The 66,123-nt window shown below is 38.4% G+C and overlaps 4 protein-coding genes across 5 annotated transcripts in view; 1 reads left to right on the forward strand and 3 right to left on the reverse strand.

The window, feature by feature from the left end:
• Window positions 1-18,327: 18,327 nt before the first annotated feature.
• Window positions 18,328-47,193, reverse strand: LOC129954153 (uncharacterized). Its single transcript, XM_056067871.1, has 10 exons — window positions 46,647-47,193; window positions 46,286-46,582; window positions 35,881-38,044; window positions 34,669-35,824; window positions 22,604-22,744; window positions 20,360-22,531; window positions 20,061-20,292; window positions 19,792-19,994; window positions 19,482-19,686; window positions 18,328-19,424 (listed from the first exon to the last, which is right to left on the reverse strand). Exons 1-10 carry the CDS (start codon window positions 46,813-46,815, stop codon window positions 19,237-19,239), a joined length of 6,927 nt encoding a protein of 2,308 aa, XP_055923846.1. The 5' UTR covers window positions 46,816-47,193; the 3' UTR covers window positions 18,328-19,236.
• Window positions 47,194-50,057: 2,864 nt separating this feature from the next.
• LOC129940745 (dynein light chain Tctex-type protein 2B-like) lies at window positions 50,058-50,745 on the forward strand. Its single transcript, XM_056049190.1, has 2 exons — window positions 50,058-50,359; window positions 50,425-50,745. The coding sequence occupies exons 1-2, from the start codon at window positions 50,155-50,157 to the stop codon at window positions 50,679-50,681; spliced, it is 462 nt and encodes a 153-aa protein (XP_055905165.1). The 5' UTR covers window positions 50,058-50,154; the 3' UTR covers window positions 50,682-50,745.
• A 34-nt stretch (window positions 50,746-50,779) lies between these two features.
• Window positions 50,780-52,886, reverse strand: LOC129940744 (kelch-like protein 5). 2 transcript variants are annotated; one of them, XM_056049188.1, is made up of 2 exons: window positions 52,719-52,886; window positions 50,780-52,570 (listed from the first exon to the last, which is right to left on the reverse strand). In XM_056049188.1, the coding sequence occupies exon 2, from the start codon at window positions 52,553-52,555 to the stop codon at window positions 50,855-50,857; it is 1,701 nt and encodes a 566-aa protein (XP_055905163.1). In that variant the 5' UTR covers window positions 52,556-52,570; window positions 52,719-52,886; the 3' UTR covers window positions 50,780-50,854. The 2 variants fall into 2 exon arrangements, with proteins under 2 accessions (XP_055905163.1, XP_055905164.1); XM_056049189.1 differs by having other exon boundaries at window positions 52,639-52,886.
• Window positions 52,887-64,838: 11,952 nt separating this feature from the next.
• Window positions 64,839-66,123, reverse strand: part of LOC129939185 (uncharacterized) — an 11,017-nt gene continuing 9,732 nt past the window's right edge. The window contains exon 2 of the mRNA XM_056047101.1: window positions 64,839-66,123. This exon is cut by the window's right edge and continues 857 nt beyond it. The gene's annotated coding sequence lies outside the window, so the exon portion shown is untranslated.

Genomic DNA, 66,123 nt, shown 5'->3' on the forward strand with positions numbered 1-66,123 from the left:
TATTTCCTCAACCAAGCCTCCAAACATGATGCGGTTTTCACTAAAATACAGAGCATCGACCCCCCTTTCAATTGATGCATAAATCTCAAAGATGATTTTTTTTCAGTTTTTCGAGATAATCGCGGGCTAACCCCTTGCCGAAAAAAGTAGTATTTTCAAAACTATTTCCCACCCAATCAAAGTACACATCAAAAGAAAGGTATTTAAATGCTCTACCCACAACTGCAAACCAAAATGTTCTACGATCTCTCGTTTCCGAAAAATTCGTCAAAAAGTAAAATTACAGAATTTCGACCCAGCTCATCACAAATTATCTTTCGATTGCTTTAACCAAGCCTCCAAACACGATGCGGTTTTCACTAAAATGAAGAGCATCGACCCCCCTTTTAATTGATGCATAAATCTCAAAAATGATTTTTTTTCCAGTTTTTCGATAAAATCGTGGGCTAACCCCTTGCCGAAAAACAGTAGTATTTTCAAAACTATTTCCCACCCAATCAAAATACACATCAAAAGAAAGGTATTTAAATGCTCTACCCACAACTGCAAACCAAAATGTTCTACGATCTCTCGTTTCCGAAAAATTCGTAAAAAGTTAAATTACAGAATTTCGACCCAGCTCATCACAAATTATCTTTCGATTGTTCTATTTCCTCAACAAAGCCTCCAAACACGATTCGGTTTTCACTAAAATACAGAGCATCGACCCCCCTTTCAATTGATGCATAAATCTCAAAGATGATTTTTTTTCAGTTTTTCGAGATAATCGCGGGCTAACCCCTTGCCGAAAAAAGTAGTATTTTCAAAACTATTTCCCACCCAATCAAAGTACACATCAAAAGAAAGGTATTTAAATGCTCTACCCACAACTGCAAACCAAAATGTTCTACGATCTCTCGTTTCCGAAAAATTCGTCAAAAAGTAAAATTACAGAATTTCGACCCAGCTCATCACAAATTATCTTTCGATCGCTCTATTTCCTCAACCAAGCCTCCAAACACGATGCGGTTTTCACTAAAACACAGAGCATCGACCCACCTTTCAATTGATGCATAGATCTCAAAAATGATTTTTCAGTTTTTCGAGAAAATCGTGGGCTAACCCCTTGCCCAAAAAAAGTAGTATTTTCAAAACTATTTCCCACCCAATCAAAATACACATCAAAAGAATGGTATTTAAATGCTCTACCCACAACTGCAAACCAAAATGTTCTACGATCTCTCGTTTCCGAAAAATTCGTCAAAAAGTAAAATTACAGAATTTCGACCCAGCTCATCACAAATTATCTTTCGATTGCTCTATTTCCTTAACCAAGGCTCTAAACATGATGCGGTTTTTCGAGAAAATCGTGGGCTAACCCCTTGCCGAAAAAAGGAGTGTTTTCAAAACTATTTCCCACCCAATCAAAATACACATCAAAAGAAAGGTATTTAAATGCTCTACCCACAACTGCAAACCAAAATGTTCTCCGAACTCTCGTTTCCGAAAAATTCGTCAAAAAGTAAAATTACAGAATTTCGACCCAGCTCATCACAAACTATCTTTCGATTACTCTATTTCCTCAACCAAGCCTCCAAACATGATGCGGTTTTCACTAAAATACAGAGCATCGACCCCCCTTTCAATTGATGCATAAATCTCAAAAATGATTTTTTTTTCAGTTTTTCGAGAAAATCGTGGGCTAACCCCTTGCCGAAAAAAAGTAGTATTTTCAAAACTATTTCCCACCCAATCAAAATACACATCAAAGAAAGGTATTTAAATGCTCTACCCACAACTGCAAACCAAAATGTTCCAGAACTCTCTTTTCCGAAAAATTCGTCAAAAAGTAAAATTACAGAATTTCGACCCAGCTCATCACAAATTATCTTTCGATTGCTCTATTTCCTCAACCAAGCCTCCAGACATGATGCGGTTTTTACTAAAATACAGAGCATCGATCCCCCTTTCAATTGATGCATAAATCTCAAAAATGATTTTTTTTCAGTTTTTCCTCCTGCCGAAAAAAAGTAGTATTTTCAAAACTATTTCCCACCCAATCAAAATACACATCAAAAGAAAGGTATTTAAATGCTCTACCCACAACTGCAAATCAAAATGTTCTACGATCTCTCGTTTCCGAAAAATTCGTCAAAAAGTAAAATTACAGAATTTCGACCCAGCTCATCACAAATTATCTTTCGATTGCTCTATTGCCTCAACCAAGCCTAAAAACACGATGCGGTTTTCACTAAAATACAGAGCATCGACCCACCTTTCAATTGGTGCATAAATCTCAAAAATGATTTTTTTCCAGTTTTTCGAGAAAGTTGTGGGCTAACCCCTTGCCGAAAAAAAGTAGTATTTTCAAAACTATTTCCCACCCAATCAAAATACACATCAAAAGAAAGGTATTTAAATGCTCTACCCACAACTGCAAACCAAAATGTTCTACGATCTCTCGTTTCCGAAAAATTCGTCAAAAAGTAAAATTACAGAATTTCGACCCTTTCCCAGCTCATCACAAATTATCCTTCGATTGCTCTATTTCCTCAACCAAGCCTCCAAACATGATGCGGTATTGCGGTTTTCACTAGAATACAGAGCATCGACCCACCTTTCAATTGATGTATAAATCTCAAAAACGATTTTTTTTCAGTTTTTCGAGAAAATCGTGGGCTAACCCCTTGCCGAAAAAAAGTAGTATTTTCAAAACTATTTCCCAACCAATCAAAATACACATCAAAAGAAAGGTATTTAAATGCTCTACCCACAACTGCAAACCAAAATGTTCTACGATCTCTCGTTTCCGAAAAATTCGTCAAAAAGTAAAATTACAGAATTTCGACCCTTTCCCAGCTCATCACAAATTATCCTTCGATTGCTCTATTTCCTCAACCAAGCCTCCAAACATGATGCGGTATTGCGGTTTTCACTAGAATACAGAGCATCGACCCACCTTTCAATTGATGCATAGATGTCAAAAATTATTTTTTTCAGTTTTTCGAGAAAATCGTGGGCTAACCCCTTGCCGAAAAAAAGTAGTATTTTCAAAACTATTTCCCACCCAATCAAAATGCACATCAAAAGAAAGGAATTTAAATGCTCTACCCACAACTCCAAACCAAAATTACAGAATTTCGACCCTTTCCCAGCTCATCACAAATTATCCTTCGATTGCTCTATTTCCTCAACCAAGCCTCCAAACATGATGCGGTTTTCACTAAAATACAGAGCATATACCCACCTATCAATTGATGCATAAATCTCAAAAATGTTTTTTTTTCAGTTTTTCGAGAAAATCGTGGGCTAACCCCTTGCCGAAAAAAAATAGTATTTCAAAACTATTTCCCACCCAATCAAAATACACATCAAAAAAAAGGTATTTAAATGCTCTACCCACAACTGCAAACCAAAATGTTCTACGATCTCTCGTTTCCGAAAGATTCGTCAAAAAGTAAAATTACAGAATTTCGACCCTTTCCCAACTCATCACAAATTATCTTTCGATTGCTTTAACTCCTCAACCAAGCCTCCAAACATGATGCGGTTTTCACTAAAATACAGAGCATCGACCCCCCTTTCAATTGATGCATAAATCTCAAAAATGACTTTTTTTCAGTTTTTCGAGAAAATCGTGGGCCCCCCTCGCCGAAAAAAAGTAGTATTTTCAAAACAATTTCCCACCCAATCAAAATACACATCAAAAGAAAGGTATGTAAATGCTCTACCCACAACTGCAAACCAAAATGTTCTAGGATCTCTCGTTTCCGAAAAATTCGTCAAAAAGTAAAATTACAGAATTTCGACCCAGCTCATCACAAATTATCTTTCGATTGCTCTATTTCCTCAACCAAGCCTCCAAACATGATGCGGTTTTCACTAAAATACAGAGCATCGACCCCCCTTTCAATTGATGCATAAATCTCAAAAATGACTTTTTTTCAGTTTTTCGAGAAAATCGTGGACTAACCCCTTGCCGAAAAAAAGTAGTATTTTCAAAACTATTTCCCACCCAATCAAAATACACATCAAAAGAAAGGTATTTAACTGCTCTACCCACAACTGCAAACCAAAATGTTCTAGGATCTCTCCTTTCCGAAAAATTCGTCAAAAAGTAAAATTACAGAATTTCGACCCTTTCCCAGCTCATCACAAATTATCTTTCGATTGCTCTATTTCCTCAACCAAGCCTCCAAACATGATGCGGTTTTCACTAAAATAAAGAGCATCGACCCACCTTTTAATTGATAAAAAATTTTTTTTTCAGTTTTTCGAGAAAATCGTGGGCTAACCCCTTGCCGAAAAAAAGTAGTATTTTCAAAACTATTTCCCACCCAATCAAAATACACATCAAAAGAAAGGTATTTAAATGCTCTACCCACAACTGCAAACCAAAATGTTCTACGATCTCTCGTTTCCGAAAAATTCTTCAAAAAGTAAAATTACAGAATTTCGACCCAGCTCATCACAAATTATCTTTCGATTGCTGTATTTCCTCAACCAAGCCTCCAAACATGATGCGGTTTTCACTAAAATACAGAGCATCGACCCACCTTTCAATTGATTCATAAATCTGAAATATGAATTTTTTTCAGTTTTTCGAGAAAATCGTGGGCTAACCCCTTGCCGAAAAAAAGTAGTATTTTCAAAACTATTTCCCACCCAATCAAAATACACATCAAAAGAAAGGTATTTAAATGCTCTACCCACAACTGCAAACCAAAATGTCCTACGATCTCTTGTTTCCGAAAATTTCGTCAAAAAGTAAAATAACAGAATTTCGACCCAGCTCATCACAAATTATCTTTCGATTGCTCTATTTCCTCAACCAAGCCTCCAAACATGATGCGGTTTTCACTAAAATACAGAGCATCGACCCCCCTTTCAATTGATGCATAAATCTCAAAAATGACTTTTTTTCAGTTTTTCGAGAAAATCGTGGGCTAACCCCTTGCCGAAAAAAAGTAGTATTTTCAAAACTATTTCCCACCCAATCAAAATACACATCAAAAGAAAGGTATTTAAATGCTCTACCCACAACTGCAAACCAAAATGTTCTAGGATCTCTCGTTTCCGAAAAATTCGTCAAAAAGTAAAATTACAGAATTTCGACCCAGCTCATCACAAATTATCTTTCGATTGCTCTATTTCCTCAACCAAGTCTCCAAACATGATGCGGTTTTCACTAAGGTACAGAGCATCGACCCACCTTTCAATTGATGCATAAATCTCAAAAATGTTTTTTTCTCAGTTTTTCGAGAAAATCGTGGGCCTTGCCGAAAAAAAGTAGTATTTTCAAAACTATTTCCCACCCAATCAAAATACACATCAAAAGAAAGGTATTTAACTGCTCTACCCACAACTGCAAACCAAAATGTTCTACGATCTCTCGTTTACGAAAAATTCGTCAAAAAGTAAAATAACAGAATTTCGACCCAGCTCATCACAAATTATCTTTCGATTGCTCTATTTCCTCAACCAAGCCTCCAAACACGATGCGGTTTTCACTAAAATACAGAACATCGACCTCCTTTCAATGGGTGCATAAATCTGAAAAATGTTTTTTTTTCAGTTTTTCGAGATAATCGTGGGCTAACCCCTTGCCGAAAAAAAGTAGTATTTTCAAAACTATTTCCCACCCAATCAAAATACACATCAAAAGAAAGGTATTTAAATGCTCTACCCACAACTTCAAACCAAAATGTTCTACGATCTCTCGTTTCCGAAAAATTCGTCAAAAAGTAAAATTACAGAATTTCGACCCAGCTCATCACAAATTATCTTTCGATTGCTCTATTTCCTCAACCAAGCCTCCAAACATGATGCGGTTTTCACTAAAATGCAGAGCATCGACACATCTTTCAATTGATGCATAAATCTCAAAAATGATTTTTTTCCAGTTTTTCGAGAAAATCGTGGGCTAACCCCTTGCCGAAAAAAAGTATCAAAACTATTTCCCACCCAATCAAAATATACATCAAAAGAAAGGTATTTAAATGCTCTACCCACAACTGTAAACCAAAATGTTTTACGATCTCTCGTTTCCGAAAAATTCGTCAAAAAGTAAAATTACAGATATCCAACCCAGCTCATCACAAATTATCTTTCGATTGCTCTATTTCCTCAACCAAGCCTCCAAACATGATGCGGTTTTACGTTTTTTACAAATGACCAGACATTTTTACTTCCCTTGGGACATTGTAGTATTTTCTGCCTTAATTTCTGGTCATGCAAAAATTTGGTTCGTCGAATGTGGCCGTTGCAAGTTTTTCTAGCTTGATTGAACTTATTCCGGTTTTCCTCAGTGGGGTTGGCTTTATAAATCCGGAAACTAACATTTCTGATCCGCTGGAATCGTCACTATCGAGAAAGCATAGTTACCAGTTAAAGTTCCTGAAGAATTCATTGAGACCGTTCCAGTTGGCTTTCTCATATTGCCAAACGGTTCTCATAGGAGTTTTTTCTTTAACTGGGTTTTTTCGACATGAGAATTTTGCAGATATGATACAATGGTCTGATGTGCCTTGAGGCGGTAATACACTAATTGTGTATTTATTAGGGTCAGAGGTAAGAAACAAGTCTAGGGTGTTGGCGGATTGACCTGCAACGTCAGGGATTCGAGTTGGCTCATCGACAAGCTGGGTTAATTGATTTAACTCAGCAAAGATCTCAACATACCTTCCTTCCGGTGTTGACTGACCAGAATAACGAAGCCAAGAAGAATTGTGTACATTGAAATCGCCCGCAATGACAATTTCAGTGTGACGATAATGGGCAACAATTCTTTGAATGGAGTCGGACAGAGCATCAAATTCGTTAAAAGTTGAATTTCTGTCCAGATTTGGTCTTCGATATAAAAAACATGCGTGGATGATGTGCTTATGAACCGTAAATTTTAACTACATGAAGTTGAAGTTTGTGTTAGAGCACGAACCATATTGTGGTTGAAGTCGGCATGCAACATCATTTCTTATATATACGGCTAATCCTTGGTGGAAAAAGAATAATGGCACTAAGCTATAGCCATTTAGATTAAATTCCAAATGATCGGAATTTTCACCTATCTGAGTTTCACTTAATGCCAAAACAACTGGCCTGTTTGTTGCAGTGTGAACATATGCGGCACAGAAATTCTTTCTAAGCCCACGAATGTTGCTAAAATCAACTCTGAATTCATCCAGCATTATAATATTCAAAGACTAATAAAAACACAATTCGGACAATTAACTATGATAAATAATCTGACAAGTACCTTTGGGTACCTTTGCATACATATGTGAGTTTAAAATATTATTCTTGACAAATAAGGTTGTTTCACACATATTTTACTTACCTTCGCCTATATAAAAAAATAAATACTTAGTACAAGTTAAAGAAACGGGTCAGAAAGAGTAAATGTATTTTCTATTAGAACCACATTTTCAAGGTATGTATACACATTATATCTGTATAGGTGTTACGTAAAACCTCTACAACTACAGCTTACGTGTCACTTCATAACTAAAATCCAAAACGCACAAGAGCCTGACTGTAAACAGCACAGCACATTAATAGCAATTTCTTGTACTTGTCCGTATGCTAGCTTCTTTTAAATTTTAACGAAAAAAAATAAACTGAACATAATAACTCCATGTTTGCGCTGAAAACTTGTAGGAAAGAAGGAATGTGATTGGATTGTAGTAAGTACCTTCTACCTTCTAATAACATTCCTTCATTATTACCATAAACAGTATCCAAAGAACACTCGTTCTCTGATCATAGATATATACAGTTCAATATAAATGTGGATGATAACCATTGCCTTTTCGAAACTATCGGAAAACTGACTGGGCTTCATACAGGAACTCATTACAGAGTTTACTAGAACCTGGACTATTTAGTCCTTCCTCTAACGCTAACAAACTTGACAACAAAGTCAATGACCTTACCTCAGCTATGAACAGATCGCTAGAAATTGCTTGTCCACTTATACACATAAGAGGAAAGAGGAAACCACAATGGTGGGCCTCAGAGCTTGACTCGCTCAGGAAACTTTCCAACCGGGCCAAAGCTGCAAGACTAGCCTCTCACTGGTACTCTAACAAAGAATCCCTAAGAATCTACAAGAAGGCACTAAGGAAATCCAAGCGATCTTCTTGGCGATCCTTCTGTGGCATGATAGAAGAAACTTCTGAAGCCTCTAGGTTACGGAAAATTCTTTCAACTAATCCAGCTATGCCAAGCTGCTTGAAAAATGCAGACGGCTCCTGGACTAATTCAAGTAATGAATCACTGAACCTACTATTGGACACTCACTTTCCTGGTAGTTCTCTTACCGAAACTTGCAACAGCTTTGCACGTTCAAGTTCAAATACAACATATCCACAAGGTCTGATCACAAAGGATAAGCTACAATAGGCTCTCAACAGCTTCAAACCATTTAAAGCTGCAGGGCCAGATGGTATAATACCAGCCGAATTACAAAAGACTTCTGATATAATTGCACCAATCCTGGAGGCAGTTTTTACTAGCTGTCTTTACCTGGCCCATGTTCCTCGGCATGGAGAGAAGTTAAAGTTGTTTTTATACCTAAAGCAGGTAAATGCTCCCAAGTCAATCCTAAAGATCTACGACCTATAAGTCTATCATCATTCCTTCTTAAGACCCTGGAAAGATTGATTGTTATCCGTTTAAGGGCACGTATCGATACAAAACTTCCGTCTTCGTCTCAATATGCCTACTGTGAAGGTAAATCGGTGGAAACAGCGTTACACACTGTAGTACGCACCGTCGAATATTCTCTCATAAAGAGTTCACTATGGTGCCTTTAACCACGTGTACACATCCCCAATCACATCTGTACTGACATCTCTTAATGTAGGCAGTTCGCTTCAGGAGTTTATTCATTTAATGCTTACTAGCAGAATAATTAACTCAAAACTGGCAACTCTTCTAGTAGACGATTCGTTAGTAGAGGGACACCGCAAGTTGGTGTTCTATCCCCTTTCCTCTGGAACCTAGTGTTGAATGAAATCATAACTAGTCTGGATGCGGAGGGTTTCAGAGTGATAGCCTATGCGGACGACGTTGCTATAGCAGTTTCAGGAAAGCATCTTAATATCCTAAAAGTACTCTTACAATATGCCTTGGACAGACTAATACTTTGGGCTGATCGGTGTGGACTGGGTGTTAACCCACACAAAACCGATCTGGTCTTATTTTCGGGGAGATACAAAATTCCATTTGTCAACCCTCCTTACATTAAAGGAATCCAATTAAAATTCTCAGACGAGGCTAAATACCTGCGACTTGTCTTAGACAAAAAACTAAATTGGAAACGCAACGTACAGGAAAGAGTCAAAAAAGCTACTGTAGCTCTCTTTTCTTGCAAAAAAGCTATTGGTAATAAATGGGGTTTACAACCCAGAATCACGCATTGGCTATACATATCGGTAATCAGACCGATTTTAACGTACGGTGTGGCAGCATGGTGGACTGCTTTTGGAAAAGGTATAAACAGGAATAAGTTAAATAAAGCCCAATGTTCAGCCTGCCTATGTATAAGCGGATCGCTTCGCACGACCTCGTCTGCAGCACTGGACACCTTTCTCTACCTTACACCTCTTGACATATTTAGCAAACAAATAGCTGCAAGCTCTGCTATTCGCCTCAATGCTTCGTCGCAGTGGACTAACAACAACATTGGCCACTCCGTAATTCTAAGGTACTTAGAATCAATTCCAAAGCACACAGACTACACCATCCCCCAACTACAATTCGACAGGAATTTCCAGATTTCTATACCTACCAGATCTTTTTGGGAGGATAGGACATTCTTGGAGGATGAGTCAATCCACTTTTACACAGATGGCTCAAAAAACCAAAGAAGGGGTTGGTGGTGGTGTGTACTCTGAACGACTGAAATTAAGTCTCTCATTCCGCCTTCCCAATCATTGTAGCGTGTTCCAGGCGGAACTTTTGGCGATTAAGGAAGTCTTGTCTTGGCTCAAAGAAAACGTGATATCAACATCTGATATCCGTATTTTCTCCGACAGCCAGGCCGCTATCAAATCTCTGGACTCAGTATCTATAAACTCTATAACAGTCCATAACTGTCGATCATCTCTAATGGAGATGGCGCAACAGTTTAATATTCACCTTTGCTGGGTGCCGGGCCATAGAGACATTCCAGGTAACTGTAAGGCAGATGAACTCGCCAGGAACGGTACAGTACAGCCCATCCTACCACGTTTGGCAAGTACTGGCATACCAATCGCTACTTTTAAAATGTTGCTAATGCAAGACGCTGCGAGGAGGGCAGGCACCACGTGAAACAACATCTCCACGTGTCAAGCCACAAAAAACATCTGGCCAACACTGGATATAAAACGTTCAAGGTGCTTGCTCTCTCCAAGCAGATCGCATATAAGCTCGATAATAGGTGTCATTGCCGGACACTGTCTAATAGGAAAGCACGCCACGAGACTAGGCGTATTCTCAAATGACTTTTGCAGAAGCTGTATGGACGAGGAAGAGGAAGAAACGGTTCTTCATCTTCTCTGCACATGCCCTGCTCTAGCTCGAAAACGCAAGAATTACCTAGGAGAATTCTTCTTTAACGATCTAAATCATATCGGTATAATCAGCCCCTCACGTTTCGTAAGGGACTCAAGCTGGTTCCATTGAGCTTAGGAGGAAGCCTCAAGATTCATGTGGTATCACAATGGGCCATTAAACTGGCCTAAGTGTGTCCGTTTCCATCTTGGACAGCCACTATAACCTAACCTAACCTAACCTACCATAAACATGGCTGAGCACACCAATGAACTATTCTTTATTCGTTTTAGACACCTGCCTAACTACACAACCAATAGGCGATCGTTTTACAATTTAAACTCGCATGTTTGCCTTCCAATTAAGGCAACTTCATTGACCTCTTACTGAAAAGTTAGTCAATTTGCTTGCAGCACAGTTAGCTGTTAATGCGACGCTACCGGAGAGTGTCATGAGTCCTCCTGTTCTTGAGAGCGTAAATGATTCTATGGAACGAATCTTCTTTCGCACTCGCGCAGTTGCAAGAGTACTGAGAGGCCTTGACATACACAAATCCGCTGGCCCGGATAGTTTTCCCCCTATCGTTCGGAAGAGGTGTTCTTCAACGCTGGCAAAACCACTGCGTAAGCTTTTCCATCTGTCCTATTCTACAGGTCTCTTATAGAGTGGATGGAAAACTGCATTTGTCCTCCCCCTCACGTCCCTTCTTTCCAAGGTCATGGAAACGCTGATGATGAATGACCGACAATACGGCTTTCGTATCAATAGGTCCACTGGTGATCTCATGGTTTATCTCACCGAACAGTGGAACAAATCCTTACATCGTTTTGGAGAAAGTAAGATTATTGCACTTGATATTTCAAAAGCATTTGATAAAGTTTGGCACCAAGCTCTCTTATCGAAAATGAGTGCTTTTGGTATAGAAGAATCCCTCCTTCGTTGGGTTAGAAATTATCTTTCGGACCATTCAATTCAAGTAGTGTTGGACGGGTTCAAATCTGATATTCACAAAATAAACGCTGGTGTGCCCCAGGGCTCGGTTCTGTCTCCGACGCTCTTCCTTATTTTTATAAATGATCTTTTGTCTGAAACTTCTAACCCACTAAATTGTTTCGCTGATGACAGTACCCTCAGCTTGTCATATTCGTTTTTTAGATTCTCATCCTTGTCCTTTGGATGTGGAACTTCAACGGCAGCGTATGATAAGCTCATTAAATTCTGATCTCGACAGCATTGTACATGTTCAATGGGGAATCAAAAACCGTGTAGAATTTAATGCTTCGAAAACTCAATGCTGTCTCCTGTCGTTAAAGCGTAACCCACCCCCGATGCCGCTTTCCATGAGCGGCACTTGCATACAGAAAACTAATCAACTTTCAGTACTCGGTATGAAAATCACAGATCACCTGTTATGGAATGATCACATATTCGATATTGCAAGAAATGCTGCTAGGTGCTTAGGATTTCTCCGACGGTGCAAGAAATGTTTCACCTCTTCTGATCTGGCTGTAATTTATAAAGCCTTCATTCGTCCAAAACTTGAATATAACTCGCATGTTTGGGCAGTTGCCCCTTAAACAAGTTTAAGTATATTCGACAGGATCCAAAAAAGAGCTTTGAAAATGATAGGCGATAGAACTATAACCGAAACAATTACGTCACTTGAACACCGCCGCAATGTTTCATGCCTTTCGTTGTTCTACCTGTAATCTTATGATTCACAAATGAATTAATAAAAAGATAAAGAATTGTCTTTTGTGTATTAAAAATGAACTTTATTCTATCAGATACTAATTGGGAATGAAGGCAGACATAGTTTTGGGAATGATGGCAGACATAGTTTTGGGAATGTAAGAATGAAGGAATAGATGTAAAAGAGGAAGATAGTTTAAAAGGAATGAGATCTATGTTTGACTTAGGGTGCAAACGGAATGATCACGATGTATCTGTTAGATGTCGTCTCACATCCCCCTTTTTTACAGTCTAGTCGGAGTGGGCGTCGGATGATCCTCCCAGAGCGAGTAGATATCTGTGGTGAATTCACTTGTTGATTCTCAGCTTGATTTGTTGTTGTTGGATTAGGTGATAGGTATCCATTTTTCGTCAATCGGGTTTTCTGAGCTCGGTACGTTTTGAATTTCTTCGTTTTCGTCAAGGTCAAGATTCGGCTTTTGATAAACTTTGGCTTTTGTTGGCTTGATGTTGGTGATGTTTCTGCGCAACTCTTTGCCATTGTTGAATTTTAGGTTATAAGATCTGGAATGTATTTTTTCTTTGACTACTGCAGGTTCCCATTCTTTCTTATCGATGCGAGTAAGAACATTCTGTCCAATACTTAGCTGTTGAGGTGGTGTGGAACCATGACTGTTGTTTATAGCTTGGTTATGTCTCATATTGTTCAGTTCTTCTGTGATGTTATTTTGTTGACTTGGTATAAGTGACTGAGTTGTTGCTGGCATTTGCGATCTGAGATTTCTGCAGTATAGACGTTGGGCTGGTGTACCGATATTTCCTCTAGGTGTATTCATGAAATTAAGGATAGCCAGGTGATAATCGGTATTGTCGTAGTGACACTTCTTCAATAGTTGTTTAGTGGTTTGTACAGCTCTTTCTGCCAAGCCATTTCCTCTTGGATGATGTGGTGAACTGGTACGGTGGTCGAATTGCCATAGCTTTGCGAAATTTTTGAAGTCAACAGATGAAAATTGTGGACCATTATCCGATTCCAACACTTTCGGGATTCCATGGTAAGCAAAAATGTTTTTCAAAAAGTTGATAACATTACTTGCTGTTGTTTCTTTCAATTTTTTAAATGTGATGAATCCTGAATAACTGTCAGTGAGGACAATGTATTCTTCTCCCAAGAAATGGAAAAGGTCGGAAATTGTTGCAATTTCAATTGTAAATTTGGGTACCACTTTAGTTTCTATGGGGTGTTTGTTGTTGCTACGCTGATGAACTTGACAAGATGCACATTTTTGGATGAAATTCTGTAAATCCTTTGTCAGTTTTGGCCAGAATACGTAGTCTCTTGCATGACGTATACATTTTTCGTAGCTGAGATGACCTCCATGAATGTACTTCAACATCTCATAATGCATTGCTTCAGGTATGAGCGTTTTATGTGACTTGTGGATTATACCATCGCAAACTGAGAGTTCTTCGCGGAAGTACCAATATGGTTTAATTGATTCAGGTAATTGTTGAATATCATTTGGCCAGCCTTTTGAAATGTATTTGAACAGTTGTTGACATGATTCATCGGCAGCTGTTAGCTTTGTCAAGCGACTGTGTTCTGCATCCGTTATGGCCAATACTGATTGAACTTGTAATTCATTGTCTTCTCTGTCATTAACTGGAGGTGGATTTTCAACATTGCGGCTTAGTGGATCTGCCAGGAACATTCTTGATCCTTTTATGTAGATCACCTTTGGGTTGTAAGTCAATAAGCTCAAGCGGATTCTTTGGATTCTAGCTGGACATGCATATAAAGGTTTTTGGAATATTGATTCCAAAGGCTTGTGATCTGATTCGACAACTGGTTGCTTACCCCACACGTATTCATGGAACTTTTCGCATCCGAACTTGATAGCAAGGGCCTCCTTCTCCAACTGAGAGTATCGCTGTTGACATTCGGTTAGCGATTTGGATGCATATGCTACCGGCTGTTCCTGTTGCAAAAGTACGGCTCCTAGTGCTGAAGAACTTGCATCAACTTGAAGCTTGACATCTTGATTTACGTCGTAAAGTTTGAGTACGGGTGGCTTTGTGAGAATTTCTTTTAATTCGTCAAATGACTTTTGTTGGATTTCATCCCATACCCATTGAGTTGATTTCTCAAGGAGTTTTCGAAGTGGTATCATCATCTGCGAATAGTTTGGTATAAACTTACTTAAATATGTGAACTTACCAAGGGATGCGCTGGAGTTCTTTTCGGTTAGTTGGAGGCTTTAGTCGACGGATTGCTTCTGTTTTTTTAGTCTGGGAGGCGACCGTATGGTACCCTACCTCATAAGCCGACTGGAATTGAGTGATAGAAATGGATAGAGCATGACGTGGCTTATGCAAAACTGCAGGGCGGGCTAACTTTCGATGGGCCTTGTGGTGGCAAAATGGCTACTTCCGGTACCGTTTTTTGGTACATACCTACCTCATCAGCCGACTGCAAAAATGTACAACGGGTCTATTGGGATTTACTTACAGATTTCAAAACAGGAGGGCGGGCAAAAAAAACTTGGGCCAAACCGCTTGTCCGCCCATCTCGAAAAACGGTATTTTTGGTACAAACCTACCTCATCCGCCGACTAGACAAATAAGGTATCAAATGAAAGCTTAGACTCTCTAGATTAAGAATCCGTTGGGCGGGCTAACTTTCGATGGGCCAAACATGTGCCCGCCCAGCTGTTTTTGAACAAAAAAAATAAGAATTCATTAACTTTTTACTTACCGAAATTTCAATTTTTTTTATCTCAAACTAAAGAAAAAAACGGTGAGTTGATTAGTTTCACGGTCACTCAATAAAACCTTTAACTGAATTTGTAAAAAAATTTAAAGTTACTTAAAACAAGTATTTTACCACAGTTTTTCACTGTATTATTTGTCTAAATGTATGTTAAAAACATACATACAAAACATGACATTATTTTCTGCAACAAATTTTTCGATCTTCATTAGGTATTTAAAAAAACAAAACACATACGAAATATAAAAGTATTTATCTTCATTTTTTCAAAAAACAAATAATATATAATATAATTTAATATAACACATTTACAAAAGATAGGAATAAGAAATTTGCATATTTCACACAATTATTAGCATAACATTTTCATTTGTTTCATCTATAATATTAAAAATAAAATAGTAAAGATAAAAACAATAAAATAAATAATATTAACAAAATGAAAATAAAATTATAAACCTATACCAACATTTTTATTTGCATTAAATTTTTAACAATTGTCATCAGAATCTTCAAAACTTAAATATTCTATTTCGTCATTTTCATCTTCATTTAAAATAATGTCATCAACATTTGGACTAGTTGGTCATTTTGGTTCGCCTTGAAACCAAACATTTTTTATCTCCCATTTTAAATTGTCTGGATTGAGCTTTACACAATATGCCTGTGTTGTATTTTTCCACACACAACTTACTATTAAAAGAAATCATTCTCTGAAATAATTAACAATTTAAAATAAAATATTAATCCTTTTGATGAAAATTTAGAGAAAGGATTTCTATTTAATATAACAACGGGTAGAGCGACAAGTTAAGATATAGCAGATTTTATTAAAGAGTGTTCAAGAGAGCTTGATTGATTTGCAAAACCGATTAAGCGAAATAAAGTCCTTAACTTTGTGTCTGAACGGTTAAAGAAACACTAAAATAGTAGTGATGGTAAAAAACAGGGTATTATGGATGTTTAGTTCCGTGAACGTTTAATAAAATATCAAAAATGATTTTAAAACGAGTATGTTCTACTGAGTCTCAGGAGATACATATTGTTTTAAAATCATCAGTTAAGGATTCGGAACACTACAATAGAAACCACAAATTTTGCAATATCTGGCCCACTAAAAAAAGAACAGAAGACTTTCTTAAATGTATAAAAAATCCAAATTTCAAGGAATTTCTGGTAAGATTCTTAGGGCAACATTGATAGTTCATTCATTTCAATTTTGAGGGAAAAAAAATTTTTTTTGACTGTTGACGATACGTGTTTTTCTTACGAAGTTCTAGATGAATCTACTCAAAGTATGAAGAGTCCCAATACAATTGCAGTCATAAAGAAGCCGACACAAGGCTAATTTATCATGTGAGTAAAGCAAAACCGAATTCAAATGTCACAATTCGAGCGTCTGACACGGATATTCTTATTATTTTACTTGGAATCATGCATAAATTAAAACATTTAAAGATTTGGCTATCTAGTGGCAACTCAAAAAGGAACACAATCTAAGTTGCATATATTGTACAGAACTTGCCGCAAAACTAGGGATGAGTTTGTGTTCTGCATCACCTGCATTTCATGCATTTACTGGTTTCGACTGTACATCTAGTTTTTTTCGAAAAGGAAAAGCTAAATCTTTAGAAATACTAGAAAAAAATGTTTATTTTCGCTTTTGAAAAACTAAGTATTGAAGCTCAACCTTAAGACGAAAAAAACATTCAAATAATTCAAAATGTTACTTGCCAAATGTATGGCTTAAAGAATTGCAAAAGCATAAATTTAGCAAGAGTTCAAATATATCAAAATCTATATGGCTCAAAAAACGTATCTTCTGGTAATTTTTTAAGAACATAAAATATTTTGACTCCATTTCAATACCACCTTGTTTTAAGAAGAACCAAAATGACCAACTAGTCCAAATGTTGATGACATTATTTTAAATGAAGATGAAAATGACGAAATAGAATATTTAAGTTTTGAAGATTCTGATGACAATTGTTAAAAATTTAATGCAAATAAAAATGTTGGTATAGGTTTATAATTTTATTTTCATTTTGTTAATATTATTTATTTTATTGTTTTTATCTTTACTATTTTATTTTTAATATTATAGATGAAACAAATGAAAATGTTATGCTAATAATTGTGTGAAATATGCAAATTTCTTATTCCTATCTTTTGTAAATGTGTTATATTAAATTATATTATATATTATTTGTTTTTTGAAAAAATGAAGATAAATACTTTTATATTTCGTATGTGTTTTGTTTTTTTAAATACCTAATGAAGATCGAAAAATTTGTTGCAGAAAATAATGTCATGTTTTGTATGTATGTTTTTAACATACATTTAGACAAATAATACAGTGAAAAACTGTTGTAAAATACTTGTTTTAAGTAATTTTAAAATTTTTTACAAATTCAGTTAAAGGTTTTATTGAGTTGACAGTGAAACTAATCAACTCACCGTTTTTTTCTTTAGTTTGAGATAAAAAAAATTGAAATTTCGGTAAGTAAAAAGTTAATGAATTCTTATTTTTTTTTGTCCAAAAACAGCTGGGCGGGCACATGTTTGGCCCATCGAAAGTTAGCCCGCCCAACGGATTATTAATCTAGAGAGTCTAAGCTTTCATTTGATACCTCATTTGTCTAGTCGGCGGATGAGGTAGGTTTGTACCAAAAATACCGTTTTTCGAGATGGGCGGACAAGCGGTTTGGCCCAAGTTTTTTTTGCCCGCCCTCCTGTTTTGAAATCTGTAAGTAAATCCCAATAGACCCGTTGTACATTTTTGCAGTCGGCTGATGAGGTAGGTATGTACCAAAAAACGGTACCGGAAGTAGCCATTTTGCCACCACAAGGCCCATCGAAAGTTAGCCCGCCCTGGAGTTTTGTATATGCCACGTCATGCTCTATCCATTTCTATCACTCAATTCCAGTCGGCTTATGAGGTAGGGTACCCTACGGTCGCCTCCTGGACTATTTCTGGATCTGCTGACATGCCCTTACGATCGATAATATGTCCAAGGAATTTTATTTTTGACTGCTCGAACTGACATTTGTCTCTGTCTAGTTTCAGACCGTTTTCAAAGTAGTCTTTAAGCATAATAATAAAAGACTGGATTACCTATTTTGTACAAAAGAAAAAATAAATTTAAAAAAACTATACAACTTTTGAGTCACGATTTAATCTAAAAAGAACAGGCACTCCTATTTTTTTGAACACAACTGTAATTCCTATATGTCGCAAGTAAAAAATCCTCATCCGCATTCGCTTCCGCGGATGTCAAAATTTGTACATCCGCAACAACCCTGCTCTGAAGATGAAAAGAATATATAAACAAAGGCAGCTTCAAGTTGTTTTTACACATATTTTTAACTTTATTTTGCAATTTTTACTTTCCGACAAATCGAAAACAATATATTTCTTTTATAATTAGTCTTTTTTGAAACAAAAATACCCGAACCATCGTTTTTTTTTTGAGAGAGAAATAATAATAACATTTACATAATATATTATTTATAACATTGATAAACTCAAATAACAGATGTTCTTGTCTTTATTTTTAAATTTCAATCATCATTTTTAATTCTATGTACTTTGAAATTTGTTGTTCGAATTTGAGTATTTTCGTTTTATTTCTGTCGAAAACTTTAAATACAAATCTTTTTATTTATAATTAATTTTTATGCTAGCGGTTTTTACGTGTTACAACTTATATATTAGTCAATAGTATGAGTTTTTAATTTTAATCTTTTTACAAGTGGTAATAATAATAATTTCTTATCAATATATGAAATAATAGTTCAATTAAAATATTTTTATTTTTGCAAATACATGAAAACAAAATCAATTCAATTTTAGTATCTTCTTTGTTTTTGTGATTTTTAATATATTTAATTTGTTAGTGCTATTATTTATTTAAAAAATATTTAATATTTTATACCAAGCCTATGGCTTGGATTGGTTATTCCTTGTTTTTTTTTATTTGTTTGCTGTTTAAACTACTTTACTTACATCTAATTAAGTGCTAATTAAAGAGAAAATAGAAAGTAATATACAGTTATCTCTGGAAAATCAACACGTCTGCACGAAAATGGGCAGGTGGAAAGATAAAGATAGTAATGGGTGTGTATTATAAATGAGATTTTATGAGTTCACTACTTTGAAAAGGTTTAAAACAAATAACGAGAAGAACACAAAACGTGTATTTATGAAAATGAGGGAAAAATGAAAAGAATTAAAGTTAATCTTTAATTCAAGTTATGCTTTAATGGTATTCACTTTCCATTCCCGGTGGTGGAGGCTCGGACCATCTCGGTCTTTTTTCTGGTGGTGGCTCTATTCCAGGCGAATTAAGATGCGATGAAGTATTACTACTTTCTATGTCAATATTATCCGGAACCATACTAAGAAGCTCAGCTTCACTTAGTTGTGCAAGGCGACTGGGTTTTACATCTATGAGTTAATAGTTGCAATAAAATTATATTCGTTTTTGGCATGTAAAGCTTTTACCTGGAGGCGGCGGCGCTGGCACGTACTCCTCGTCATGATTAAGACCGATGTTGTGATGCGATAGTGATCCGATCATTGGAGGAGGAGGAACCATCGAAGGTGGATGTCCAGAAGTAGATGGCATGGAGGGAGGTTCTGGTTTACTTTGAATGCTCGCCAATATCTGTTGTAAATTTGACGGTATAGAGATGTTTGCCAATGAGGACTAAAAATTTGGAAACGAATTTAAAAATTGCAATATTTTTTTAATTAAGTTCAAAAAGAAAGAAAGGAGGAGATAAAGAATTTTTAAATAAAATAAATATCGTACCGTTTGATCGTGGCTAAGCAATCCTGCAATCTCCATCTTTTGGGCTTCAATTTGACGATTGATTTCATCCATTTTACGCTTAAGATCATCATCTCTCACAGGCATTGCAGAGCTCGGTACTTCATCATCAGAACTACCGCCTCCAGGCGAATAAGGTTCATCTGCATCGTCTTTTTTAGTTGTAACAGATGATGTTGATTGATCTATTATTTATCAAATGAAATATATGTAACAAAATTGATATGAGTCCATTTTAGAAGAACACATACTCTGTGAATTCTTTTTTGATGTAATGGGTGCTTTAATGATAGCATCGATGTCGATGTCCTCATCGTCCATAGATTTCAGTGGCAATCGAATACCCCGGCTACTTCCAGTTGAACGATTAGCGTCGGTATTCTTAGATTTCGGACTACCTGGAGGTGTAAAAGTAGCAGTGCCATCTGCATCCAATACAGATGTAACATTTCGGTTTGATATCACAGTTGATTCTTTTTTACGCTAATATTAATAAACAAAATTACATTTAAATTGATCTTCAAAAGATAGAAAATGTTTAATAACTTACCCTCATAGAAGCATTAGAGTGCCGTTTACCCATTATCCGTATAACTATGCCCAAAAGCATATCAGGCCTCATAACATCATCGTAAAACTCAAAGTTCTCACTCGGTTGAAGAACAGAAGGCATCTGTTGTCCAACGCCTAATGGCATTATGTAGAAATCTTTTATGTTGGACGAAGTGGTTTTGATGACACCCAAACGCTTCCGCTTATCTAAATACTTATACAAAATTGTATAAGCATTAGTCTCAGACTCACCAGAAGGCACCAAACGTATAATAACAACTTCCTTATTCGGACTACGTTTGATCTTGCCAATGTAATCCCATACAGTGTCTGGACTGATTCGACCTACAATATCCAGTTCATCGGGTAGATCCTTGCTTAGGAGATATGTATTTCCACTGACTGTTTGTAGGCTAACTTGGAATGATGCCACATCGATCATATTAATAGAGCCAGTCCACATCGATGCCTCTATATCGGATGAATACTTGTAGTAGAGATCTTCAGGAGGTGTCGATATCGAGACCGTGCTGGATGGCTCCTGATCGCTGTCCGGTGCTGAGGGACTTTGCGGCTTCAGCTTTAATGTCGCTTCAGGCGTAGAATCAGCAGGAACTGCTGGTGCAGTTGTTGTTTGAGCTGGCGTTAAAGATGCCGGAGATGGCATTGGTTTTTCTTTCTGAAGATTTGCCGCCTGTTCAACAGTTTTGGTTGATTCAAGAATTTGGTCGATAAGATTAAATGTCTCAATCGATGGCGGAGCATTTTTCACATTTTTCTTTGTTGTAAGTTTGGCAGGAGCTGCAGCCTTAGCCGATAATGCCTGCGGCTGTGGTACTGTTTGTTTTATCGGTCCAGCCACAGCTTTGGCAGTTTTGACCGTGGATTCAAGTTCTTCTTTTCTTGCTACTGCACGTTCCTCTTTTTCTCGACGTTCGTCTTTACGCGAACTACTCTTGTGATGACGCTCTCGACTGCGACTGCGACTTCGCTTTCGATTTTTCTCTTTGTGACGATCTTTGCTCTTGTGACGTTTCTCCCTGTCCCTCTCCCTTTCCTTGTTTATCACTTTCTTTTTATCTGAACTCGTAGTGGCTACTGAACTAATGGGGTTCCCTGAACTAACAGGAGTCACTGAACTGATGGGTGTTACTAAATTGGAAGTTCCTTCTAGTGCGCTGTAATCTAACTCATATGAGCTATCTTTGCGAGGAGTCAAAGCAGAAGCATCAACCTCAGTTGTACTACTAACGGTTGAGTTGTTCAACACTGCAACAACATCTTCAACAGGTATACTGATGTCCAAATCCATTCGATCGGCGTGTTTGCCTTCAATAACTTCCTCGCCTTTGTGCGTCTTTAAGACATACGTTTTCGTACAGGAAAGCATATCTAATTCTGACTTTTTAATCATTTCCAGCTGATGCTTGGCTTCGTTCTCACGCCACTGGGCCAATTCCTGACTAGCCAATTCTTCGGGTGACATTCGTACCAATTGTCGTGGTTCAATCAATTTACCACAAATCTTCAAAAGAAGAGTTTCATTCTTACGATCTTTGATGTTAAACATCAACGATCGATACTTGGCCTTATACTTAGCACCAACGTCTTTATTGAAGAGCCGATACATTTCTAATTCAGTGGCCTTGACAAATTCATCGACTTGTTCGACGGAAAGCTTCTTTTCGTCACTCAATTCCTTTATCCGAATTAAGAGTTGTTCCTTGAGTGTACGACGAACATTCACTCGTACTGGTTCACTGGTTTCTCGAACTGGCGTTTGTGAAGTTGTTGCTTCTTTATCAGCAGACAATTGTTTTTTGAGAACTTTTTGCGACGAAGGAGTTTGCGCCGCCGACGGCGATACTGAAGATTTATCTTTCTCTTTTTCTGATTTGTCGATTTTTATATGAAGTTGTTGTGATTGCTTGACTAAGTGTTTTGGTGTTGTAGATCGTGGTGCGCTTGGACTACTCGATGGTTTTGTGTTTGATTTGTTAAGATCTTGTTGTTGTTTCGTAGTCTTTGGAAATACTGGCTGTGGTGAAGATATTGCTGGAGGTGTTAACGTAATGACAGATGTAACTATAGGGCCATCTGCTTTGAGCGGAATAAAGGTGTTAATGTTTGTTGGTGATTGAACAATAGGGCGGGCTTTCTGCTTGGATTTCTAAGGAAAACAAATGTAAGCACAAAATAAAATTAAAAAAAAAAAAACTTATAATATATCTAAAATATTAACCTCAATTTCCAGAGCTTGCACACTTCCTGGTTGTACTACTTCGAAGGTTGGATTATCTTGGAGCCACTTTTTTAGATTTAGTGTTGTAGGCGCATTACTTCCGGTCAATAGTTTTCCAGTGCGACGTTCAAGAACACAAACCTAAAAAACATTGAAATACATAAAAATATTCAAAATAAAACTATGTGCTGTTAAATAAGGCTCAAAGATGTAAGTAGACGTTGTCCGGAATTTTTCTTTTAAAGTTTATTTACTAAGAAGGTAGTCCCAGAAGGCTATTGTTATGTGATAGAATACTTTCATTTGAAAGGCTTAAGTGCAACCAATTTCAAAGCGAAGCTAGATTCTACTCTGGGGGAGTCTGCTCTTGGGTGGCAAATGAGATCGTACGAGATGCCAAGACGAACATTGCAGTGATCGACCAAATGAGTTGACCATGCCAGAAATAGTAAACAAATCTACAAAATGGTATTAAGTGACTACTGAAAGTCTACTGAAAGTCCCCGAGCATGCAACATTTGGACATGAGAAAGCTGTGCACAATATGAGTGCCGCGATTACTTACAATGGAACAAAAACAACGTCGTGAGGATAGTTCAATAAAGCAGTTTTTGCGTCGATTCATAACGATGGATGAAACATGGGTCCAGCAATTCACACCTGCGACGAAGAAACAGTCAAAACAAGGGACTGAAAGGGACGAATCGACTCCAAAGAAGGCGAAGACAGTTCAAACTGCATGCAAGTTCATGGTGTCAGTTTTTTGGGATGCGGTTGGGATAATTTATATTGATTATAATCAGAAAGGAAGTAGTACCCGTGGCGTGGTGGTTAGTATATAGGGCTGTCACGCCAAAGGGCTTGGGTGTAATCCCTGCCTGTGCCACCTTAATTTAAAAAAAAACAACGGGTACTGCCTCTTGCCAGGTATTGACAAATCCTCCAAGAGTAATTCTTGTCATGAAAAGTGCTTTGTCAAATTAGCCGTTCGGATTCGGCATAAAACTGTAGTCTCCTCCATCCCTGACAACTTCACTCTCACACAGGAATGGTTGAGAGTTATAAGTCACTAGGCCCTAGTTCTCATTGAACTGTTGCGCCACCTAATTTATTTTTAATCAGAAAGGAAATACAATAAACGGAGAGTATTATGCGAACTTATTGCTAAGTGACCAAATCAAGAAAAAGTCAACCGCATTTGGCGAAAAAGAAAGTTTTGTTTACTCAAGACAATGAACAATACATCCGTTATCGCGATGGCCAAAATCAATGAGTTAAAGTTAGAATTTCTTCCTCGGATTATTTTTGTTTCCAAACTTGGAGTCTGCGGTTGAGGTTATTTTGTGCGAGCACTAAAGTGGTTATGAGTACTCTTACAATGATTAAACACAGTGCGAGCAATTAGGAAAGAAGGATAGGGTAAGAAAGGAGAAACCGATGCACATAAGTTTTGAATGTCTGCACATTGTAATGAGTGGGAAATATAGACCCTGGTAAATCATTCCACATTCGTGTAGTGCGGCTTAAGAAAGAATCTCTGTATTTAACAGAACGTCCGAAATTGGGCTCAGGAGTAAACTGATGGGCATTCCTAGCAGTACGGGTATTACGGTTGAATTGTTTAAGGGGAGGAATGCAACTGGCTATTTCGCTAAAGCATTGTTTATAAAAATAGCGATAAAACAATAACAGATATGAGACCTTGCGGCGGTGTTCAAGAGAAGCAAATTTCTCGGTAAGAGAACGATCTCCAATCATTTTAGAGCTCTTTTTTCAATTCTATCCAGAAGACTCAAGTACGCTATTAGAGCACCAGCCCAAATATGAGAGTTATACACAATTTTTGGACGAATAAAAGCTTTGTAAATTATAGCCAGATCAGAAGGGGAGAAAACCTAAACATTTAGCAGCATTTTTGGCGATTTCAAATATGTGATAATAAGTGGTGTGTGATGCACTTGCTTAGGACTGATAGTTGTTCAGTCTCCTCGATGCAAGTTGTTGCCGCCAAATCGTAAATGTACATTTGAACCATATATTATATAACATAGTTTAGTCTTGATTTTGATACCAACCGCGACAGTCGTCCCATTTAGTATAATAAAGCTCTTAATACAAATAATTATTGTTACTCTCTTCATTTCTTTCTAACTTACAGTCCACTTGTACTTCGCTCAAACATTTGGTCCAAATTTTGAATAAAATAACGAGCCATCTACCGCCGGTTCCAGTTCATAACTACAATTGGCCACATATCAGTGGACTTGCACTAGCAGATCCATGCTTCAACATACCTGCAGCCATCGATTTATTAATTGGAATTGATGAGGTAAGCCAATTTCTATGCACCGGATTGATCAAAGGCCCAGTAGGCACACCAATTGCTCAGAACTCCACACTTGGGTGGGTATTAATGGGTAAAGTGTCGGACTCAACTACAATGCCAGCTCCAGTGCCAACACATACCACTTCTTCTCTGTGCCTATTCACCAATGCTGCTTTAACAAAAGCAGTGTCTAGACTTTGGGAAATAGAGTCGTTGCCTGAAGTAAAACACCTTACCATCGAGGAGAGATTGTGTGAGCAGTTCTATGAGGAAACACATTATAGTCAGACGGATGGCCGTTTCGTCGTCCAGCTTCCTTTTAAGCGTGACTGTCCTCTAGGAAGCTCCCGCAATTCAGCCGTTCGCGCATTACTTCGCATGGAAAAACAATTTGCCAAGAACAAAGACATCTACATAAATTTTAAAAAATTTATACACGAGTTTTTGGAATTGGGCCACATGGAAGAAGCTGACCAGGAACCACCAGCTGAAAGTCATTACTACTTGCCACACCGAGCGGTCGTCAAAGAAACAAGCACCACTACCAAACTTAGGGTGGTGTTTAATGCATCTTGTCGCACCAGTTCGGAATTTTCGCTCAACGACACACAGATGATAGATCCACAACTACAGCTAGACCTATTTTCAACTCTTCTTCGACTTCGTACACATCGCTTTGCCATGAGTGCTGATGTGGAAAAGATGTACCGCCATGGAAAGTGGCCTTGGGGGATGGTAACGCTTTTGCAACAGTAGACAGCATTGAGTTTTCGAAGCATTAAATTCTACAATGCTGTCAAGATCACAATTTAATGAATTGGTAGTCCACATCCGAAGAACAAGGATGAGAATCTAGAAACGAATATGAAAAGTTGAGGGTACTGTCGTCAGCGAAACAATTTAGTGGGTTAGAAGTTTCAGACAAAAGATCATTTATAACAATAAGGAAGAGCGTCGGAGACAAAACGAAGCCCTGGGGCACACCAGCGTTTATTTTATGAATATCAGATTTGAACCCGTCCAATACTACTTGAATTGAACGGTCCGAAAGGTAATTTCTAACCCAACAAAGAAGAGATTCATCGATACCAAAAGCACGCATTTTCGATAAGAGAGCTTGATGCCAAACTCTATCAAATGCCTTTTAAATATAAAGTGCAATAATCTTACTTTCTCCAAAGCGATGTAAAGATTTGTTTCACTGTTCGGTGAGATAAACCATGAGATCACCAGTGGACCTATTGCAACGAAAGCCATACTGCAGGTCTTTAAGAAGCTTCCGTTCTTCAAGATATTTCTTAAGCTGAAAATTGATCAGCGTTTCCATGACCTTGGAAAGAAGGGACGTAAGTGCAATTGGACGATCGTTTTAAGGGGGAGGATGATTCGCCTTTTTTAGGGACAGGCTGGACAAATTCAGTTTTCCATCCATTCGGAAAGAGACCTGTAGAATAGGACAGATGGAAAAGCTTACGCAGTGGTTTTGCCAGTGTTGAAGAACACCTCTTCAAAACAATAGCTGGAATACCAGCGGATTTGTGAATGTCAAGATCTCTTAGTACTTAGCAACTGTAGGAGGGCGAAAGAAGATTTGTACCATAGAAACGTTTACGCTTTCAAGTACAGGAGGAGTCAAGTCACTCATTGGTATCATCGAATTAACAGCAAACTGTGCTGCAAGCAAATTGGCTTTATCAATCGAGCTTACAAAAGGAGTGTCATTGGAAACGAGCGTAGGAACTGACGATGACATAGTGCGCTCTTCAAAGAGGCCCTCGAAAGAAAAATTTGTCCAATATATAAATGAAAACATTAAAAGAACATGTAAGCATTTCAAAATAAATAAGCTATAGCTTTCATTTATTTTTCATTATATTAATAACCGTAGAACATAATTTTGTGGTGCAAAATCGTATCGTCACCTCCTAGTGGTGCCCTCTGGATAGCCGAAAGGTGAACCAGGCAGTAGGAAGATTGAAGGCTGTGATTTTTACTATGGGAAGTGTTTACTCGATGGGAGGAAGCGCTTATTTGGATATGGTTTTGCTGTCAGGGGAAACTAAGGCAAAGAGTTTTAAGATTTCGGGAAGTAAGCGAAAGAGTGACGACAATCCGCATTAAGGCCGAATCCACCACCTGAGCCTTATCAGCGCGCATGCCCTGACGGAAGAGAAGGATGACAATACCAAAGAAGAATTCTATGAGCTCCTCGTCAAAACATATGAGCAATGTCCCAAAAACGATGTTAAAATTCTCCTGGGAGATTTTAACGCCAAAATTGGTAAAGAAGGCATCTTTGGTAGCCTACACGAAATTACTTCCTAGCCGAGAAAAACATGGTGTTGAGTAGCACCAGATGCCCTCGCCCAGATATCCACAAAGATACTTGGCGGTCCCCCATTATCGAACATGCAACCAAATCGATTATGTTGCTATTGACGGAAGACACTCCTCTAGCATACTTGGCGTTCGTACGTACATATCAACCAACATAGATTCCGACCACTACCTAGTTGGTGCTAAACTGTGCGTACGAATATCCATAGGAGCTCTTAGGCGAACAACAACCTCGAGGAGAAGATTCAACGTTGGAAGACTGCAGCAGGAGGATACCGCCAATGCTTTTTCCGACCGAGTATCCCTAGAGCTTACGAGAAACCCTACAACGGACGACATGTGCCCAGAGACCCACTGGCAGCTTTGCAAACAATCCATCAGGAATGCTGCATAAGAGGTGCTAGGTTTCTCACAGCCGCCACCAAGGAAGCCCTGGTTTGACTCTGAATGTGCTCAGGCAGACAAAGCCAAAACGGAGGTATACAGATTGTGGCAGCAAAGGAGGACACGATTTTCCCGCCAGCTCTACGTCGACAAGAGAAGGGATGAGAACCACTTGCTCAGAAGAAAGAAAAAAGCCCATAAGCAGCGTGAAGTCGAGGAGATTCAGGGATGTTTTAACAGAAAACAGATGCGGAGCTTTTAGAGAAGAGTCAAATAGAAAACAACGGGATTTACTAGCCTGCAAAGAAAGGGAGGGGAATATCGTAGTCGAGACCCAGTCAATGCTAAAAATCTGGTGAGATCATTTCAACCAACTGCTTAATGGTGAAGAAGTCAACGATTCCGCCAGCGAGCAGCCACGTCAAATCCATTTTGTTGACGATCTAGTGTTCCACCCACCCGACCAGAGTGAGATCAAACTAGCCATTACCTGGCTGAAGTCGAATAAAGCGCCCGGTTATGACGGTCCGCAGGCGGAGGTTTTTAAGTACGCTGGAGCAGATCTGGTAGGAGCATGCACCAGCTAATAACTAAAGTTTGATCGGAAGAAAGCATGTCTGACGAGTGGAACTTAAGCACCATCTGACCGATCCATAAAAAACGTGACCGCCTTCTCTGCGCCAACTACAGAGGCATTAGCCTTTTAAACATCGCGTACAAGATCTTGTCCAGCGTATTATGCGAGCGCCTGAAGCTATTTACTAACGAACTAATTGACCCTTACCAGTGTGGCTTCAGGCCTGGAAAATCTACCATTGACCAAATTTTCACTCTACGCCAAATCCTGGAAAAGACCCAAGAACATAACATCGAAACCGTCTTTTCATCGATTTCAAAGCAGCTTATGACAGTGTAGACAGGAACGAACTATACCGCACCATGTTGAGTTTTGGTACCCTTACCAAACTGATACGACTTAACAGGATGACGCATTTGCTCGTTGCTGCGTCAAAATTGGAAGAGACTCGAAGAGGACTTCGATAAGGCGATGCGCTGTCATGTAGCTGCTTCAATATTGTTCTTGAAAGAGTGGTGCGCAACACCAACGCCAATACAAGTGGCACCATCTTTCAAAAATCTACACAATATCTTGGATATGCAGATGACATCGACATTATTGGAAGAACCAAACGAGCAGTGACGGGTGCTTTCTCTAATGTCGAGTCTGAGGCGAAAAAATGGATCTTGACATTAACGAGGACAAAACGAGGTATTTACTGTCGTCAAATAGAGTCGATTCACACCGTAGACTTGGTCAAAATGTGACAGTTGACAGGTACAACTTCGAGGTGGTAAACGAATTTGTTTATCTGGGCACTGCTGTTAATTCTGCGAATGACATCAGCGCGGAGATCAAATGCAGAATTACCCTTGCTAATCGCTGTTTCTTTGGCGTAAGTAAGCAGTTGAGGAATAAGGTGCCATCGCGAAGTACCAAAGAGACACTGTACAAAACTTTAATCATCCCAGTCTTGCTGTATGGTGCAGAAGCATGGACCCTCTTCCAGGCGGATAAAGCATCTCAGAGGAAGGCTCTGCGTACGATCTATGGTTCGGTTTGTGTCGACAGGCAAAGTAACATCTGGCGGAGAAGATTTAATCAGGAGTTATACGAGCTGTACAGCGACTTACCACTGATCAAAGTACAACGCTTAAGATGGCTAGGGCATGTCGAGCGAATGAACATCGAAGCTTCAGCCCGTAAGATATTCAACGCCAAGCCTGAGGGAACAAGAAGCAGAGACAGGCCTCATCTCCGGTGGTGTGATCAAGTTGAGGCCGACGCACGTCAACTTGGCAGCAAGCCAAAGATTGAGTAAGCAGGCGAAAGTTATTACTTGAGGCCCAGGAGCACAATGCGCTATAGCGCCAACTAAAGTAAGAAGATAATTTACAAAAAGTTTCCCTAGACTGTTTCTCTTATTCAGGATAATAAAGTCAAGACAATCGACATTATCTGCTAAAATATCAGGTTTTCAAGATCGAACAGATCAGTTAGATTCTACCAACAAACCTGCCAAACATCTAATCAACAATTTTTCATTTCTGCTGACCGCATTTGGTCATAGGAACTTTGAGCCATCGGTTGGCAACTATGAAGCAGAACCCGTCACAAATAATGGTTCTGGCAGCTGTGACTGCAGATGGGTGCTCTCGAATTGTTTATATTGAGGCTGGCTTTAAAGTTAATGCGACACTAAACAAGTGCAGACAAACCAAGAATAGTTCAAAAGAACGTTCAGAACATTATTTCGACCATACAATTGCTTTCGAATTCAGCTGACCATTTTGGCCAATTTTGGAAAGCAAGGTCCGAACTAAAAAATACAACAAAAAATCAACACGCTTACAAAAAAAAAACATTGTCAGTGACTGTGCTAAAATACCGGCAAGTTACGTTCGGGCAGCTTTTTTAAATTGAGGGCTTCTCGAGCCGATGTAAATAGATTCTGATTTTTTGATCATTTTCACAAATTCGCTTCATTGAAATAAAAGAAAATCATTTTACAAACCAAATGTATGGACTTTTGAATAGGTTACACTTTGCGTGACGAACCCTGTAAATGACATCAACAAAGTTAAGAAAGAATTAATATTATTATTCACTACTACAAATGCCGGTAAGCGCACGCAGCGAAACAACAGGCATACAAAACGGCGCTGCACAAAAGGACCAGAGCTTGTCGCGAGCTCTACGAGCAGAAGAGGAACACCGGCTCTTAGATGGAAAAAATGAGAGCATGTGAAGGGAGATAGAACCACTCAACCTCTTCGACGCAGATCAACAATTCCGCCTACCCGACCTTGACGAAGCAAAAAGTCTTGAGCTATAGGTGCATGCATCAATGAGCGCCTCATGACCATACGCATCAAGGCTAAATTCGGCAACATTAGCATTATATGCGCACACGCCCCCACAGAAGAGAAAGACGACAACACCAAAGATATGTTCTTCGAGCTCTTAGACAAAACATATGAGCAGTGCCCTAGCTATGATATTAAAATAGTCCTGGGCGATTTTAATGCCAAGCTAGGAAGGGAAGACATCTTTGGTGGAATAATCGGGAAGAACAGCCTGCACGAAAACACTTCCGACAATGGATTCAGGCTCATAGATTTTGCTGCGAAGCGAAACGTCATGGTAGCCAGTACGCGTTTTCCACACCTCAACCTCCACAAAGGAACTCGGACTTCTCCAGATCAATCTACCGTCAACCAGATTGACCATATTGCGATCGACGCCAGACACGCTTCCAGCATTATGGATGTACGAACTTTCCGAGGAGCTAACATCGACTCGGACCACTACCTCGTTGTAGCCAAGGTAGCACTTCGGATTTCCAGACCCAAGGCAAAACAGGGAGGTGCTGGAAGAAGATACAACGTCGAACGGCTACAAGCGCCGGAGATCGCCAAATCCTTTTCCGACCTAGTTACAAGTAACCTCTCTCGAAGTTCTCTGCCGCCAACACAATGTATCGAAAACCAGTGGCAACATTGCCAAGATACAATCAGAGAAGCCGCCTCTGATGTGCTGGGTTTCAAACAGCCACTAACAAGGAACCCCTGGTTTGATGAGGAATGTCGGCAGGTAAATGCAGCCAAACAACAGGCACGCAAAGCGGCGATGCATAAAAGGACGAGAGCTGCTCGTGAGCTCTATGAGCAGAAGAGGCGAGAGGACCGCCGACTTCTCAGAAGGAAAAAGAGAGGGCATGAGAAGCGTGCGGTCGAAGATGTTAAGAGGTATAAAAGCAGGAATGAGGTTCGAAAGTTTTATGAACAAGTGAAACGAAATTCACAGGTACATAAACCTAGCACCGAAGGCTGCAAAGACGAAAGTGGAAACATCATAGTGGAACCGCAGTAAATGCTGAGGATATGGAAGGACCACTTCTGCAGACTGTATAACGGCGACGAAGAACTGAATTCCGCTGTCAGGCAGGATGATAGAATTATTTCTTCAATATAGATAGATAGATGATAGAATTATTTCTTCAATATAGACGACGAAAGCCAACAATCCCGTCTTCCCGACTTAGACGAAGTAAAGATTGCCATATCTAGTTGAAGTCTAATAAAGCCGCTGGATTGTATTGTATTGTTTGCTGATCCTGAAAAAAGGAGGCCGTCTAAACTGCACCAACTATAGAGGAATAAGTCTACTTAACATCGCCTATAAAATCTTCTCTGCCGTAATATGTGAACGTCTAGAGCCCATCGTCAACAACCTGATAGGTCCTTATCAGTGTGGTTTTAGACCAGGAAAGTCCACAGTTGATCAAATATTCACATTACGGCAGATCCTTTAAAAAACTCAAGAACACCAAATCGACACCCACCATCGTTTCATCGATTTCAAAGCCGCATATGACAGCATCTACAGGGACGAGGTGTATAGAGCCATGTCTAGTTTTGACATCCCTGCCAAACTCTTCCGTTTGTGCAGGATGACCATGGAGAATTCACGCTGCTCCATAAAGGTTGGAAACAACTTAACAGAACCTTTCGATGTCAAAAAAGGTTTTAGACAAGGTGATGCGCTGTCATGTGATTTGTTTGACATTGTGCTTGAAAGAACAGTGCAGAGCTCACATGGCAACACTATAGGCAATATCTTTCAAAAGTATGTCCAATTACTAGCATAAGCTGATGACATTGACATAATCGGAAGAACTCAGCGTGATGTCAATGGGGCTTTTGTGAGTATTGAGGCAGAGGCGGCAAAAATGGGTTTAACGGTTAATGAGGGCAAAACAAAGTACATGCCGTCGTCTAGAAAGGACATACAACACCGACGTTTTGGTCAAAACGTCACAATCGACAGACGTAACTTTGAGGTAGTCAAGGACTTCGTCTACCTAGGCTCCGCTGTAAACGCAGAAAACAACACCAGCGCTGAGATCAAACTCAAAATAACTCTTGCTTACCGCTGTTTCTTTGGACTAATAAAGCAATTGAGTGGTAAAGTCCTCTCTCGAGGGACCAAAGTGTTGCTATATAAGACCCTTATCATCCCCGTCCTGCTATACGGTGCAGAAGCATGGACCATGACAAAAGCGGATGAAAGCACCTTGGGTCGCTTCGAGAGAAAAGTTCTTCGTGTGATCTACGGTCCCGTATGCATCGAAGGGGAGTGGAGGAGAAGATGGAACGACGAACTGTACGGGCTGTACAGCGACGTAGACTTAGCCAGAAGAGTAAAAGTCCAACGACTAAGATGGCTGGGTCACGTAGAGCGCATTTAAAAACCAATGCTCCGGCCCGGAAAGTCTTCGAATCCGCACCCACAGGACAGCGCAGTAGAGGAAGACCGCGGATCAGGTGGCGCGCACAAGTGGAAGGTGACCTCACCTAACTTGGAGCGCGAAACTGGAGACATTTAGCTAGGGACCGAGCTAGATGGAGAAGTTTGTTGGGTGAGGCCCTAGTTCACACAGGACTGTAGCGCCACCTTAAGTAAGTAAGTAAGACCTTGACGAAGTGAAGATAGCTATATCTAAACTTAAGTCAAACAAAGCTGCTGGAGCTGACGGCATCGATGCTGAACTATTCAAAGCAGCAGGCGATGACTTGGTAGAGAGCATGCACCAACTCATCTGCAAAATATGGTCGGAAGAAAGCATGCCTGATGAGTGAAATCTCAGCGTAGTGTGCCCGGTACATAAGAAAGGAGACCCTCTAAACTGCGTTAACTACAGAGCCATCAGTCTCCTTAACATTGCATATAAGATCCTCTCTGCCGTATAATGTGAACATCTGAAGCCGTTCGGCAACAACCTGATAGGTCCTTATCAGTGTGGCTTCAGACCAGGAAAGTCCACTATCGACCAAATATTCACACTACGGCAGATCTTGGAAAAAACCCAGGAGCTTCAAATCGATACCCACCATCTCTTTATCGATTTTAAAGCAGCGTATGACAGCATCTATAGGGAAGAGCTCTACAAAGCAATGTCTAGTTTTGGCATCCCTGTCGGTTTGTGCAGAATGACGATGGAAAATGCACGCTACTCTATTAAGGTCGGAAAAAATCTCACCGATGCATTTGATGTACAAAAAGGTTTTAGACAAGGCGATGCACTGTAATGCGACTTCTTCAACATCGTTCTCTAAAGAAGTGTGCAAAACTCAAGCGTCAATACAAGAGGCACAATCTTCTAAAGGTCCATCCAATTACTCGGATAAGCAGATGATTTTGACATAATCGGAAGATCAAAGCGTGACGTCAGTGGAGCGTTTTTGAGCATTGCGACCGAAGCGAAGAAGATGGGTTTAGTGGTCTATGAGGGCAAGACCAAGTATAAGCTGCCATCAAAAAAGGACACTGAACGACGACGTCTTGGACAGAACGTCACCATGGACAGCTACAACTTTGAGGTAGTTAATTACTTTGTCTACCTAGGCACCGCTATTAACACAGACAACGACAACAGCGCTGAAATCAAACAAAGAATAACTCTTGAAAATCGCTGCTTCTTTGGACTTAGAAGGCAATTGAGAAGTAAAGTCCTCTCTCGAGCATCTTAAAACACTATCTATAAGACACTCATCATCCCGGTTCTCATTTATGGCGCTGAGGCCTGGACCTTGTCAAAGAAAGATGAGAGCGTCTTAGGATGTTTCGAGAGAAAAATTCTTCGGGTGATTTTTGGTCCCGTATGCATAGATGGAGAATGCAGAAGATATAAAGACGGGCTGTACAGCAACACTGACCTAGTAAGCAGAATTAAAGTCCAACGGCTTAGATGGCTGGGCCATGTAGAGCGAATGGACATCAACTCAAAGCATTTAACTTAATAACAAAGCATTATTTCTTCAAACAAATTCAAAACATCAATTTGCTTCAATAATGTTATGATGAACAATTGCCTAACAGGCTCGAAAAAAGGCCAAAGAAAAGTCATATAAGCATTAAGAAAAATTTATATAAGTGACATATAAATATAAAACTCACCCTTTCCACCTTAGGCTTTCTATCAGCCATGCTAAGCAAATCCTCAAACAATCCCTTACTCTTCTTTTTCTTCTCATCTGGACCGAGTTTGAGAGAAGCCGTTGGTGTAACTGGTTCTGGCACTTTAACAGCATTCAAAGCATTCTGTGCATGTTTCCTAATGCAATCATCGCTGCAATAAATTGAATTTGCTCGTGCCTGCTTTTTACAAACTATACAAGTTAACATTTCAGCTGGTGGTTGTTTCTGCACTGGAGATTTGTTGATCTGTTGAGAGCTACTATTATTGGATGGTAAATCTAATGGCTCTGCAGATGTTGGAGTATTTCTATTCAAATGTTGTTGTTGTACTTTAGTTAAACTAAACTGTTTTTTCTCAGCTGCAGTGGGGACTTTTGGAAATTTCAATTGTTGCTGCTGCATAGCACTAGCTTTGACCATAGCAGCGCCTCTACTGCCAGGCTTTGGTGTCGAAGGTAAAACAATAACTCGTTTAGTAGCCAAACTATTACCTTCGGGAGTAGAGGACTTTTTCAATGTAGCTTCTTGAGATTTATTTTGTACTAGTTCAGGTGTTTTCACAGCTTGAATTTTCTTCGTCGTAGGAGTTCTGGTCAGTGTGTAGAATTGTCCCGGTTGTAATTTTTTCAAATCAATTATGTGTTTATTTTCACCGGGAACTTCTTGCAGAGTAATACTATTATTTTGATTTAAATTTTGTCCTTTTTTCAAATCGAAAGTTTGTTTGTTTTCCCCAACGACAACTTCTTGCAGAGAAATGTTGCTTGTATTTAACGAAGAGCGAGGTGTTTTGGTTTGTTCATCGAACTTGGGCATTTGCTGAACTACTGTTTTTTTATTAAACGCATCCGTAATTTTGCTTTGAACTGTTGTTGAAGGTTTCTTTTCAGCATCTAGTTGGGGCATAAATTGAACGACTGTTTTTTTATTTTCAAAAAGTTCGGTTATTTTGCGTTGCTTTTTTGATTCTTGCTTCTTGACACACTTTGGACATGTCCATTCGACGCCATTTTGTTCCATTTCAAGTCCCATGGCTTTTGTGATACTAACACAAGTGCCATGGAACCAATCTTCACAAACATCGCAACAGATCATGAAGCGATTGTTGTGCGGCTGTCGACATATGCACCATAATCTGAAAAAAAAGAAGATATTACTCGAAAATCATCAAGTTTTTGAAACAAAATTTACTTGTTCGGGTCATCTTCATCCTCTTGGTTTTCTCCTTCCTCTTTGTTGACCTTTGTTGGAACCGATTTCATTGACTTGGCAACAGCTTTTTTCTTGCCCGTTGCCTTAGCTGGTTTTTCTTTTTGTGGTTGTGGAGTTTGAGTGAGCACAGGATCAATTCTTTCTGGGCCATGAGAATCTGCAAATAAGGACGTGTCCGAATTCATAGAAACATCACAACTTTCGCTCTCATTGAAGGATGTGTCCGATACTGGTTGAGCTTGTGCACGTCGCTTTGCACGGGTTGTAGGTGCCTCAATTGGTGGCAAAGTTATGACACGGCCATTGCCACGCACGATTTGAATAGGTTCGCGGCGCAAGTATGTGGCATTCGTAGATCTATTCAGAGTGGGTGTGGGAGTTGTATCACGTGATGAACTGGGCGTAGTTGTGTTGGAAATACTTGCTTCGATGATACTTTTAGGCTGCTTCACAGGAGTCGCCACCACAATTTGAGATTGTGGACGAATCGGCTGTGGCAAAATTGTTGAGGGGTTTTGTGATTGGGGCAAGGTTAGAGGCTTCATTTGTTGCTGCTTTAGATGGAGCTGTTGTTGTTTTTCAAACTCCTCTTTTTCGAGTTGTTGTTTTTCCTGCTGCTGAAGAACTTCCTTTTCAACAGCCTCCTGTAAGCTTTTGTCTTCCATCAACTCCACAACATGCTGTAACAAATCTTCAGGGATATCATCATCATTCGCTTCCAGAAGTGGTGCATTTGCAATGTCAATTGCTTCCACCGAAGACGATGTAAACGATGATGATATTTTGTTTTTTTCCAAAACAGCCTTTTCCGTGCTCTCCAACATCTTAACCAAATCGGGTATACTATTTTCCTTAATCGTTGAGTTTTCGGCAACAGTTTTAAAAGATCTATCTAGTTCATTCTTTACAATTGAATCAATCAAATCCAGTTGTTTGTCATTTTCCGCAGCTATCTCAGAAGAGCTCTGATGCGTTTGAATGGAGATCTGGGCTGGTAATTGATTCTTTGCTGCCGTCTCAATACCAAGCGGCATGAAGCCTTTGGCTGGAGAAGAAGAGAAGGGAGTATGCTGCTTGTCTGGATTTATTTCTGCAACTCTAACATTCGATTGGGTATTGTCCGATCTCGAAAGTAAAGTATTCAAATCTGTGAATCCTCCCTTAGGGCTTGCTATTACTTTATTGATCACAATTTGTTTAACAGCTTGTGGAGAAGCTGCTACTAGTGGCGGCGTAGCTGGCTGAGCATTCGATTTCATTTGATATGTTCTCACTTGTGCGGGTGACGAATTTACACTGACCTTATTTGCCGGCTTAACTATCTGCACCGACTGAATGTTAATCAGCTGTCTTGGTGGCTGTGGCACAGACTCAACTCGAGGAGTTGGTAAAACACTTGAAGGAGTTATTGTAGCATCAACGTCCTCTGGAACTTGCTTCTTGGCTATTGTTTTCACTGGATTAATAGAACTTTCCGACTTTCGGACATCTTGAGGCTGTTTATAAACTTTCATCGGAGTTAGAGGATTTTTTAATTCCTCTTCAAACGAAGTGGTGTGATCTTGGCTATGTAGACGTCGTTTATTATTGGCCGTCTTTTGCATTACCAAACTACGAGCAGCACGTTGTTTTTCCTTTTTCTTGCGCCTTGCCACAAAGTTCTTCTTTTTCTTACCATGCCGATTGTTGACATCGAAATCTGAATCACTATCTCGATCATTATCGCTCTCAGCACTTTCCTCACTTTCTGCTGTATATTCACTACCATCATCATCGAATTCTTCATCTCCTTCTTCGTCATCTCGATCTTCTTCAGCTATTTTACTTTCGTCTGCAAGTGAATCATCTTGATCGGATGCAACAGATTTGTCTTTTTCTTTATCTTTATCAGCGGTTTTACGTTGATGTTGGTCGTCAATATGTTGTTTGCGTTTGTTAAGATATTGTTTAACAGTTGTTTTAGATGTAATTGGTAATTTTCGAATATTTGTATTTGGTTGTTTGGTTTCATCTTCAGTTGTTAATTTGGGTTCATTAACTTGTGATGGAGATGTGAACGGTGTATAGCAATGGTCATTCTTAATGATGTAGCGTTGGAATTCATAGTCAACATTGCACTTAAGTGGTGTCACACCAGCGTATTCTGAAAGTAGACAGGTATTTTTAGTCTTGATAAGATTTTATTTAAGAAATGAAATTGTAATCAATTTTGTTCACAAATTCTCAATAAAAGTATATTGTTTAAATTTAAAAAAAAAATCAAAAAAGTTTGTCTTTTCGAGGTTGAAGTGAAAAGTTTCCGGTCTGACCAAGAAGAACAATGTTTTCAAATGTTGTTTGCTTTATTTCTCAACTTTCTCGTTAAGACAGATAAATTTCTCAAAACAGTATTCTAATCTAGTTTTACCAGTTTCAAACGTAGATTCGTCAAGCCCTAAGGTAAGGTTAGGTTGGGTTTAAGTGGCCTTCCGTGATACCACATGAATATTGAGGCTCTTCTCTTCAAGCTCAATGAAACCAGTTTGAGTCCCTAACTAAACATGAGAGGCTGATAGTCAGGCAACGATCTTGAACACAGGTTTTCCATGCCCAAATAGTTGTTTCAAATATTTTGCGCTTGTTTAGCTGACATCTTCCTGCGGTCTTCCAACACTATTTTATGGATGTTTTCAATAATTTCTGGAGTTCTGACCCCAATGGGCCGTCTTGATATAGGCTCGTTAGTCGCTCACACAACCCATCCTTAGTAGAATTTGAATGGCAGATAAATGGCAATTTAGTCTTTGTTTTGGATCTATATGTACTTTTATTAAGTTTGATGTAATCACCTTCAAATAGAAGTTTTTGAAAACAGTATTTAATTTGTCGATTTTCACGAAAACAACAAAAGCGTCTCGCTAAATGTGCTCTGAAACATAAGGTTAGGTTTAAGTGGCTGCGGATTAGGAATCCACACACTTCCGCCAAAAGAAAAGACCCATTGTGATGAATCTAGAGTTTTGCTTCCCACTAGTCGAAACATTTTGAGCTTTTTATAAAGCGAAGGAGATATTTGATATCCTTTTTAGCTAGGGCACTGGGATTATCAAAAGAGTATTCTACCAGATGAAGTTTGCGTCTTAGTGAAAGAGCAGGGCAAGTGCAGAGAAGGTGAGAGATTGATTCCTCTTCTTCCTGGTCCATACAGCTCCTGCAGAAGTCATTTGAGGCTACACTAAGTCGTATGGCGTGTATAAGACAGTGCAACGTAAGGACACCTATTAGGGAGCTTATATGAAGTCTGCTTTGAGATAACAAGTCCTTAGAGCGCTTTAGGTCCAGTGAAGGCCATATGAGTTTTGTGGCTGCGCATGTTGGTAAATTGTGCCACCTAGAACTTGCTATCGCAAAAGCTGTTTCTTTTAGCAGAAATTTACATGTAGCTATCGGTATACCTATCTCCACCCAGGTTAAATAGACATGACGGTTCCATTTTTAGCGATTTCATCGGCTCAACAATTTTCTGTGATGTCTCTCCAACAAAGGTGAATGTTAAATTGCTGCGCCATCTCCATAAGAGACGATCGACAATCGAGGGCCGTTTAAGATTTGGTTGAGACACCGTCAAGAGGTTTTATAGCAGCCTGATTGTCAGAGAATATGCGGATATCAGAAGTTCATATCACGTTTTCTCTTAGTCAGGAGAGAACCTCTTTGATAGCTAAAATTTCCGCTAGGAAGACGCTACAATGATTAGAGAGGCGGAATGAGATTCTTAGATTAAGCTTTTCTGAGTACACACCACTACCAACTCCCTCATTTGTCTTGGATCCATCTGTATAAAAATGGATGCTTTTGTCATCCAGGAGTTTTTTGTCTTCCCATTCATCTCTGAATGGATTGGATACCTGGAAGATTTTTTCCAAATTGGGTTTTAGGAATAGTGTAGTCTATGTACTTTGGTATAGAACCAAAGAGGTTTAAAATGACGGAGTGGCCCACATTGTTGTTGGTTCATTGAGATGAGGCATTGAGTCTTATAGCTGTACTCGCTGCCACTTGTTTGCTGAAGATGTCGAGGGGTGTCAGATGGAGGAGAGTGTCTAACGCTGCTGAGGGTATGGTTCTCAATGCCCCGCTTATGCAGAGACATGCAGTGCGTTGGACTCTGCTGAGTTTGTTTGTTTGTGACTTTCTCCAGTGGAGTCCATCATACTGCAACCCCGTACATAAGTATTGGTCGGATGACCGATGTGTATAGCCAATAGGTTATGCGAGGTTGAAACCCCCATTTGCTTCCTATGGCTTTCTTGCAAAGGAAAAGAGCTACTGTAGCTTTCCTGAACATTAGGTTTCCAACTTAATTTTGGTACATATTTACATTGGTAAAAATAAGTGGTACACCTTTTATTGAAGGAGGTACAATTACTGGGATCTTGTATTTCCGTGTAAAAAGGACGAGGTGATCAGCTCATCTAGTGAGCATATTGAGTGAGTTTTGGAGGAGGTCTCTGTGACGGCGATAGCAACATCATCGGCATATGCAACCACTCTGTCTGCCTTCCCTCTCAAGGGATATTAGTAGTTCGTTAACAACTATGTTCCACAGGAGAGGGAAAGAACACCACTTTGCGGAGTGCCTCTGATGACAGACCTTTTTTGCAAAAAACCCCCAACTTAAGAGTTGATAATCCTGCTTTTTAGTATTAGATTATTCAACTCAACTCGTCATAGCAGAAGTGATCGCGGATGTGTCAACGTTGCGTCCCCAATATCCAGGAAGGCCTTTTGCTCAAGGGAGTATTCGATAGTTCTTACCAGATTGTGTAGGGCTGTATCTACCGATTTCACTTTGTAGTAGGCATGCTGAGACATCGATAGTCTCTTATCAAAGCTATTACGTACATGGATATCAATCAATCGGTTCAGAGTTTTGAGAATGAATGATGATAGGCTAATAGGTCTTAGATCTTTAGGTTCTGAAACGTAGGGCAGGATGTCATTAATTAAAATAAGAAAGTGTGTTGGATATAAAACAGAGCCCTGGGGTAAACCAGCATTTATTTTGTGGTTTCAGACTTAAACCCATCCAATATTATTTGTATTGAACGATTAGAAAGGAAATTACTAATCCTATTAAGGAAGGAAATATGAAAACCGAAAGCATGCATTTTCGATAAGAGAACCTAACGCCAGAACCTATGCAATAATCTTACTCTCTCAAATACGATGTAAAAATTTGCTTTACTTTTCGGTGAGATGAAATATGAGATAACCAGTGGACCTATTGCTGCAAAAGCCGTAGATGTTTAGATATTTTTTTTTGAACTGATAAATAATCAGCGTTTTCATGGCCTTGGAAAGAAGGGAATAAAGTGCAATGGGCTGGACAAATGCTGTTTTCCATCCTCTCGGAACCAGAACTGAAGAGATGGAGGACAGATGAAAAAGCTTATGCAGTGGTTTTGTCAGCGTAAGCGGGGATACCATTCGGGCCATCGGATTTATTTGTGTTGAGATCTCTTAGGACTCTTGAGAAGACGAGTGCCAAAAAAGATTGTTCCCATAGAATCACTAACGCGCTCGAGTACAGGTGCAGCCATAACACTTTAAATTGGCGACGAACTGTCTAGCAAAGAGATTAGCTTTCAATGACTTCAATTTCTAATTAGTTAGTTGAAAGTCTTGGGCATAGTTAAACCGGATTTCAGATTTTTTGGACTTAGATATTTTTTAAAGTAGAAGAACTTTTGATTTTAAATTAGGGAGTTTGTGAACTTTTAAGTTAGTCTTAAGTTAGGTTATAGTGAAAGAAATTGCCCCTAGTCAACTTAAGTTATAGCACTTTGTTGTGTTGTTTTTTAAAGTTATTGAAGTCATCATTGACATAATCGGAAGAACTCAGCGTGATGTCAATGGGGCTTTTGTGAGTATTGAGGCAGAGGCGGCAAAAATGGGTTTAACAGTTAACGAGGGCAAAACAAAGTACATGCTGTCGTCAAGAACGGACATACTACACCGACGCCTTGGTCAAAACGTCACCATCGATAGACGTAACTTTGAGGTAGTCAAGGACTTCGTCTACCTAGGCTCCTCTGTAAACGCCATTACAGAGTAAAGTCATTACAGAGTTTACTAGAACCTGGACTATTTAGTCCTTCCTTTAACGCTAACGAACTTGACAACAAAGTCAATGACCTTACCTCAGCTATGAACAGATCGCTAGAAATTGCTTGTCTACTTATACACATAAGAGGAAAGAGGAAACCACAATGGTGGGCCTCAGAGCTTGACTCGCTCAGGAAAGAATGCAGGAAACTTTTCAACCGGGCCAAAGCTGCAAGACTAGCCTCTCATTGGGACTCCTACAAAGAATCCCTAAGAATCTACAAGAAGGCACTAAGGAAATCCAAGCGATCTTCTTGGCGATCCTTCTGTGGCATGATAGAAGAAACTTCTGAAGCCCCTAGGTTACGGAAAATTCTTTCAACTAATCCAGCTATGCCCAGCTACTTGAAAAATACAGACGGCTCCTGGACAAATTCAAGTAATGAATCGCTTAACTTACTATTGGACACTCACTTTCCTGGTAGTTCTCTTACCGAAACTTTCAACAGTTCTATACGTGCAAGTTCAAATACAACATATCCACAAGGCCTGATCACAAAGGATAAGCTACAATGGGCTCTCAACAGCTTCAAAACATTTAAAGCTGCAGGACCAGATGGAATAATACCAGCCGAATTACAAAAGACTTCTGATATAATTGCACCAATCCTGGAGGCAATTTTTACCAGCTGGCTTTACCTGGTCCATGTTCCCTCGGCATGGAGAGAAGTTAAAGTTGTTTTTATACCTAAAGCAGGTAAATGCTGCCAAGTTAATCCTAAAGATCTACGACCTATAAGTCTATCATCATTCCTACTTAAGACCCTGGAAAGATTGATTGATATCCATTTAAGGGCACGTATCGATACAAGACTTCTGTCTTTAACTTTAACATGCCTATTGTAAAGGTAAATCGGTGGAAACAGCGTTACACACATTAGTACGCACCATCGAATATTCCCTCCATCATAAAGAGTTCACTATGGTCGCTTTCCTTGACATCGAAGGTGCCTTTAACAACGTGGACACATCTGCAATCACTTCTGCACTGACATCTCTAAATGAAGAGAGTTCGCTTCGGGAGTTAATTCATTTAATGCTTACTAGCAGAATAATTAACTCAAAACTGGGCAACTCTTCTTGCAGACGATTCGTTAGTAGAGGGACACCGCAAGGTGGTGTTCTATCCCCTTTCCTCTGGAACCTAGTGGTGAATGAAATCCTAACTAGTCTGGATGCGGAGGGTTTCAGAGTGATAGCCTATGCGGACGACGTTGCTATAGCAGTTTCAGGAAAGCATCTTAATATCCTAAAAGAACTCTTACAAAATGCCTTGGACAGACTAATACTTTGGGCTGATCGGTGTGCACTGGGTGTTAACTCACACAAAACCGATCTGGTCTTATTTTCGAGGAGATACAAAATTTCATTTGTCAACCCTCCTTATATTAAAGGAATCCAATTAAAATTCTCAGACGAGGCTAAATACCTGCGTCTTGTCTTAGACAAAAAACTAAATTGGAAACGCAACGTACAGGAAAGAGTCAAAAAAGCCAGTGTAGCTCTCTTTTCTTGCAAAAAAACTATTGGTAATAAATGGGGTTTCCAACCCAGAATCACGCATATAATCAGACCGATTTTAACGTACGGTGTGGCAATATGGTGGACTGCTTTAGAGAAAGGTATAAACAGGGATAAGTTAAATAAAGTCCAACGTTCAGCCTGCCTATATATAAGCGGATCGCTTCTCACGACCCCGTCTGCGGCACTGGACACCTTGCTCTACCTTACATCTCTTGACATATTTAGCAAACAAATAGCTGCAAGCTCTGCTATTCGCCTCAATCCTTCGTCGCAGTGGACTAGCAACAACATTGGCCACTCCGTAATTCTAAGGTACTTAGAATCAATTCCAAAGCACACAGACTACACCATCCCCCAACTACAATTCGACAGAAACTTTCAGATTTCTATACCAGATCTTTTTGGGAAGATAGGACATCTTGGAGGATGAGTCAATCCATTTTTACACATATGGATCAAAAACAAAAGAAGAGGTTGGTGGAGGTGTGTACTCTGAACGACTGAAATTAAGTCTCTCATTCCGTCTTCCCAATCATTGTAGCGTGTTCCAGGCGGAATTTTTGGCGATTAAGGAAGCCTTGTCTTGGCTCAAAGAAAACGTGATATCAACATCTGATATCCGTATTTTCTCTGACACCCAGGCCGCTATCAAATCTCTGGACTCTGTCTCTACAAACTCTATAACAGTCCATAACTTTCGATCACAACAGTTTAATATTCACCTTTGCTAGGTGCCGGGCCATAGAGACATTCCAGGTAACAGTAAGGCAGATGAACTCGCCAGGAACGGTACAGTACAGCCCATCCCACCACGTTTGGCAAGTACTGGCAAACAAATCGCTACTTGTAAACTGCTGCTAATGCAAGACGCTGTGAGGAGGGAGGCACCAGGTGGAACAACATCACCACGTGTCAACCCCCAAAAAAATCTGGCCAACACTGGATTTAAAACGTTCAAAGTGCTTGCTCTCTCTAAGCAGATCGCATATAAGCTCGATAATAGGTGTCATAACCGGACACTGTCTAATAGAGAAGCACACAAATGACTTTTGCAGAAGCTGTATGGACGAGGAAGAAACGGTTCTTCATCTTCTCTGCACATGCCCTGCTCTAGCTCGAAAACGCAAGAATTACATAGGAGAATTCTTCTTTAACGATCTAAACGATCTAAATCATATCGGTATAATCAGCCTCTCACGTTTCGTAAGGGCCTCAAGCTGGTTCCATTGAGCTTAGAAGGAAGCCTCAAGATTCATGTGGTATCACAATGGGCCATTAAACTGGCCTAAGTGTGTCCGTTTCCACAATAGATTTCCTAGTTATCAAACTGAAGATCTTAATTTTGCCCATTCTCACAAAGATAGTTAAACCTAGCTTTAACGCCTTTTTCACACAACGTTCATTTTACGTCTCTGCAATTTGTGTGTGGAATTCACTTCCAAATTAATTGCAAGTACTACCGCACCTTCAGCTTTTGAGAGGAAACGTTTATTGCACTATTTAAACCAGAAGTAAGTTTGTTTTAAAATTGTCTATCATTTTCTTTTGAACTAAAGTAATAATTTTAGGGCGTTAGACTGTCATGCCAGAGGCCTTGGGTTCGATCCCTGCCTGTTCCATCCAAAGTTCTTTCCACGGGTACTGCCTCTTGCAAGGAATTGACAAATCCTCCAAAAGTAATTCTTGTCATGAAAAATGCTTTCTCAAATTAGCCGTTCTGAATTCGGCTTAAACCTGTAGGTCCCCTCCATCTCTGATGGAACACAGGAATGGTTGAGAGTTGTAAGTCACTAAGCCTTAGTTCTCAACGGACTTTCGCGCAACCTACTTTATTTATTTTAAATACATAAAGGTATCTAGACTAAGAATATCTTTTATTTTTAAATTTTTGAAAATATAAAACTTTTCGAAATAAATTAAATGATTTTATGTGGAACGGATGTTTCATTCAAGTGTAGTTTTCAATATGGCAATACTTTTGTCGGAGTTGGTCTTTTTGACAGCTGTCACTTGATTTATCCTCAGTATGGTCTCCAGCTTTGGCTACATTCTATACAGTCAACAAAACATTCAATTTATTAAGGGAAATTTTTGCTGAGCTCATTATTTCGCGTCGTAGTGGGCCTGCGGCATCCCTTACAAGATCGTTGGATTTGACACCGCTGGACTATTTTTTCTGGAGTTATGTGTAGTCAATTGTCTAAATCTCAAGACGATTGACACCTGGGAACATTATATTCGGAGCGTTTGTGCTCACATATGGCTCCCAAGTGGCACCATACGGAAAACTTGGTTGAAAATTGGGCCGCGGATACAACTTATTTCCAGCCAGTCGGGGCAACGGCCACTTGCCCGAAATCATTTTAAAATTAGTGTCAAACCCTCAACTTTAAAATTCTTATCATTTAATCATATGAGCTCAATTTCTTCTTGAAAAATCACTCGTCTAACAAAACACCCTTTTTAATTTAAAAAATCAGCCAGGTTCTCGATATCGAGTGAAATTGAATTTAAAAAACGAGTAGGTAAATTTTTTTGAGTAATCAAAATTTCAAACACTTCAGAAATTCTACAAATCAGTCAAGTAGAGTCCTTTAGTCCAATATTCTTGTTTTTGCTTTTGTTTCGAGTAAAATTGCAGAACTTGCTGAATAACTCGACCTTAATCCTTATGAATCCGAATAAGACAAAATTATTTAATTTAAACACTTACTTAAAATTTCCTTTGCCAATTCCCTAGCCTCATTAGGTGGATAGAACTCTTCAACCGTGAGGCCTAAAATCTCCGGGCGAGTCTTTGCAGGCATCCTGGTTTGTTTGGGAGTTCTGTCCTCAATTTCGCTATCACTATTCTCTTCATCGTCCTCATCCTCGGCCGAAGAATGGCTCTCTTCATCTTTTAGTGCCTGTTGTTCGGCTTCCTTGCGAATTTCTTCAGCTTCTTCATCTTCCATACTTGGTGTAGGCGATGTTATCCGAATAACACTAATTGAAGTTAAAGTTTTTTCGTCTGTAAATTAGTTACGAAAAATGAGAAATAAAATTCAAGAATCTTCAAACTCTACGAGATATACCAATTAAGTTTTTCAATCCCTGACGATCGACATTAATTCCATTTTTACCATACACAACTACAAGATTGGAATCAGCATTGTTTAATAGAGCAGAATCACCACCATTTAGCGACGAAGAGTCACCTCCGCTGGCAGAACGCGGTGTTTCAACAAATACCGAGCTTGACATTACGAATTATTGATGTTTTTAGATTGATTTCAATAAACTATGACATTTTTTAAAAGCAAAACTTTATCATATGAAGAATTTAAAAGAATTCTTCGATTTATGACGCCGCCATGACAAACGCCGTTATGAGCGAAGAAAAATAAACACTTCTAGTTTCTGGTAAATTTGACACACGCAACTGGGCGGTAGATTGCAAAGTTTTGTATTAATTTTTAATGCAATCCCTTTGATTTCAAGGTTTAATTTTTATTTTAAAACATGAAATGAACATTAAAGAAAACGTTTGATATTAAAAAAAACGATTTTAAGTTTCGTATTGTTCATAATAAACATTTTTATTGGAACACCACATTTTTGAAAAACTTTTGTTGCGCGCAAAAAAAAATCACCTGGGGTTCGTTCGTAAGGTTTGGGATTTGATATTTTTTTTCATATAACAAGGGAAGAATTCAGTGATTAAAGAAGTGTTCAGAAAATGTATTGACACATAATGGATGCATTCAAATTCATATTAAATTATTTGTTTTTATGTACTCTCTTGGGAGTGGAGCGGAGCTCTATGTAAAATTTATATTTTTGTTTTATAGTAAACAAGATTTAGCTGTCAAAAATGTATGGATTGATAAATTGCTCAGTACATTTATTTTGAGATGTATTTTCATAGTTTATTGGAGATCGTAGCTAAAAATGGGAATAGTTGGAGCAATGTTGGCAAATTTATTTCAACAGAATTAAATGGTGTAAGCGATTGATTTACTTTATTTTACAAAAAAGTAGGTATATGAAAATTATTTAATTTTTCACTTGTTACTTTCAACTGTTCTTGTTGGTTTGGCTACAGGATTATATTCTTATAAAAAAAAAACTTATTTGGTATTATTGTTTTTTAAATGCGCTTTTTGTAACGCACTTCAGCGAGACTGTCTATGTATTTTCTCCTAATTTATATCAAAGTATTTTTTTTTATCTTTTTCAGAATTAACTGAGTTTATTTCATTAGTTCTGTCTGTTCTTTTTGTATTCATTTGTACCGTGCTTAATTAAAATGGAAATGAAATACGAACAAAACAAATGTGAGTTCTCTTTCCTTATAAATTGAAAGATAGTTCCGACTAGATCAATTGATATTAACCCTAGAAAGATAACCTACGTCGAATCGACGTATAAATCATGAGTATCACTTATGGTCTATGAAATATGGTTATCTTTCTAGGGTTAAGAAACTATGACATATTAGATAAGGACTATAAGTAGCCAACTTCGCGTTGGTGTCATCTATTCCATTAAATCGACTAGTTCTTCTGTAAGTTCAGCGAAAATATGGAGACACTTTTGAACTTGATTTTTGTATTTTGTCAAACTTTAAAATAATAAATGTCGTCAGTTTCTTTGAAAAAAAAAATCTTTTTGAAGCAAAGTATTTTTTATACCAAATATACAAAAGGCAAACATAGCTAAAGAAGTAGAATCACTTTTAAGGGGAATTTGCACCGGGAAATGAATCAAATAGCATTCCATATCTCTCATATGAATGACCTCAGATATCACTGGCAATAAATTCATCACAATCGCAATAGCAAGTGCAGAAAAATTGTACACTTTTCTAGGGTGGGCATTTTACCCCATACTTTATTTTAATACATTGTATAATGTCACGAGGGAGCTAGGGACCGAGCTAGATGGAGAAGTTTGTTGGGTGAGGCCCTAGTTCACACAGGCTTGTAGCGCCACCTTAAGAAGTAATTTCCATTTTTCCGCATACTTATTTTTAGTACAATAAAAAATGTCAATAACAATAGGAATTAAAACCCTAATAATAAATTATATTAGGACGGCAAATGAACGAATGACGGTAAATAAGAACTGTTCACTTTTCTCACGTAAGCGTTCCTTAAATGCTTTATTCATTTTTCTTCGTTTCATCTTTGCTCCGTCTATATATCTTGGATAGTTGAATCAATGTATTTTTCTTCAAATCAAATCTTTTATATTCTTGGGTTCTTCAATTCCACAGGCTTTCGGTTAGGGAATAATTAGTTATTGCTTAATTTAAGAACAAAAATCTTTGATTTTGACATTTCTTCCCTGTTTTTTATTTAGTGTTACCATGCTTGCTTTTTTTGTTGAGGAGTTCTTTGATTTTAATGCTCAAATGCAAAAAGTACCCAAAAGTGTTTCCTGTTTCCTCGCCTTAATATGTATAACATGTTCTATTAAGACCCTTACTTTACTGTACAAAAAACCAGAAGAAAATTCGTGCTGCGGTAATGGAAAGCCGAAACTTAACTTGGTGTCTCCACAGAACATTTCCGATGACAGGACTATCGGCCTGTCATCAGATAATCCAATAGAGATCAACAATCCAACATTCAGTCCATGATCCGGAAATCGCAGTTTGAATTTTTCTAGCGGATCAAATTTGACGTTTGTGTTGTATGTAGTGGGGGTGTCCATTTTCTACAGTAAAATTAATTAAAGAAAAGTGATTTTTTTTAGTTTCTTACATTGTTGCTGTTTAATACATATTAACCGACATCCTTCAAAAATTTGTATAGTCTGCACCGTCCTCCCATAGTAAGTCCTTGAGTAGGTGCGAATCCAAATTATGAAGTTTTCTTACTTTGAAAATGGATTCAAACAAAACCTGTGTTTTCTTTTATCCTCTTGAATAGTTAGCTGTTGTAGTTCTTCCAGCTTCTTAACCAGCGTTAATTTGTTTAAAAGGGCTAATCTTTGTTTACTCAAATGCTTTTTTTTTAAATAATATGTTTGAAATTTAATTTTGTAAAAAAACTAACAACTACCGACACAAAAGGTAAATCAACAAAAAAGTAAACAACAGATTAACCGTTGTAGCAAATGTGCCATTTGAGGTTGCTCATGGCAAGACATAATATACCCAGTCAAAAAAAAAAACACTGGATTGCCGATGAGATTGCGGAAGATTGGATTGGATTTTACTCTTGAGGCAAGATTTATTTCTTCCCTGGTTTTTATTTCAGTGCTGCAATATTCCATTCTTTCCCCTCTAACCAATTAAATCTACAAACTTCGCCTAGTTACCAAACTTTTAATTCTCTTTGCGATAAAGCAAGCGATGCTTCCAAAGCATACTGTGAAAATATAACTGTCTGCAATGGTGGTTTGCATTTACGATAATGAAAGCATGCCCTAAGATTTGTTCTTCTATCATCGCTAGTGGAGACCACATGTTACTACTTTTATATCTCTGAACGCACTCCTTAGCCATGACAACAATTTTATGTTTGTGTTTACATTTTTGTATTCACAATTCACATCACACTTTTTTTGGATTTTATATTATTTCTAACAAAAATTATGTCTCTTGAAAAAGCACAAAGTAGTGAGAGTGCGACTAAAATTCAACAACCACAAGAAACAATAGAATCTCCATCTCATCTAAATGGCGAAGATGATGAGAAAGGCCCGATCGCCTATCGAATGCGACCAGCCCTAGCCGATATATTTAAAACAAAAACAATTAAAGAAATAATTCAAAGTGTCTTAACAAAAACACTTCAAGGTACACAAATTATTTATTTATTTACTTTTGTAAATTCTAATTATGTTATAACCCATGCTTCTTAGGAAAGAAATACAATGTGGAAGATGCACGCAAATGGACACAAGAAATTGCCGATTCTATAAGTACATCCGTTAAGGATTTGAATATGCCACGATACAAGCATGTGGTTCAAATAAGTTTGGGCCAACAGCTTGGAGCTGGATATAGATATGTGGCTAAATGTAGTTGGGACGCAGAATGCGATAGCTACACTTCTGATGTGTTTTCGAATGCGTCTTTATTTTGCGTTTGTACTGTTTTTGGAATATATGTTTATTAGAACTTTGTAGCAATGAGTATAAGAGTTTTTTAGTTAATAAATATTATTTATGAATTAATCAAAATTCAACTTTTCTTTCCCAAAAAAAAAAACATTAATTTCTTACATATTATGTAAGTTTTTAACATTTATTGTAAAACTTTTAAAAAGACAGAAGACGTACAAAAATGACTTCACAAAAGAAACAAACGGGAAGAAATACTGAAGTCATGTGGCAACAAGGGAGCCAAGGCCTTCCATTCATCTTCTTGGGGATCGTACTCCTCCACCAAGTTGCACCATTCTCCAAGATCGTTATATCCAACGCAAGCTATAAGTCGATCCTCCAACGCAGAACATTTAACATACAAACGCCCAAGTCCTAAGGACTTAGCAACAGTCCAGGAATTAGCTGCTGGATCATAGCACTCAACAGTTTCACACTTGATGCCATTGAAATCTCCACCAACAGCGTACACTTTTCCATTAACTGCCGCAATTCCAAAATTAAGGGAATTTTCTTCTTTAGGTGAGGTGGTAGTCCATTTAACTGTCACAGGATCATAGCGCTCGATGGTGCGCTGACCATTGCCAACGGCATATAAATTATCACTTAATACTAGCACCTGTATGAAGGACAAAGAAAGGCGCAATGGTTCAGAATATGTCCAAATGCGGGTGGAAAAATCAAATATCTCCACAGAACACGACCAGTTTCCAGCACTTTCACCTCCAACAACGTACAAATGCCCATTAAGTTCAGCCATTCCAGGCCAACGTCGTGCTAATGCCATTGGAGGCAATTCGCACCATTGCATAGTGTTCAGGTCGAGATATTCAACCGAATTTGTGATTTGACCTGATTGTTTGCCTCCGGCTATAAACAGCTTGTCACCGATCAAGACTGTCCCATATTCTATGCGCTTCTTGAGCGGCATAGGCCATTTCTCGTACGACCATTCATTTTTCTCCGCATCATAGGTTTGAATTTGAAAATCACTGGTGCCCGTGTGAAAAGCTAGCTTCTTTCTTTGCTCCCCTTCGACGGGAAACTTTTGTGTAATTTGAGATCGACTCTGAGGTAAGTAGTGCCATTTGAGCCACATATGAACCAACTTGAAGCATTCAACAGTTTCGCAAACTGGTTCAATACTTTCAATTATAAATTCGGGGGTCAACAATGTAAAATGAACTCTTGAAAGTAGTTTGTAGGTACTCTGTTTACGATTTTCTTTGTCGTGCTCCACCCAAGCCACGAGACTGTTGAACACAAGCTCATGTGAATTGGCACAAATATCTTCGCTAAAGAGCAGCTTGATCAATTGCTTTTCGTCCAACTTCATGAATTCCACTTCTTTGCAAACATTTCCAAAGTTTGCATACACATATGCTATGGCTTTCTCAAACAATGTTGTGTAAGAGTGCAGCTCTGCAAATAACGCTACTCCTAAGCAATTTGACGGTTCTAGCTGATCGCCCATAAAGTCGCAACATGCACCAATTAATGTGTTGAGCTGAAGAAAGTCAGCCGCCATAACAACTGTTTCAACAATATTACTGTTCAGCTCAATTTTTGCAGTGTACATAAAATTCAATACGAGTCGTAAAGTAGCGCCATCCAAATTTTCGAGTCTTACCTCGTGAGCGTTGGCATCCTGCAATGTGCTGCGAAACATAGCCAGAAAGTAATCGCTTGCCGCTGATAGTACAACCCGATGTGCTTGTTCACTTGAATCGTCAATTCCAGCAATTAAAACGATATCGAAGAACTCGTGTTTATTGTAGAAAGTTTGAAGTTTTTTTAAAACGGTGTTAGCATGATCGTCACATTTGAAAACAAAATCTTCATTCTTCGATGTTGATGCAGATGAAGCATTTTCATCAGACACAGACATGATGCTTTGCTGTCGCTAAAATCATGTAGATATGGATTACAAATAAAAATAACTGTTGTTTTTTGGAAGGTCTTAAAATGTACTTAAGTATATTAGCTTTTTTCAGTGATATTGGAATTTAGTAATCTAGAACAGTTTTGATCAGAATACAAATGTTCCTTACTTGAGTTTTATGAACTGCAAGCTGATAAACGTTTTAAGAAGTTTCTTGTTTATTTATATTGAAATTTAAAACCAAAATATGTATGTATGTACGTCGTATCTCAACAAGAACTTTTTTTGAATGTTTTGATTTAATTTTGCTTTGGTGCGTTGTTTTTGCAGATGCTGAATATTGTGTCCAGTTATGCCAAGTTCAATGTTTTAAGGGCTCTCAAGCCAATTTGAAACATTCGGACGCTTCGAAACCATTAAAAAACTTTCGGTGAAGACAACGAGGGGTGGTCTCGTCAACTCAGCAGTGTTGTGGGTATTCCCCGTTTTTATGCACTAATGCTTTGAATTGTTGTTGGAACCATAGAGGAAATATATTATATAATAATATATTTATATAATATATTTCCTCTATGGTTGGAACTATAGACTGGCCAACTAGTCATGGCTTTTTTAATTAGGTACCTGGTACCTACTTTTTTGTATAAAAGTTTTAAATGGATGCAATGAACTTTATCCGTAATAAAACTATTTTTATTAAGTTTTATGTTTTAAGTTTTTGAAACAGAATTTTTATAGCTTTATGACTAAAAGTAATACCTAAATATCAGAATTTTAAACTGATGAAACCTTTTATTTATATTTTTAATTACCTAATTTAACTTTTTCATAGGAGGTGCTTTTTTGGACGTGTGGTTTTGAAAAATAAAACACATGTACATAGGTACCTATAACGCATTATAATTTGAAAATGATTTTGGGTAAATCTTCCAATCTTTTGCAACTTTCTGCAGCATTTGGGGCCGCGTATTCTCATCCAAGTCTTCAATCGCCTCGGATTTAGCTAAGTAGACAATCGAATTAACAGAACCCCACAAAAATAGTCTAGCGATGTTGAATGGCACGATCTAGGAGACCAAGCTATAGGTAGACCCACTATGACGCGGATAATGTAATGAGTTCACTAAAAGTTTTGTTCAGTAAATTGATTGCTTCGTTGACAGTATTGCATGTAGATTGTAGCGCCGATTGCAAACATTGTTCAGGATTAGGAGTTAGTCTATTCATTTTGAAATACCAAACCAATTTGAGCAAAAATAAAGTGACAGCTGTCAAGAAGAACATTTCCGAAAAATGTTTTACCTGATTTAAATTTATTTTTGAACATAACAAATTGAATTTTGTTTTAGAAATACTACCTAGGCAGTTGTTTTTGTAAACAAAAATCAAAGAATTTTTAAAAATAAAAAAAAGTGAAGCCATTCTTGCTAAAACTTTTTAAAAAAATAACGGTTTTATGAAGGATATTTTTCTGGATCAATACCGAAATGTGTTTTTCTTGTAGAAAGAAGCAAAATTAAGAAAAAAATTTAGAAAGTTTTAAAAAGAATGTTCGGTTAATTTATGAAAAAAAAAACGAATTTTCGATTTTTTACCACGCTACGCTAATCGGCTAAAAAGTTGATTTCTCAATTTTAATTTAGTCGAATGAAAGGCATAAAGACAACATATTATCAATTTACTTACTTACTTAAGGTGGCGCTACAGTCTGGGGCGGAACTGGGCCTCAACCAACATGCGTCTTCAGCCAGCTCGTTCCTTAGTTAGCTGTCTCCAATTTCGCACGCCAAGTTGGTTGAAGTCTTCACCCACCTGCTTGCGCCACCTGAGTCGCGGCTATTATCAATTTGACGATATTTATTCAAGGTTACCTTTTAAGAGCCTAAATATTTGCTACTTTTCTTAGAAACAAATTTTATGAAAATAATTTAAAGCATTAGCTAAGTACTAAGGTTTTTCCAAATTCTAAATTGCTTATAATGTTATCCAAGAGACTTAAGTAAGTTGCACTTGCACCGCTTAAGGAAACCCAAACACCTTGCGGAATTTTTGGCTACATCGTGTATGTGATAGTTTCACAAAAGGTGGCTGGTGATACACATACCGAGAATATCGAGATGTTAAGTCTACCCGATGTAGAGTTGGGCAATTTAGTTCACTTGAACTAGTTCGTTCAGTTTAGTTCAATTTACAGAATATTCGAAAAAATGTATTGTTTTCAAGAATAATTTGAAAACAACAATTAATTCCAAGTTAATAAAACAAAATTTTAAAGCTATGTAAATATATTAATTTTATTTAAAATAAAATATCCTTAATTTAATATTTATTTCACAGATTGTTGAAAACTAGTTTTGATTTGTCTATCACAATACATATTTCATTTTTCAGGTTTTAAGTCCTTAATGTCTGAAACACAAACACGCTTCAGCTTCGGCTTCGCCTGACGTTTACGAGTTCAGCCATAGGAATTCAATGCATACTATCACAATGGAGCTTCGGCCTCACGTTTCGTTTGACAATCGTAAGGAAAAGAACGTAATGTCCGTTATGTGACTCCAAACGGAAGCTCTAGTTCAATTATCTGAACATTTGCTTTGTCTGACAGCCCATCAGCTGTAAAAATTTTTGCTCTTTGGAGGGATGAAATAATAGAAATGTCATTCAAAGCAACCTCGAAGCAGGCCTAACGTAACGCAGACGAAGCCGAAGCTGAAGCGTGTATGTGTTTCAGCCATGTTTTGAGAATCTGATGTTAAAATTTTGTAATTGAAAGGTTTAGAACTATAAATACATTAAAAATTTTTGCGTTAAATTGCAATAATTAAAAATAACATTTTACATATTTGAATGTAAAAATACGAGTTTCTTGACATTTTCTGGGCTAAGCAAAATTCGTCTGGCACTTATTATTTGCCCAGTTACTGAAAACACACGTTCGCATGGAACCGAAGTTGCTTGAATGCAAAATCTTTTAAGAACATATCTGCACATTTATGAGGATATGTCCTACGTTTCTGTTCCCACCATTCGAGTGGATCCATTTTGCGTTTTAAATATTCTTCGTTCATATACTTGTCAAACTCTCTTATCCCGGCTGCTAGTTTATTTTCTGGTCTTTTTATCTTGTTGAAATCCAGGTCGTGGTCATCCCAGATGCTATTTGTCCTTTTTTCACTTCCCAAAACTATAGAAGTGGTTCTTGAAGTTATTCCACTACAGGAAGACCTACTGGTATCAGCACATACATCATCGTGTGGTGCAAGATTGACTTCTTCGGGAAGAGCGGTGTACCCGATTTTGCTTCGAAGAGTTTTTGACTGCAGACTCATAAGCAGTTTGATTTTTGAAACCTCTATTCTTAAAACGAGAGTCTAAGATTGTGCACTCGGCATATAAAATATTGTTCTCTAAATCTTTAAAACGCGTATTCATGCCGGACTTTAATTCATTAAGAAGTTCTTGTACCTTTTGGGAAAAAATGTAAAAGTTTTCAAAATAGTTCGCCACTGCTTGGGTTGATAGAAATCTAATAAATATGTTTGCCTCAGATTTGTTGGCCACTAGTCATTTAACAATCAAAATGAATGTTACATTTTGAAATATACTTATATAAACTTGGCTGATTAAAATTAAATGTAGCGTAATAACATTTTAAAAATAAATAACTATACATAAGTACCTTACCTCATCGTGCATCGGGCAAAATTTCGCAAGACAACTTGTTAGCAAGTTATTAAAAACTATAACTTTGAACAGTGACATTTTTTCCGCGCTTATTTCATTAATTCATTAGTTGTTTCGTAAAAGGGCTTCAGGATCTTCCAGTCTCGATCATCTAAAGAAAGGTCACTTCGATTGATTGCAATCACAGTGATAACAGCATCTTTGATTTTGAAAATGCGCTCAAGCATGTCAAAGGTTCAGTTCCACCGAGTAGGAACGTCCTGCTTTAACTTTAATTCAGGAATGTTCATATGTTTTTGCACATCTTTCAACTTATGTAACCCTTGTGCACTTTTTTTTTAAATATTCCACGACTGTCTTAGCTTTTAAAAGTGTAAGGAATATTTTTATTGATTTTTGCACAACCAAATTAAGTGAGTGGGCAAAAGACGCAATAGATCGCCAACCAACAACTTAACAGCTGCTAAGATGTTTGCAGCATTATCGATTACAACAGCTGTGATTTTGTAAGAAATGTGCCACTCACTTATTATTTCATGGCTTTCAGAATACTGATCACAAGCAATTAACGCCGAACACATCTGCGTAGCATCATCAATGTAGTAGGCTGTAACACCAATGTAGGCTACATTGGTGCTGGAGGTACAACAATCGGTAATAGACACAGCCGATGCCTTTTCCAATTTTCCTTTTATGACTTCTGCCAGGTCCTTGTAAGTGTTTGGAATAGTTAAGTTTCACTTAATTTTTTCGAAAAGGCAGTTGGTATCCTGGACAGTTTGAAATCAATTCAACTGCAGTGCGAAACTCTGGCTCTTCAACCATCCTAAGAGCATGATGACCTTTGGCAATCATTTTTACAATTTGCTGGTAGATATGTTGCACTTTTGATATAGGTGGTGGTCGGCGAGTGAACCCTGAAATTAGCGGTTGTGAAAATTTTACACATGATGATGTTGTTGACAGGAGCAGTGGCTGGGGCTGAACATCGCGTCGTGACCTGAGGAGTAGAACAGATGAAAAAGCTTACGCAGTGGTTTTTGCCAGCTTTGAAGAACAGCTCTTCAGAACAATAGTGGGGATACCAATCAGACCAGCGGATTTATGTACGTTAAGATCTTTAAGGACTCTCGCCACAGTACAGTGCGAGAAAAGGTTGGCCCCATAGAATCACTAACGCCGCCGTCGATGACAGGCGGAGTTATAATACTCACTAGCAGAGTAGGCTCATATGACCCCTGGACCTTCTCCCCCTCCTGTATTCACCATTGCCCATCTGTCGATTAGTCTTACTTAAAAAACCCTTAATTTTTAAAAGATAATATACGTAAGGTTCAAAACTGTCCCAATTGTGAAAGAAATTTAAATTTCAATAAAAATATAAACCCAAAATTACTCTTTAATAATTTTATTTTATTTTTTATATATTAGATACAAAATTAAACACAGTAATGAAAAAAAAATAGTTACACTTTTTCGTTGCGTATTTTAAATCAAGAAATTATATTGGACCACTTTTGCACCGTTTAAGAAAAAATAAATTTAAGACCCCTTATAATATTTAGTCCATAAACCTTTTGCATTTTTTACTGCTGCCAATCGCCTTGGCATACTTTTAACGAGTTTTTCGCAATATTCAGTAGAAATATTATCCCAATGATATTGAACCCGTTCCACAGTACTTTGATTAAAGATGGTAGTGATTCATAATTGTTTAGCAAAGACTTTTTTATGTGTGGCCACACATTTTCTATCGGATTTAGGTCTGGGCTTTGTGTCGGCCATTATAGTACCTGAAAGTCTTGATTTTCTAAACATTCCTTAACAATTTTCGCAGTGTGTTTTTGGGGTCGTTGTCATGTTGGAAAATTATTTCGTTTTCAGATACCGGCATATTTACATTATTTTTTAAAATGTCAAGATACATACATCAATTGACATTTATTTTCTCTCCTTTTCTCTTCCAATTCCATTGTCTTCCATTCGTACAGTATCTGTTAATTTTTTTTTTCGTCTCAATCATCTGTCCAGGACGCATAACTTTTTACGAACTTAAGTCGAGCTTTTATATTTTTCTTTGAAAGCAAAGGTTTCTTTTTTTTCCTAAGGCTCTGAAGCCGTCCGAATGTAGGGCTCGTTGCACTGTCCACTTGCTTACTTTTTCAGTATCTCTGCGAACTAGGGCTGCTGCTTTTGAAGCCGAAGATGCTTCTCCTGTAGCAAGATATCTGACAACATGTCGAGTATCGGTAGCATTTAGTACTCTTGGTCTTCCTCCAACATTCTTTTTCAGTTCTCCTTTAAACTTTCTTTCTTATTTTCTGCAAAGCGCTTTTGCTTACTTTCAACGTTTGCCCAATTTTTCTAACGGAATCTCCTTCCTTTAACTTATTCAATATGGTTTCATTAATGGCTGAAACACATACACGCTTCAGCTTCGGCTTCGCCTGACGTTTACGAGTTCAACCATAGGAATTCAATGCATGCTATCACAATGGAGCTTCGACCTCACGTTTCGTTTGACAATTTTAAGGAAAAGAACGTAATGTAACTCCAAACGGAAGCTCTAGTTTAATTATCTGAACATTTGCTTTGTCTGACAGCTCAACAGCTGTAAAAAAATTGTCAACAAACAAAATATTCGCTCTTTGGAGGGATGAAATAATAGAAATGTCATTCAAAGCAACCTCAAAGCAGGCCTACCGTAACGCAGACGAAGCCAAAGCTAAAGCGTGTTTGTGATTCAGCCATAAAAGATTTTGTAAATGGTTTCATTTTTTCAGTTAGTCACAATTATTTAAATTTTATTAAATAAAACTGATAGCTGAATTTTAGACCTCACTTATAAAATAAAAACTAAATTTTATAGAGAAGCAACCAATTTTGGCCAAGTACTACACTGAAATGGCGTTCTAAGCATGATCGTAGCATAACTATCCCAATGTAATGCTGTCTCTTAATAGCGGATTTCAAAGATAACGGTTATTTTTCTGATTTTTGTTTTTCACATTTTATTGGTTCGTGAGATAATTTGGGTCAGCACTTTCTGTATTATTATGTAACTGTATAACAAACTTCGTTTGAAGTCGATATCTCTCCTTTTTCTTGAGATATGGACGAAGAAAAAAGCTTCCCAAATATACTGACGTACACTAACGTTCGTGCACACGCACGCACGCACAGAAATCACTCTAAACACCTTCATTTAGATTCTTAGAACCTTGAAACTTCCAGAAATGTCAACATTTTCAATTCGACAAATCGGACTGATTATAATAACTTCCTTTGAAAGTTAATCATATTCGGAGTATACATTGATTTTGGGGACTTTTTTATAATAACAATTATAGTAAAGGAAAAATATTGGGCGAGTTTCTAGAGATTTAGAGGGAATATACTGTCTGTTTAGAAAGTAAAGAGTTCTGATAACAGGATAATGAAAAATCAACGTAACGATCACTTAATTTAAAAATTAAATGAAAAATATCCAAAACCCGACCGTGAGGCAGGTGTGAAAATAATAAACAATTTCCGAAGAAATTACCGGAAAGAGCTCAAGAAAAGCCAGAGCAGTCAGAAGTTAGTTGATAGAGCGGATGATATTCATGGTATTCTGCATAGAGGAAATATATTATCTAGAGTCCCGACTTAATGGGTTTGCTCTCTTTCGGCCTACAAACTAAATTGAGAGAATTTTGCCCGTTAGCATAAGCATGTGTTAGTTCTCCCGTGCATTAGGGGAAAATCCCGGTTCTATGTAGTTGTTATGGGCTTTTGGTGAAGTTTGCACAATTAGGGGGAAAACAATGTTAGGTGAACTCAGCCGTTCAAAAAAGAGATCCGTTGAATTCAAAAATTGAAAAATGAATGCAATATTTTAAGAAAAATGAATTTTACAACTTCTTTTTAGTGAAAACTGTGCTAAAAATAATATTTGACTGCTTTTGGCACACAAATTCTATTGTTTTTTATGAAAAATTACGCGAAAAACGCATAAAATCGTGCTGAAAGTATAGGCGCACCCTAGAACTGCAATGCGAACGTGGCCCAATTCGAGTTAAATCCTTTTTTGACGAATTAACAGCAAGGTGAGTATTTTGACAATTCTTACTTACTAATTTAAACTTACTTGTAGAATCTCAAATTGAATGTTTTGTTTTTGAAATCAAAATTGTGGAACTGTCATTTTTGACAAGAATTCAATCTGACATTTTGCTTTTTTTCCACCACTCACATGTATTCACCGATACGGAATTTGAGAGAGTTCACCTCGAATAAAATTTGAAGGTGTTTCAGGCAGGACGGGTACCGGTCGGGACTCTAGATAATTATTTCCTCTATGGTATTTTGTTTCATGAATTTCTCGGAAATGTATCTAAATTTTACACCAGAGAGATGCATTTATTGCTGCAAAAAAAACTTAAGGCCAACCACCTCATTTTATTTGAGGTTGGCAGTATCATTTTGACAAAAAATAAAAAATACAATTTAAAATCGTTACATTAAAGGAGTTTTACAACAATTTTGATCAGTGTATTTATTTAATGTTAAATAAAGATGATTTTTATATAAATTTTACATTTTGGTTTTACTAATCCTTCCTAAACAATCAATATTTGTATGGAAAGAGAGCGATTTTTTGACAACGGCAGTGTACGATAAGTTCATTCAATTCCGATCTCGACAGCTTTGTTCAATGGGGAATTAAGAACCAAGTAGAATTTAATGCTTCAAAACTCAATGTTGTCTCCCGCCGCTATCCATGAGCGGCACTTGCATCCAGGAAACTTATCAACTTTCAGTACTCGGTATGTTTATTATATTATATCACCTCTTATGGAATGATCACATTTTCAATATCGACAAAAACGCTGATAGCTGCGTAGGATTCCTCCGATGGTGCAAGAAATTTCACTATTCACTATTTCTGATCTTGCTGTAATTTAAAAAGCTTGAATATAACTCACTTATTTGGGCAGCTGGCTCTAAAACAGGATCCAAAAAAGAGTTTTGAAAATAATAGCCGATATAACTATAACCGAAACATTTATTTGTCTAATTAGCCAGTTGCATTCCCCCCCCCTCTCAAACTTGCACTTCCAGGAAAGCTCGTCAGTTAACCCCTGACTCAATTTTGGACGTACTGTTAAGTACAGAGATTCTTTTTTTAACCACTCATCGAGAATGTGGAATGCTTTACCGAACTCTGTTTTTCCCTCCTGATGTTCAAATGGTAGACATGTGCATTCAAGAGGACACAAGCGTCCACAGGTTTTTCTCAAAACGCACCTCTGTCTATCAACTCCTACTCTCACCTCCCCGTGGTGAACATCGGGTGCCTAGTACCTCAACTGGAGATTGGGTTCCAACCACAGTGGAAAGTTGTTGGGAGCAGCAAACGAGAGAGAGGTGTTTCCACTAAGGCACCTTTCCTTATCTAGACGGCAGCGGATGAATTCCCGAGATGGAATCAACGGTGGCGTCTACAGTTCCAGTAAGGTTGAACTACTTAGTGAACACCTTATAGGGATTTTTCGACCTATTCGAAGCCCAGGCCGATTCAAAATTAAATTAAATTGGGTGGCGCAACAGTCCGTTGTGAACCAAGGCCTAGTGACTTACGACTCTCAACCTGCAAGTACTGTTGTCAGGAATGGAAGCGACCGAAAGGGATTGAACCCAAGACCCCTTGCATGACAGTCCAACACACTAACCATCATGCCACGGGTACTACTCCAGGCCTATAAGGAGCGGTTTTATCCGGCTCCCATCCTTGGAGTTATACTTAGGATCTGGCCCTCCAGGTCGGGGGATGTGCCGTCGGGGTGACTTCCTGGCGACGTAAAAGCCTCATAGTTGTGAAGCACCAACAAGCCTCCTATACGGACGGATTCACTGTTGACAACCCACGCAAACGAAATAAGGACAACGAACTTGGGATCTGTACCTGGAATGTTAGGTCCCTTAACAGACAATCTCCGGACCCTAGACTGCTATAAAACAGACATCACCGCCATCCAGGAAATACGATGGGGGGCAAAAAGAGGAAGAAAAACTGCGATATTTACTACGGTGACTGCTACTACGAAAACCAACAGCGCTCATTTGGATGCGGCTTCGTCATTGGAGCCAGACTTAGGCAAGAAGTCTTGACCTATTAGTGCATCAATGAGTGCCTTATGACCTTACGCATCAAGGCTTAATTCGGCAACATTAGCCTGAAATGCGCGCACGTCCCACAGAAGAGAAAGACGCCAACACCAAAGACATGTTCTTCGAGCTCTTAGACAAAACATATGAGCAGTGTCCTAGCTACGATATTGAAATTTTCCTGGTCGATTTCAAATCCAAGCTAGGAAGGGAAGACATCTTCCCGAACGGCTACAATCGCAAGAGATCTTCAAAAAATCCCTTTTCAACTGAGTTACAATTAACTTCTCTCGTAGTTCTCTGCCGCCAACACAATGTATCGAAAACCAGTGAAAACATTGCTAAGATGCAATTAGAGAAGCCGCCTCTGATGTGCTGGGTTTCAAGCAGCCACCAACAAGAAATCCCTGATTTGATGATGAATGTCGGCAGGCGCTGCATAAAAGGACGAAAGCTGCTCATGAGCTCTATGAGCAGAAGAGGCGAGAGGAACGCCGATTTCTCAGAAGGAAAAAGAGAGGTCATGAGAAGCGTGCGGTCGAATATAGTGAGAGGTTTAAAAGCAGGAATGAAGTTCGAAAGTTTTATGAACAGGTGAAACGAAATTCACAGGTACATAAACCTAGAACCGAAGGCTGCAAAGACGAAAGTGGAAGCATCATAGTGGAACCGCAGTCAATGCTGAGGATATGAAAGGACCACTTCTGCAGACTGTATAACGGCGACGACGAACTGAATTCCGCTGTCAGGCAGGATGATCCATTCAACATAGACGACGAAAGCTAAAAATCCCGTCCTCCCGACTTAGACAAAGTAAAGATTGCCATATCTAAGCTGAAGTCTAATGAAGCCACTGGAGCGGATGGCTTGAATGCCAAGGTCTTTAAAGCAGCTGCAGATAAGTTGGTTAATAGCATGCACCAACTTATTTATAGGATATGGTCGGAAGAACGCATGCCCGATGAATGGAATCTCAGTATTGTTTGCCCGATCCTGAAAAAAGAAGACCCTCTAAACTGCAACAACTATAGAGGAATCAGTCTACTTAACATCGCCTATAGAATCTTCTCTGTCGTAATATGTGAAGCTCATCGTCAACAACCTGATAGGTCCTTATCAGTGTGGTTTTACACCAGGAAAGTCCACAGTTGATCAAATATTCACATTACGGCAGATCCTGGAAAAAACCCAAGAACACCAAATCGACACCCACCATCTTTTCATCTATTTCAAGGCCGCATAGCATTTACGGGGACGAGCTGTATAGAGCCATGTCTAGTTTTGGCATCCCTGCCAAACTCGTCCGTTTGTGCAGGATGACCATGGAGAATTTCAAAAAAGGGTTGTAGACAAGGTGATGCGCTGTCATGTGATTTTTTTAACATCGTGCTTGAAAGAATATTGCAGAGCTCGAGCGTCAACACTAGAGGCACTATTTTTCAAAAGTCTTTCCAAATACTAGCATATGCTGATGACATTGACATAATCGGAAGAACTCAGCGTGATGTCAATGGGGCTTTTGTGAGTATTGAGGCAGAGCCGTCAAAAATGGGTCAACAGTCAACAGTCAATGAGGGCAAAACAAAGTGCATGCTGTCGTCAAGAAAGGACATACAAGACTGACTTCTTGGTCAAAATGTCACCATCGACAAACGTAACTTTGAGGTAGTCAAGGACTTCGTCTACCTAGGCTCCGCTGTAAACGCAGAAAACAACACCAGCGCTGAGATCAAACGCAGAATAACTCTTGATAACCGCTGTTTCTTTGGACTAAGAAAGCAATTTAGTGGTAAAGTCCTCTCTCGCGGGACCAAAATATTGCTATATAAGACCCTTATCATCCCCGTCCTGCCACACGGTCCAGAAGCATGGACCATGACAAAAGCCGATGAAAGCACCTTGGGTCGGTTCGAGTGAAAAGGTTTTCGTGTGATCTACGGTCCCGTATGCAGCGAAGGGGAGTGGAGGAGAAGATGGAACGACGAGCTGTACGGGCTGTACAGCGACGTAGACTTAGCCAGAAGGGTCAAAGTCCAACGACTAAGATGGCTGGGTCACGTGGAGCGCATGGAAACCAATGCTTCAGCCCGGAAAGTCTTCGAATCCACACCCACAGGACAGCGCATTAGAGGAAGACCGCGGATCAGGTGGCGCGCACAAGTGGAAAGTGACCTCAACCAACTTGGAGCACGAAACTGGAGACATCTAGCTAGGGACCGAGCTAGATGGAGAAGTTTGTTGAGTGAGGCCCTGTTCACACAGGACTGTAGCGCCATCTTTAATAAGTAAGTAAGTAAGTTTTTCCCTCCGATTTTAAAGTTAAAAATTTTAAGGCCTATGTATGTGCACCGGAATCTCCTCTTAAATCCTTTTCTTTTTTCCTAACACATAAACAAGTTAAGGGTATTATGAGTAATAACCCCTTGAGTGTCTGTACATTATAAAAAAGATTAAAATTAAATTGATTTATTTTTCCCATGGAAAATCGTAACAATTAGTGCTTATTGAGGTAAACCTTCCAAAGAATACAGATCTGCAGATTTCATCATAATTCAAAAATAAATTTATTTATGTTGCCCCATGGTATGGAAAAAAGTGACATTTGTGTTTTGACAGATCTAAATCAAAAATAAATTGAAGACTATTAAGGCCCAACTATAATAGGCATAAGCTAGCATATATGCGCGCATAAGTAAACGTGCAAATACAAAGAATCTCAATACGAGTGAACATTATGGCTGAAACACATACACGCTTCAGCTTCGGCTTCGTCTGCGTTACGTTAGGCCTGCTTCGAGGTTGCTTTGAATGACATTTCTATTATTTCATCCCTCCAAAGAGCAAATATTTTGTTTGTTCACATTTTTTTACAGCTGATGAGCTGTCAGACAAAGCAAATGTTCAGATAATTGAACTAGAGCTTCCGTTTGGAGTCACATTACGTTACATTACGTTCTTTTCCTTACGATTGTCAAACGAAACGTGAGGTTGAAGCTCCATTGTGATAGCATGTATGAATTCCTATGGCTGAACTCGTAAACGTCAGGCAAAGCCGAAGCTGAAGCGTGTTTGTGTTTCAGCCATTATGGAGTCTAGCTCCGTTTCGTTCAATTTTTCTCAGTTTCGTTAACTTAAGCAAGAGCGATCCCAGTCGCTCGCCGCATAAGTAAAATCTGACATGTAGATACGTGAGCAAAATTGCATTATGACTATCCCAGTAATTTCACAAACTTAAGTGAATTTTCGTTGGGTTTTTGACATAAGCTTATGTTTGCGTATGCCTATGATAGTTGGGCCTTTAGTCTGGAATAAGTCGAAATATAGAAAATTATTGAACTGAATTTAAATTCTTTTGAATAAATATTTTTATTTGCTGTTTTTTCTTACAAAACGGCAGTCTAAATTACAATGTTTATGTTTGTTTGAGATTACATGATGGGTTTAATTGTTTTTTACTTATGGTAATAGCTGTTTACAATTATTATAATGTATTAGAAATAGCCGTTGATATTATGTTGGATGTTAATGTGTTTTATTTTTGTTTTTTAATAATAATATATATGAATATATCCTTATGGCTGCTTTAATCTTAAAGTTTATAAACACCTAAACATTAACTATTTATATGAATACAATTTTATGTATGTAATTCTTACCATTAAGAGATTCACAAAATTGTTGGTTACTTTTTGAATGTTCTTAGTTTTTTTTTATTTTGTTTTGTTTTGTGCAAAATG

Source organism: Eupeodes corollae, chromosome 1, assembly GCF_945859685.1.
Source record: "Eupeodes corollae chromosome 1, idEupCoro1.1, whole genome shotgun sequence".
NCBI classification, from domain to species: domain Eukaryota; kingdom Metazoa; phylum Arthropoda; class Insecta; order Diptera; family Syrphidae; genus Eupeodes; species Eupeodes corollae.

Coding starts and splice junctions, on each gene's coding strand:
- LOC129954153 (XM_056067871.1), bottom strand. CDS start 46,815: ATGTCAAGCTCGGTATTTGTTGAAACACCGCGTTCTGCCAGCGGAGGT. Junction 19,995..20,060: donor ATCAAAAAAGAATTCACAGA/GTATGTGTTCTT, acceptor GATAAATAATAG/ATCAATCAACATCATCTGTT. Junction 19,687..19,791: donor TGCTTAGCCACGATCAAACG/GTACGATATTTA, acceptor CCAAATTTTTAG/TCCTCATTGGCAAACATCTC.
- LOC129940745 (XM_056049190.1), top strand. CDS start 50,155: ATGTCTCTTGAAAAAGCACAAAGTAGTGAGAGTGCGACTAAAATTCAA. Junction 50,360..50,424: donor CTTAACAAAAACACTTCAAG/GTACACAAATTA, acceptor CATGCTTCTTAG/GAAAGAAATACAATGTGGAA.
- LOC129940744 (XM_056049188.1), bottom strand. CDS start 52,555: ATGTCTGTGTCTGATGAAAATGCTTCATCTGCATCAACATCGAAGAAT.